The sequence below is a fragment of the Ictalurus furcatus genome, chromosome 12 (assembly GCF_023375685.1).
Source record: "Ictalurus furcatus strain D&B chromosome 12, Billie_1.0, whole genome shotgun sequence".
Lineage (NCBI taxonomy): Eukaryota > Metazoa > Chordata > Actinopteri > Siluriformes > Ictaluridae > Ictalurus > Ictalurus furcatus.
Window position 1 is genome coordinate 14,859,027 of NC_071266.1, and position 68,537 is coordinate 14,927,563.

Here is a 68,537-nt window from a genome sequence, read left to right on the forward strand (position 1 = left end):
TTTTTTAACCCCAAGCAGCTCTTCCTACCCTATTCTCAGACCAAACTCTGCCAAAAAGCAATTTTTCCAGACTTGTATATTAATGAAACTGTATGGTGAACACAATGTTGATTTAGAAAAATAATTGAAGAACATGGAAGAAACCCATGGGAATTTGGGGAGAACACGCGAAACTCCACACAAACAGTTATCCATGCTCAGAATCAAACTTGGGACCATGAAGGTATGAGGCAGCAACTCTATTCTCTACAGGATTGTACATACTGTATCATATGACTTCTACTGAAATAACAAGGAGGTTTATACAGATGATGGGGAACTTTTCACTTGTTATATGCTTTCCTCCTTTTGATTTATCGATAACTGATTTTTGCATACTTCCTATAATGCTATAAAGATTTGATAATTATAATTATCCATGGTCCTGGGTTCGATCCTGAGCACAGGATACTGTTTGTGTGGAGTTACGCATTTTCTCCCCGTATTTGCATGGGTTTCCTCCATGTTCTTCAGTTTCCTCCCTGTCCTAAAACATGTTGGTATGTGGATTGGCTAAATTGTCACTAGGTGTGAATGAGTACATGAAAGGTGCCCTGTGATGGACTGGTGTCCCATACTGGGTGAATTCTCCCACCTTATGGCCAGGGTTAAGGCACATTCTCACCAAGAACAATAACTATAACGATAACTATATTAGTGTCCATACCAACACACGATATCGTTCTGTTTATTGTAAGCGCGCACTGCCGTTATGTTGTCTGCTGCTTTAAATGCTCAAGCTCTTTATAGCAGGATGGATTCTGACTGGATGTCAATGTGTTTATTGTTCATCAGCTGGGAAAAAATTGTTCTGAAAGTGATTCCAATGATATTGTTTCTCTGTGCCATTATCATTATAGTTGTGATGTGGACTCTGCTATTCTTTTATATTTTTGAAATATTTTTAGAACTAAATATTTAACGATATATCTATATCGTTATTGTTATATTTATCGTCCTTGGTGTGTACAGGCCTTTACTGGGATAGACTTTGGATCAGGATAAAGTGGTTACTGATGAGGAAAAATCTGTATGATCACGTGAAATATTTGAATATTCATTTTTAATATACTATATAATATACTGTATAGTATCTATTTTTTTCTATATCATTTAGTATGAGCTGGGTCCTCTTGTCCCTTTAGAGGGAAGGATCAATAAAAAATCACTGCAAATCAATATGAAGTTATTCTGACTGATCATCTTCATCCTATGATGAAACATTTCTGTATTGCTCTCTGATCCATCCTGATGCCATACTTCTGACTGGAGTTCTCATCACCTAAAAATAACTTGTTGCAGCTGAGCATAGCCCTACATAGACAGCCTAAAGATACTTTCCTGATGGGAGTGACCTCTTCCAAGATGACTCTGCACCCATCCACAGGGCACAAGGGATCACTGAATGGTTTGATCAGGATGAAAATTATGTAAAACATATACTATGGCATTCACATTCACCAGAACTCAACCCAATTGTCTGCAACACCTGGACCAAACTATTAGAGTCTAACATGATTTGATGATGGTGGTGGAAAGCACTGTCTAACAGTTAGACAGTGCTTTCCACCACCATCATCAAATCATGAGCTTTTTCCATTTGCCATGCATCTCCAGGGTTTGGAGTTCAAATCCAAATTTTGGATTTCAAAACCAAATGTTTGCAAATGTCCCCCATACACCAGGGGTTTCCTCCCCGAGTCCAAAGCCATGCGGTGTAGGCTGATTGACATTTCCAAATTGTCTGTAGTGTGTGAACGTGTGCATGTTTGTGCCCTGCGATGGGTTGGCACCCTGTCCAGGGTGTCCCCCACTTTGTGCCCTGAGTCCCCTGGAATAGGCTCCAGGCTACCTGTGACCCTATGTAGGATAAGTGGTACAGAAAATGGTTGGACTGTTCCATCTCTTCAGTACAGTTCCAGAGACTTGGAGAATCTGTGCCAAGACGCATTTTGTAGTTGCTCAACATTTTAAACTTTATGTTGTTGTTTTTTCCCTTTTAATTTACTCTACCTTTAGTTTTTTACACTATAAGCTACACAGTATTAGACATGTGGTGGTAATATACATATGGTTTTTATTATCATTATGTTATTATTATGGTACAAATTAATATTCATTATTGCTGGAAGGATAGAAATATCAGAATTATATTAATTGCACTACACAATATTACACTATGTGCATACAGCTGCACGTACAGTGATTAATTTAACACACAGCACTATTTGAGTTGTAGCTGGCTAAAATGTACTGAGCCTGTTGAGGCTTTCGAAAATCTGCTGAAAAAACAACAGGCGCTACAATGATAAACATTTTTTAAAAAAGAGAGAGAATACAATTTAATGTCTGTGGCAGCTTTTTAAAATGGAATTTTAATTAGTAAAGGCAACATAATGCCCCAATCTGAGATGGAAACATAGCTTGAAGGCTAATGCATCAATTAGTTTTAATAGTTGCCACACATAGAGTGCAACATCTGATAGATCTTTTGCTTAAGTAACACTTGGCCAGTGGCCTTTAGGGCTAATGTTATTTGTTGCTTTAGCCTTGGCACAAATCTCTCTCTGGCAAAATGATTTCAGTGGTTTAATTAATTGCAACAGGAAAAAAATTTGCCACTGAAAATCTGAGAAAAACAACAACAACAAAAAAACAGAACAAGGTAACAGCAACATACTTTGCAGGCAGTTGTCCCTAATAAATCTTAAATCATAAATGCTCTTACTGTAATAACTGGGTTTTAACTTTTAATGGCCTTTCCCAAACTAAGGTCATAATAAATTGTACAGAATTAAAGAAACACACAAAGTAAAGCACTGCAAAAATAAAACATGTAAAGTTTATACAGATTTATACAGTTCTTATAATAATTGTATGTAATTCTGCCAGAATTTATAAGATTTTTTTAGAAAATATGAGTGATCATACAGAATACATTGCTTTTATTTAGTAATAGTGCTCATATTAAACCCATTTACAACAAATGACATATGTTGGTATCAATTGCTATCAATTTCTATTTAAATAAAAACAACAACATATAGTATATTTGTTTATACATACAAGGTTATGTAAACGTTTGACAGGGGTCATTTGTATAATGTCAGTTATTATTATGATTAATATAACGCATGCAAATTTCTGTGATGATAAATAGCTTCATCTGAGCACTATTAATGAATAAAAGTAATGAGTTTTTCCACATTAGTCACTGATGTTTTCTAAAAATGGTAAAAATCTTGTAACTTATGAGCAAAACTTTATATTGTAACTATTCACATATTTCACAAGCAAAATATTGTAGCCCTAGGTGGCCCAGAGAACCATGAATAAAATAGGAACAATGTAGAGTTGTAAGTAAGTTGTAAATAATAAAAACAAATTAAAATATTTGTTTTGGATGGTTCCTGACGTTTTGACCCTGTTCTTATATATAGAGAGAGATCTGCCACTGATTGTTCTTATGAGCACATTTGTTACTTTGTTGCTTTGTTTATCACCCAGTTTTTATTGAAATCTGAGTTAGTAGGTGTCGGTTCATACTCTACATTACCTATATTCTATATGTTCTTATTTTTCTCAACAACCTTTTTAGCGTCATGGACTGTATATCCATTTTATAATTAAAAAAAATATGACTCATCCTAAACCAACTTGTTTTATTGCTTAGATTGTATATATTATGAAACTGTTTGGCTGAGTTCCACATTTAAAATTTGAATATTGAAGCAATTTAGGTAATTAATGCTGTCTTTTATTATCTGTCTGTATCCATGTTTTACACAAGTGCACATACCTTTCTGAGTTTCTTGTTGAGAGGGATACAGTGTATGTGACACACACACACACACACACATACAGAGAGAGAGAGAGAGAGAGAGAGATAGAGAGAGCGACCACATCTGCAAACACACCAGCAACCCCATCCTCCCTGTGGAGGTTTCAGAAGGGCACCCTGGAGTAATAGGGTAATCTGTTTTCTTTTCTATCCTTCTCTCTCTCTCTCTCTCTCTCTCTCTCTCTCTCTCTCTCTCTCTCTCTCTCTCTCCCTCTCCTTATTCTCTGTCTCATCCCCTCGCTCTTGCCTCAGCAGTATCAGGCAGGCAAATGAGAAGAAGAGTTTAACTAAGCACATTGGCTCAGGGTGCATTCAGCTTACAGCAATTTGTCAATTAGAAGGCCCTCAACATACAACCATCCCTCACTTTAAACTCTCTCTCACACACACACACACACACACACACACGCACACACACACACACACACACACACGGCCATTTCTGGTCATTCTGGCGCTCTAGGTGAAAGCCCTAACCCTGGAGGTGCGAGGCAAATGTGTAAAATAATATTCAAAATAAACGTAAACATCCTTGAAAAAAGATGTAAAAGGCTCCAGGAACTCTTGAAATATAAACAAATCTACAGTTTCATAATTATACTTTGGTTGATTCTTGTTGTTGTCAACTTTCAAAATCAGCTCCACTTTCATAACAATCTGTTCGGAAGAACTGCCTTCCTGGGAGCATCCACCAAAATGTAGCTTTTGAACCAAATCTCTCTGAAGTCAGATCTCATTGAAACTACAATTGGAATTATAGATGTGGTCCAGAAGACTTTGTGAACATCGATGGCATCAGTACAAGGATATTTTAGCACAAACCTCTTTGAGTCCACCCATAAAGAATGGGGCATGCCTGTGAGATGCTCTGCAACCACAAATATTGCTCATTGCACTTCAATGTGCAGAAGCAGCAGGCATCACATCTGGTTTAATAAAACAGATTAAAATGAGCTTTATGTCCTCTCATGTACCTGCCTACTATCATGCAACAGTGAGCAGCTTATTAATTGTTTAACTCTCTCGCTCTCTTTCTGTGAGTGTGTGTGTGTGTGTGTGTGTGTGCGTGTGTGTGTGAAGGGGAGAATGTATACTTTTATAGTTATATTTCTTCCGCTCTGTTTATTTTTTCTGAATATTCATTTCCACTGCACCCTCATACTGATTCAGACTATCCTGCTGCGATACATGTCAAATCAGTGCAATCTGATAGACAGTAATGATTTTCCCATTCACACACACACACACACACACACACACACACACACACACACACACTAACTAATCTGAACTAACCAGCTGAAATCTAATATGATTTCGGAAAATGTACTTGCATGTGTTGTTAGCTTTTTGTAATATGAATTAACAATAGAAAATTAATAACAGCTGTGAAGCAGTTACTTCTGTAATCTAATAATATATTTCTCTCATTTTTGTCTAATCAATGTATAATTATTAACCATCTAGGGTCATGAGTTTCAGGGATGCCAGAGCTGTGAAGCTTTGACTATACCCGCTGCACCAGCACACTGCTCCATTTATAATAGAAATTGACAGAAACTGCAGTGTGGACAATACAATGTGGCCATGTGTAAGTAATGAATATTATAACATTTTAATTAGATATACATACAACTTGCCTACAGTACTACATATAGATCATGATTATCTCAGTGTGGTATAACTCAAGGGGGATAAAAAAGCAACTCGAGTTGAGACCAATTGTTTAGAAATGTCAGATGCAGAATTTATAGGCCATGCTATCACTAGCAACTATACGCGTTCAGTAGCTGAATAAACTTGTGTTCTGCAAATAGCTAATTGTTGTATTTGCATAATGCAGTGCCATTAACTATATCTGTATCTGTATATACCGTATATAAACCCTGGGAAGGCCACTGAAGTACACTGAATTCATTGTCTTTATCATGGAACCAGTTTGAGATGACTTGTGCTTTGTGACATCAGTGCATTATCATGTTGGAAGTAGGCATTATAAGATGAGTAACTTGTGGCCATGAACAGATACATGCGGTCAGCAACAATACTCAGATAGACTGTGGCATTCAAAAGATGTATGATTGGTATTAAGGGGCCCAAAGTGTGCCAAGAAAACATTCCCCAGACCATTACACCACCAGCAGCAGCCTGAACTCTTGACACAAGGTAGTAGGGTGAGTCTGTGGATTGATGCTGTGGATGACCAATTCTGAACCTACATTCTGCATGTCACAGCAGAAATCTTGAATCAGACCAGGTGAGGTTTTTCCAGTCTTCAACTGTCCAATTTTGGTGAACTTGTGCACACTGTGGCTTTAGATTGCTGCTCTTGGCTGACAGAAGTGGAACCCGATGTCTTCTGCTCTTGTAGTCCATCCACCTCAATGTTTGACATGTTGCCTATTCTGGGATGTTTTATTGCTCACCACAGTTGTAAAGAGTGTTTGTTTGAGTTACTGTAGCCTTCATATGAGCTAGAACCAGTCTGGCCATTCTCCTATGACCTCTCATCAACAAGTCATTTCTGCTTGCAGATCTGCTGCTTAGAGGATATTTTTTTGTTTTTCTCACCAGTCTGTGTAAACTCTAGAGACTGTTGTTCATGAAAATCACAGGAGACCAGCAGTTTCTGAAATACTCAAAACAGCCCATGTAGCAACAACAACCATGCAATGGTCAAAATCACTGAGTTCACACTTTCTCCCCATTCTAATGTTTCATGTGAACATTAACTAGCTAGGCTCAACCACACTCAAGCCAACCAAGACAGCCAGGAACCTTGGGGTGACTCTTGATGACAGCTTGACCTTTACAGACCACATTTCAACAACTGCACAGTCCTGTAGGTTCATTCTGTACAGCATCAAGAAAATCAGACCCTATCTCACCGAACAGGCTACACAACTACTAGTCCAGGCTCTTGTTATCTCAAAACTGGACTACTGCAATGCAGTACTCTTGGGCCTCCCAGCCAGCTCCATCAAACCCCTTCAGATGATTCAGAATGCTGCAGCACGCCTCGTCTTCAACCAGCCCAAGAGAACCCATGTCACACCCCTCTTCATCTCCCTCCACTGGCTTCCTGTAGCTGCCCGTATCAAATTCAAGGCCTTGAAGCTCACGTACAAGACCTTGTCTGGAACAGGACCCTCCTACCTCAATTCTCTCCTGAAGGCTTATGTTCCCTCACGCAATCTGCGATCGATCAGTAAACGACGCTTAGTAGTGCCTACTCAGCGTGGCTCAAGGTCCCTTCCCAGAACCTTCAAACTAACTGTTCCTCAGCGGTGGAATGAACTTCCAACTTCAATCCGGACTGCAGAATCTATCACCATCTTCAATAAACAGCTAAAGACCCACCTCTTCCATGAGCACATAACTAACCCCTAAAAAACAAACAAACAAATACCGCTACTCTGTGCACTTTGCTTCTTCTAGAACTCAATAATGATCTTGTATAGTAGCACTACTTGTATTGTTCTCTGCTTCATATATCGCTTTGCTTGTATTTCCTCATTTGTAAGTCGCTTTGGATAAAAGTGTCTGCTAAATGAATAAAAGTAATGTAATGTAAATGTAACTGAAACTCTTGACTTGTAACTGCATAATTTTATACATTGCTCTGCTGCAGCATGATTGGACTGATGGATTGGATAATGCGGCGCTCACATCTAGGTACTGAGTGAGCAGCAAAGACGTTCTGGGGTTGGAAGAGCTGATCTAACCTAATTATGATTGGTATGTTGTTAGCAGTGACATCTCTTCTACTACATACAGTCCTGCCCAACTCGAATCAGCCAGAAGAAAATGGCAGAAAATTTTTTTTCAAAAATATCTTAACTCTTAATTTTTACCAAAGGCCATTTTTTAATTTTTATTTTTGCTTGTTTTGGGGTGCCTGTGTTCACCACTGTATTTATGTGTAATGTGACACTCTACAGTAATAGTTAATGGCTCATATGAAACTAGACACGCAAGGCTTTATGATTTTGCAGTTTTTAATTTTTTTTTTTTTTACCTAGCCTACTATGTTTCAATTTTATAATTTTATTGTGGCAGTTGTATACAGTGTTTTACTATCAAAAAACCTTTTCTCATGCTGTCTGTTTTATCTCTGTATCAGTGGTATTGTGGAGAGGTGTGAATTGTTTGCCCAGCAGGGGGCTCACACCCCTCCCATTTCCCATGGCCCTGCTCACCAGCAGCTAAACGCATAATCACGATACTCTACACACAGTAACCCAACAGTGTCCTGACTAATCTTGTAACAGACGCGGTGGTAAAATAATTTATTCGTTTATACTGATTGGAAAAACCAACATGTTCATTATTTTGCCACAGTAAATTCACCACAGAAGCTAGAGATAATAAAGTAGTAAAGGATAATTGAAATGAAAATGAGTTCTCAGAGGCTTTGTGGAATAACAGAAAGATGTTTGATATTGACACTAAATACACTAACTAAGTGGTTATGAAATAGAAACAACTGGTTATTAATTTTTTTTTTGCATGATCCTAGACAGAAATGTAAAACAAATGGGAAAAGTACAACTTTTAGTTATAACCTTGAAGACATTTTATAGTACCACTTACCTAAGAGTATCAATTCTAAAGCAATTCGGATAAATTATGAAATATCTTCTGGTCCATAACAGAGGTACAGTCACCTTGACTTAAAAGAAATATAATTATTCTCATCAGTTCTTTCTAGTTATTCACCAAACAAATTGTTCATGTATTCATGCACTTTGTATGTATCAGACGTGCTTATCTGAACACACTGGTTAGAACAACACTGGAAGTAGCTTCTGTTAATCCAAAAGACATGAGAGAGGGGAGGAGGGAAAGAAGAGAGAGCTGACTCGTGCAACTAAAATCAATCAGATGTTTCCCCCATCCTCTCACTCACTGTGATTCGGTGTCAGCTCAGAGAAGCCAGCGTAGGCGCTCTTTCTGCCTTGCCATACCCTTTCTCATTCATTCCGCTCCGTGCTTGAATCACAGCATCTCCTGCCTTCCTCTCATCTCCTTCATACTTCACACAGGATTTCTCCTCATACCCTCCTTCTCCTCATTTTGGATCTGTTTTTCTTCTCTCTCTCTCTCTCTCTCTCTCTCTCTCTCTCTCTCTCTCTCTCTCTCTTTGCGTCTCTGCGCTTCACACTTGGAATGTGGCACTCTTTGGTTTTGACTTTGTTTGGAATCTCCACTTTGGTCCAGGGTAGGTACGTGTGTGTGTGTGTGTGTGTGTGTATGTGTGTGTGTGCGTGTGTGTGTTTTCATGCAAGAGTGTATAAGTGATAGAGGTATAAAGAACGCTCAAGAACTGCAAAGCGAATTTTAATCTGTGCTATAACAGTACTGAGCTTTGCATCCATGTTTGTCCTCTTTCAGCAATCAGTATGTTACTAATATACCTGTAGAATATGTTATTGCACTGCTTTCAGTGTTGAAGGAATGATTTTATCATAGAACGAAAAAGAGAGAGAGATGGAGAAAAAAGGAGAAAAAGAGAAACATGCTTTAGCAGTGAAGTGCTGGAAGCTGCAATCATAAATTTCACCCCCTCCATTTCTCTCTCTCTCTCTCTCTCTCTCTCTCTCTCTCTCTGTCCCTGTTCCTCGTTTTCATCCATCCATATCCATCCACAGTACTGCTGGAGGGATGCAGAGAGAGAAATTGTGTCACTGAGCACAGATTTGTGCTTTGATCTGACAGCCTTGTTATGTTATTATGGATATGTTGCTGCAGTGGAGTTGCGAGAGTGAGAGAGCGAGAGAGAGCGAGAGAGAGCGAGAGAGAGAGAATGTGTGTGTATGAGTTGCAGAAACACATTACAGCAAATAAAACTAATCTGACTTTGGCTTTAAAATTCAAAGCAGTAGATTTATGTGCTATTTATATGAACCTTTTAAAAATCAAATCTGACAAGCTTTACATTTACAAATGTACAACTGGGGGCATAGTGGCTTAGTGGCTTGCACATTTGCCTCACACTTCCAGGGTTGGGGGTTCCGTTCCCACCTCTGCCCTGTGTGTGGTGAGTTTGCATGTTTTCCCTGTGCTTCGGGGGTTTCCTATAGGTACTCAGGTTTCCTCCTCAGTCCAAAGACATGCATTGTAGGCTGATTGGCATTTCCCCTGGGATAAGCTCAAGGCTCCCTGCAACCCTGTGTAGGATAAGCAGTATAAAAATGGATAGAATGATAGAAATGTACAATTAATGAATTTATTTATGTCCTTAGCTTTTGGTAATATGCTCTTACAACGGCAAATTAAGGAGTCAGATATTACTCTCGCTATATAAATAACAAATAGAAATAACAAACGCTTTCCACTCATCATTTCCACAAGCACCTGATGGAACTAAGCTCAGTTTTTTTTGTTTTGCCTTTAAGGCAAAGATTATGATATCTCTAAAAATAATGTATAATACTGTAATATTATTGGTCTATTTAGTACACAATTATGGACTGGATACATTTGGTTTTATGAAACTCTAATTAAACCATGTTTGACATTTCTCAGCATCCACTGCATACAATACACCTGCCCACTCCGTACATAAATACCACACATGCTCATCTTAGACAGACCTAATTAATGTACTAATCAAATCTGATTAACATTATTACAAAGGTAATGAGTCGAGATGACTGAGGACAACAGCCACAGCATTATTCTGGACATGATTAATGTCTTACTCATATTCATGTCTTACTCAGACAGTAACCAAAGTTTTGCTCCTCTTAGGCACACTATAACGTCTTGTCTTTCACCATGACTTGTTTCATCATGAGGTTTGAATCTGACATGCTTTCATAATCGATTAGGGATCAGGTTTTCAAAGAGTTAAGATTAAGATTTAAACGGAACAGATAATGGTTCTATAACATTTCTCTTGATTGATATTTATATCTGAAAATGTTTCAGCATAAAAACGTTCTATATATTTTTTTTAATTGTCTGGTACATTCTGGACTGGGTATGTTGTGTCAATTAAAAAGCACAGATGATGAAGGCACAGGCAGATGTCTTTCCACAATTAAGGTTTTGATAGATTGACTGGTGTTGCACACGTGGCCTCTTGCACAGCTTAGAACATCAACCTCATTTAAACAGCAGCTGAATCATCATGCATCACCCTTCTCTCTTTTAAATCTCTCTCTCACTCTACATGCTTCTGTGGTTAATGTGTGTCTGAAATATTTTGCTCATGGATGCAAGGTGTAATGTTTAATAGCTTCAATATACATGTGAGGATATGAGTGAGGATTACCCATTTATTCAGTTTAACATGATATATTCTCTCTGCCTTTCTCTTTAAAAAAAAAAAAATTCTTATTTTGCAGTTTCTGTTCAGGGCCCTTACCAGAGGACTCTGTTAAAAAACTTGCTAAAAGACTACAATCCTATGGAGCGACCAGTAGCCAATGACTCACAGCCTCTCACAGTAGTCCTTACTCTCAGCTTGGTACAGATCATGGACGTGGTGAGGCCTTGGACATATTTTCCCCTTATCTTTCACTTCCTTTATTCCCCCCCCCGTCTCATCTACAGTTGTTATGGTTGTGATGAATTTTTGGCTGAATACCTTATATCACAGACAGTTTGACTCATAATTTTTCTTCTTGACTAGTTGGACAGCCTAAACTGATCTTTCCTTGTTTATCCTTGTTGATACTGTCACTTTAATCCATAATGGTTTCCCACGGGATAATCACAGGTCATATAAGTTTCTTTGAAAAGGGTGATAAAGCTGAGCAGTATAACCACATAACAGACAAATATGACTTTTATATGGGGGATTTTAGTTAAATTGCAAATTTAATTAAACTGGATTGTTTGCCAAACCTTTCCTTTAAAAATGTACTGAAACGCTGAAAATACCAATTAAAGAAAGCTTTTTTCCCTCGGTATTTTTTTCCCTTTCCCTTTTCCCCTTCTGTTCCAACTACTTGAAACTGACCTTGAGTGCTCACAGTGTTTTTGAGCTTGATCTGCAAAAAATTGTGCAATTTGACCAAAGTACAGGTTTGTCAATCTTCCTGTGCTTCAACTGTTCCCTATGCTATGTGCTTGGCTAATGCTCTCTGGTTATATCCAGCGATTTATGTTTGAAATTGTCTGTCTGCTTGTCTTTCACATCAAGAGTAATTTTGGACAATACTGAGTGATTGGTTGTACTGTGTAACCTTGTTGTGAAAGTGTTTCTGTAATATAAGTGTACGAAAGAGCAACTTTTCTTCTTTCTATTTCTTTTTCAGGATGAGAAAAATCAGGTTCTCACCACCAATATTTGGCTTAACATGGTAAGCCTGAGGCTTAATATTTATACCATATACATATTGTCATATTGTACGAATCCTGGCAGTCTTATTTAGTTCTACTTGATCTATATACAGCTATTAAAATGCCTAGAGTTTCACAAACAAACCTATGACACAGTTTCCTTGGTGTACATCATGGAGAATTTTATCTATCTTACCAAATCTATTGATTAATTATAAAGAAAACAAATAAAGTTCAACAATAGAGTCACCTGATGTATTCAAAATGCCAAGGTGCATTTTGTAATTGTCATAAATTATATTCATACATACACTGGGATTAAATTGGGATTTAGGAGGTGGGGAAGCTCGGCTTCTTTAATAGGCATCAGTGTGAAAAAATCAATGTCTTCATAATTGTATGGAGTTCATAACATGGATATCTTTTGATATGTGGTTACAACAACTTCAGGACATATTTTTTCTGTTCTAATAGTTTAATTTAATCAGATACACCTAAGTTCAGGACATATTGTTTGACAGTTTTGGCATCAAAAACATCTGATTCTTTTCTGGCAAATATACAAGATACAGTACAGCGTTTCTCTATAAAGCTGTGCAAAACTGTGTTACTTAATAATTATTATCACCATTATGCTGTGCTCTGACTTACATTTCTATCAAATTATAGCATCATATAAAGCAAAGGTAACAGAGCTCCTCTGCCCTCCCTGCCAATTTAAAGCCTGCACACATCTGAAGCAGTTCAGCAAACTGCATGGTGTCAAGCTTGGCTACAGAGCTGGGTTATAAAAATCATAGCTGACTTCAAAGGGCTAATGTTTTCTAGCATGGGCTTTAGAAGTGAGATTTCAAATTTGTGAGGTTCACACAGTAAAGGTTAGGATAAAATTCAGGGGTTAAATTGAAGTAATTAAAATTTTATTGGTCTCTCACACACATAACCCAGGACATAAAAATAGAATGCACATAAATCAAAATTTACTTGTATGCTGTCAAGTAAACAGGGTTGAGACAGATGAAATCTCAAGCTTTTATTTAAGGCAGGCAGATAAATCCAAATTGTGAGGCAATATAATGATAATGATAATATATACATTACAGCACATTGGCACCCTGTCCAGGGTGTACCCCGCCTCGTGCCCGATGCTCCCTGGGATAGGCTCCAGGTTTCCCCGTGACCCTGAAAAGGATTAAGCGGTATAGAAGATGGATGGATGGATGGACATTACAGCACAGTGAAACTCATATTCCAGCATTCAGAGCACAGGGCCAGCCATGATACAACACCCCTGGAGCAGAGAGGGTTAAGGGTCAAGAGCCCAACAGTGTGAGCTTGAACCCCTGACATTTTGATTGGTAACCCAGAGCCTTAACCGTCAAGCCACAACTGCCTACATCAATGCTAAAAACAGGCGTGGGTCAGGCAATCTACAAATGGGCATAAACAGGGCACAGACGAGAAAACAAGAAATGAGGATGAGAGCAGGATCAAAACATCTGGAAACGAGGACAAAGAACAAAGGCTTGTTACGGCTCTGGCAGCAAAACACAGAAACACAATGCTGCATGCTGAATAAAGACACACTAGGGGTTTAAATATACAATGTATTCTAAGGGGATAACATAAACAGTTGAGACACATTAGGAGACAGCCAATAACATAACAGGGTGGAGACAGGAAAGAAACCAAAACAAAACACATGTGTAACAGTGTCAATGTCAAAAAAGTGCTGTCTCACTTCGGGCAGTTCATGCACGCTGAATGCTCCAGCATTTTCAAGAGGGGAAATCTGTAACATATACAAGCAAATAAGGCAAAAAAAAAAAATACAAATATAATATAAAGGATATAAAAGAAAGATGCCAGCACCAGTTTAGAATATATTTTGAATAAAGTGCAGATACAGTGGCCTCCACTAATTTTAGCACACAATATTTATTTAATATTTAGCCTACCTAATATGTATCTTTATTGTTTAACCTTTTGATCTTTTGTCCAAAAAATTGACAAAAATACTCATGGATATCAAACCAATGCAAAAAAACAAAACAAACAAACAAAAAAAACAGTTTTATCAAAATTAATTTTTAATTATAGGTGTGCAACAATTATTGGCACCCTTTTAGTCAATACTTTGTGCTACCTCCCTTTGCCAAGATAACAGCTCTGAGTCTTCTCCTACAATTCCTGATGAGGTTGGAGAATACATGGCAAGGGATCTGAGACCATTCCTCCATACAGAATCTCTCCAGATCCTTCAAATTTTGAGGCCCACTCTCCTCTTTAGTTCACTCCATGGGTTTTCTATGGGTTTCAAGTCAGGGGACAGGGATGGCCATGGCAGGACTTGGATTTTGTGGTCAGAAAACCATTTTTGTGTTGATTTTGATGTATGTTTTGGATCACTGTCCTGCTGGAATATCCAACCATGGCCCATTTTAAGCTTTCTGGCAGAGACAGTCTGGTTTTCATTTAATATCTGTTGCTATTTGATAGAGTCCATGATGCCATGTATCCTAACAAAATGTCCAGGTCCTCTGGCAAAAAAACAGCCCCAAAACATTAAAGAGCCACCATCATATTTAACTGTGGGCATGAGGCATTTATCCATATGGCTACCTCTCTGTGTGTGCCAAAAACACCTCTGGTGTTTATTGCCAAAAAGGTCTATTTTGGTTTCATCTAATAGAACCCGATCCCATTTGAAGTTCCAGTAGTGTCTGGCAAACTGAAGATGCTTGAGTTTGTTTTTGGATGAGAGTAGAGGCTTTTTTCTTGAAACCCTTCCAAACAACTTGTGGTGATGTGGGTTACTTCGTATTGTAGTTTTGGAGACTTTATGACCCCAAGATGCAACTAACTTCTGCAATTCTCCAGCTGTGATCCTTGGACATTTTTTGGCCACTCCAAGCATCCTTTTCACAGTGCATTGAGACAATATAGGCACACGTCCAATTCCAGGTTGATTCATAACATTTCCGGTTGACTGGAACTTCTTAATTAATGTCCTGATGGTGGAAATGGGCATTTTCAATGCGTGTGCTATTTTCTTATAGCCACTTCCCATTTTGTGAAGCTCAACAACCTTTTGCTGCACATCACAGCTATATTCTTTGGTCTTACCCATGGTTATGAATGACTAAGGGAATTTAGCCTGTGTGTTACCTCACAATTATACCCCTCTGAAACAGGAAGTCATGGATGAACATTTTCCTGTTCCTAGTCACCAAGGTGTTCTAAAATTTTTTTTAATATCAATGGGAATATATTTAAAATATGTTGTTCTCACATGAATTCATAGGGGTGCCAATAATTGTTGCACACCTGTATTTAACAAAGATATATATTTTTTGATAAACCTGTGTTTTATTTGCAATTGTTTGATATCCATGAAAGCAGAGTATTTTTGTGAATTGTTTTAACAAAGGATAAAAAGGTTAAACAACAAAGACAATTTTTCACAGCCTTTTTTGGTCATATTTACCAAGGGTGCCAATATTCATGGGGGGAACTGTATGTACAGTTGTTGTTCACTGCAGTGCTGTGCAACATCAGGATGAGGTTGATGCAGTGAAATTGCTAACATACAGCACAGTACTGTGCAAAAGTCTTATGCACCCTTTCTTTTTTATTACAAACTTTGTTATAGATTTTTATTTGATGACTTCTTCAATAAGGGTGCTTAGTGGTTAGCACGTTCACCTCACACCTCCAGAGTTGGGGGATCGATTCCCGCTGGGGCACTGTGTATGCAGAGTTTGCACGTTCCCCCCGTGTTTCCTCCGGGTACTCCGGTTTCTTCTCCCAGTCCAAAGACATGCATATCCATATACTGATTGGCATATCCAAAGTGTCCGTAGTGTGTGAATGTATATGTGATTGTGACCTGTGATGAATTGGCCCCCCGTCCAGGGTGTACCCCAACTTGTGCCCCATGCTCCCTGGGATAGGCTCCAGGTTCCCTGCGACAAAGTAAAATAAATGGTATAGAAAATGGATGGAAGGACTTATATATTATCAAGTCAATACAAAAACTTTTAGATTTTAGACTTCCAAACATTAGTTTTCCAGCACAAAATTAAATGTTACAGAAAAATGTTTGTATGTCAGTAAAGAAAGCAGCATATTATGTAAGAGACCATTTTCAGACAAAAAACGTAATGAAGTCTGCTGGGTTTTGTTGCAAAAATAAGAAGAGTATGACAGTCAAACTCACCAGATGAACTGTAGCTGGTTCTGCAAGATGCTGCGTAAAAGTTACAGCTCATTTCCTTATAAAACTGCTCACATTGTACCCGAGACTACTAATTTTTTCAAAGCAAAAAAAAAAAAAAAAGTAAATCACACCAAATATCCATCCATCCATCTTCTATACCGCTTATCCTTTTCTTCAGGGTCACGGGGAACCTGGAGCCTATCCCAGGGAGCATTGGGCACAAGGCAGGGTACACCCTAGACAGGGTGCCAATCCATCGCAGGGCACAATCACATACACATCCACAGACCAAAAATTAACTTTTTAATTTATTACCGTTTAGTGCTCTTTATAGTATTTCTTTTTCAAATGTAGAAACATTTCATTTCATTATGTTTGATCTTTGCTCTACACCATTTCTTTGCATGTATTTGCACAGTACTGTATATAATAAATATTTATGAATATGGTGGTAATATGAATATATTAACAGGGTGTGTGTGTGTGTGTGTGTTGTTCAAACAAATCCAAGGTATAGTCCTAGGTGTTTTCCTGGTTGAGGGCCTGAATGGCCTGTAGGAAGAAGGAAGAAGCTCCTCTCATTCTCTCTGTGTTGGCCTTCAGCAACTGGAAGCACTTCCCTGACCACAACAGAGAGAAAAGTCTGTTGTTTAGAAGGATGAGGTCCTTCACTATCTTCTTGGCCTTGGTCCAGCACTTCTTGCTGTAGATAGACTACAGGTCAGGGAGCTCAGCTGATCACACCACCCTCTGGGGAGCCCAACTATCCTGCTCTGTGCTGTTCCCAAGCCAGCCTGTGAAGCTTCCCGTCAGGATGCTCTCAATGGTGCAGGTGTAAAAGTTCCTTAGAAAGCAGTTTAAAGTCCCTTAAGCATCTAAGGTGGTCCATGACAAGTCCTGCATGATGTAAACACCAAGGTATCAGAAACTGTTCACTCTCTCCACTAGGGCCCTGTTGATTTTAAGGGGGTGGCAGCTCCTCTCCTGCTTCATACTGAAGTCCTCTATCAACTCCTTTGTCTTGCTGACTTTCAGGTTCTGACACCAGTTCTCTAGGCTTTAATCTCCTCCAGGTAGGCCTTCTCATCATTATCAGAGCTCAGGCCCATGACAACAGTGTCATCAGCAAATTTGACAATGGTGGTAGAGTTGGATGTGGCCACACAGTCATAAATGTACAATGAGTAAAGCAGGGGGCTCAGGACACAACCCTGGGGGGCTCCAGTGCTGAGGGTGAGGGAGGGTGACACATGTCTCAACAGGGAATTATAGTGTTAAATGCTGACCTGTTGTCAACAAACAGCATTTTAACATAATGTCCCTTCCTGGTGTCTAGATGAGTCAGAGATGTGTGCCAAAGATGTCAGAGATGTGTGTAGGAGGTGTGTGATGGTGTCATCAGTTTATTGATTGGGGCAGTATGGGTTAAACTTAATCCTGGCCCTGAGGTTGTCGAGCTTGTTCTTCAGAGACTGGAGGTTGGCTAGCAGGATGCTAGGCAGGTGAGCATGGTGTGCACAAATCCTCAGCCTGTTCCTGACACGAGTTAATTCTCAAATGTAGCCCATAAAAGGGCTCTGCTAACCATTCTCCACTGACCTGGCAATCCTTCACTTAGTCATAGAACCAAGGTTACATACAGTTGCAATCAAAATTATTCAACCCCCATTGCAAATCAGGTTTATTGTCAAAATTACAGACTTTCAGCTATTTGCAATGAACAAATCAAACAAAAGCAATTGAAATGTACTTTATAGAGCACCCTTTTGCTGTTTTGATCTGCTGCAAAGGAGATACTTAGCTTCTGGCAGCGTTCCTGAGGAATCATGGACCATTCTTCATGAGCAATGGCCTGCAGTTCAGTAATATTCTTGGGTTTGTGTGCTGAAACCGCCTTCTTCAAATCCCACCAGAGATTTTCTATGGGGTTCAAGTCAGGTGACTGTGATGGCCCTGTAGAATCTTCCAGGACTTCTTCTGCAACCAAGCCTTGGTGAAATTTGAGGTATGCCTGGGATCATTGTCCTGTTGGAAGGTCCAATGACGCACAAGCTTCAGCTTCCTCACAGACGGCATGACGTTTTCTCTTAGGATTTCCTGCTACTTCAATGAATCCATCTTGCCTTCCACACGCTGCAGGTTTCCAGTACCAGAGCATCACCGAGCCACCACCATGCTTGACTGTGGACAGAGCGTTCTTTCTTCATTCTTCTTCCTCCAGACATACCGCTGATCCATCGTGCTGAAAAGTTCCATCTAGTTTTGTTTCATCGCTCCACAGAACAGAATCCCAAAACCTCTGTGGTTAATTTATATGATTTTGAGCCGACCTTTCTTGTGCTTTTGGGTCAGTAGTGGTGTACGTCTTGGAGTTCTGGCATGGAAACCTTCTGCGTTTAGTACGCACCTTACTGTGCTCACTGTAACCTCAGGGCCTATCACCACCAAGTCCTGCTGCAGGTCTTTAGCAGTCACTTGAGTGTTGTTCACAACCTGCCTTCTCAGAAATCTGTTTGCAGCCCTTGATAGCTTCCTTTGTCTGCCCTGTCCAGGTTATTTCATGAATTTTCTGCTCCTAGCCAGTTCCTGTTCCAGCTCAAGCACACCTGGTGCAACTAATGAAGCCCTTGATTAGTTGCATCAGGTGTGCTTGAGACAACACCTGTTTTGTATATTTGTGCTGTTGTGAGGGATTCTATTCAGGGGGTTGAAGAATTTTGAAACTGGACAGGTCAATATAAGTTGCATTTTTAGTTGAATTTGGGGAAAACACCTGAAGCATTTGTTGTTTTCAATTTCAATTGCTTTTGTTTGATTTGTTCATTGCATACAGCTGAAAGTCTGTAAATTTTGACAATAAACCTGATTTGCAAGGGGGTTGAATAATTTGATTGCAAACATAACCTTCTACTTCGTTACTTTGTGTAGCTCCAGGGTGGTCTCCCTACAGAACTATTGGAGACAGCATATCAATGTGATCAAAAGAGTTCATAACCCTTGATGCAATCCTTGGAAAGTGATTAAATAAGTGCTGAATGGGATGGGGAACAATGACCACGCATCAATATTGCTCAGTCTTGCACATGATTCATTCAAGTTTGTCATTCAAATTTTAGGCTGATCCTTATTCATGGTGAGATCCTTTCAAGTGCTAATACTGCTCTTGTTTGCGAATAAAAAGCAAGTCCTGATACTGTTTCTATTGAGAATAAGAGTCACTCAAGTACCAGTATGGCACTATAGTTTTCGCACTATAATGAGAAAACATTGCTTGCATAAAACCAGGTGTAGATAGCATGAACACACAAACATATGAATGTTTCTGACTCCTAGTGAACTTGATAGTGCACTGCTTTACTCCAAGGAGCCAGTCTCTTGTCTCTATTTGGCCAAAACAATACCGGCTACATGGTCTGTCAGATGCATTTTAGTGTCATCTTTAACAATGAAGATTTGGCCAGTTGTGTGTCAAAACATACTGGCCCAGAGCCTCTGTGTCCTTCCTATCTGCAAACCACATTAAAGAGTGAGTTGTCTGTCTGTTCACAAACAGATCAACTTCCGCCCTGCTATAGGATTTCAAAATTAGCTGAACCTCCTCACTGTGAATTCACTAATATAATATCCAGACACAGGTTTGTTGTGAGACAGCACATCTTCTGTCTGATTGCAACAGCCCTGACAGCTCTCAGAGACAGAAAGTGTGCATCTGCACATTTCCAGAGTTTGCTTGCCCATCTCATTTTAGTCCAATTTTATTGTGTGTGACTCCAGTAGGGGTTCCTGAAAATCTTGCAACACTAACTCACAGAAGTTTAATTTCAAGAATCTTGATATCTTGATATCAAGCCTTGTTTTCCCCATCTTTCTGTTACTTTCAGATTTTTCCATATCCTCTTCCTGGGCTGTATTCAGAGTCAGAGGCTTAATACCAAAATTGACATCGGTTTTTACATGGAGAAATTTAGTCATGTTCAGAGACAGGTTACACAACTGCTTATGCTGATTTCTGTGTGCACCATTTCAGAATAACATATTATGGTTGCATTAAACTGTCAGTAGGACTTAACACTGCTTTTCACTCGAGCCAGTATATAGCTTAAGAAAATGGGTCCAAGGTCAGAAATTGAGATCCCTGAGGGTTAGTCACACATACCTAAGCATAATTTCAGTATTAATTCCTTACTACATGCACATATCTCAATTCTGAATACAGCCTCTTCTGATTGATTTTTAGCCCCAGAGCTTCCATGTGTTAAGGTGCTGTGTCTTTTTCATCACTTACTACTGACTCTTCTTATTTGGAAATATAGAAACTGTCTGTGTTTCACAACCACTGGAATGTGTAAATCTATGTATGGTCACAAATCAGTCATTTGTTCAGTCTTTGCATTAAATGTGATATGCACAGAATATGGAATTGAAGAAGGAATTTAGGTACTCTGGCTCAAGTACCCTTTTGCTTGTTTCATGACTGTACTTCCACAGTGAATAAGACCAACTGATTTGTTGCCTGATTTGTGGTGGTCTATGGTAAAACGGTAAGCCATCAGTAGCCACTGATCTGATGTTATCAGACCTCCAAGGCATTAATTGCAGAGAGGTAATCCAGTCCATTGTCAAACACATATTTTAAAATTTAGCAGGGGAATTCTGCAGTGCTTCTTCTGAATTGAGCTTTGGTTGTTTGGTCAGTCTTTGTCCTGACTTGACCTGACTTTGAATTTAATCTTATCTATTGCTTCAGAATGTCATGTATCAGTGTGACACAGAACCTATGTGGTGAATGGCACCCCCTGCAGAAGTCCTTCCATTCACCATTGCGGCCTTTGAAACTAATTTTTTCACAAGTGAGGTTATGCATAATGGCAGCATGCATAATGACAGCCCTGTGGTTTGCACATCTGTCATTTCAGACATTATATATACTCTTAAACCAGGTTGCAGATTCCCTGTACACTTGCCTACAAGAGCTCTTTTATGTAACTGGAACACTGTGAAATAGCTCACCTACTCATCAGGCATTCAATCCATTGCATTAAGCAGACAATCATTTTGTAACACTGGCCTTGATGATAGCTTGCAGCACATGAACCACTGTTCTGGGGTTAAACTCTGACCTTCAGAATGTTCTGTTGGCTATCAACACTCTCCTCCAAGGTGAGTATCAGAGAATATGATGCAGATAGTGAAAGCATAACATGAGGATCTGTCTTTTCATGTGAGGCAGTGCTTGCATTTGGCTCAGCTCCTCAACTCTGCATTTCAACACTGTAAGGGCACTTGTTGTCTCTGTAAACTGTTGTTTGTCCTTTGACTGCACCACAGAGGAGCTGGTCTTCATTTTTCTGACCTTGCAGTCACATCAGTAGCCTGCTACACTCCCCATTGTACTCGGCAGCATCGAGGAAAGTTGCTCAATAGGCCACAGTTCTTCCATTGCCTCCGAATGGCATAATTATTGCCATTATTCTACTCTTACTTGTACAAATTATTAAACATTCACTTATATGCAGCATGATGCAGTTTTTCAACAAAAAAAACTATACAGTATGCAGATGATTATATTTTCAGCCATGTTTAAACAATGGAAGTGACATAAATTTAATTCATGGCCTATATGTTTTGCAGCATTGGTATGATTATTATCTGCAGTGGAACCAATCGGAATATCCAGGAGTGAAGAATCTTCGATTCACCACTGACCAAGTTTGGACCCCAGACATCCTGCTTTATAACAGGTCACATCTAAATGAAAACTGCAAATGTTTTTGTTGTAATTAAATAGCACAATGAAATAATTGATAGATTGTTAGAGAATTGTAAAAAATAAATAAATAAATAATAATAAAAATAATTAAAAAAAAGAGAAAAGAAAAGTGGACTGCAGTGTCTAAGTGCTAATTCAATGTGCAGAGCTAGACAAATGAATAGTCACAGGCTGTCACAGACCTGTGTGAAAGATAAACAGTTCAGCTAAAACTCAAGGTTATACAAATTCATGTGATTTTACACTCAGTCTTTCATTTTCCTTTCATTCTCACACTTCTAGTTTAAAAATTAGCTGCTTGCCCAACATTGAAAAAAAACAACTTGTAGAATGTACTTGATAAAATTCTGCCAGTATCAAGTAAAATCTACTTACCACTAAACTTAATATTCTTGAAGATATTAAGTAAATGTTAATTAATTATATTTAAGTTATAAGTTATATTTATTTAAAATAATTAAGTAAAGTCAACAAAAGTTTTTCATAGACAGGAACGTTGCTGTCATTAAAATATTAAGTAAATCTTACTATTTTCTCTTATGAAGTAAATAAGTAGATTTTATTATCTGTTTATTCTGTTTGACATTTTCAATTACTTAGTTATATTACTCACTATAATTATGTAAATGTTGCTAAATTTTCTTTTGATAAATGTTACCAAATAAATGTAATCATTTTCTGTAAGTATCATTTTGTGCATTTAATATAATTTTATTACAAATTACACAACGAAAATACAATACAATTAAATAGTTTATTTTGTCAACATTAAACAACAATGAAACAGTCACGTTAACGTTAATGTCCTGGTAAAGTCAGGAAACAAGTTTTTAAAAGTGCATTAAGTAAATATGTCTCAGGGGACTGGAGCCCTTATTTTAAACAAGTAAAATCTCAGCAGCCATAAATGTAACAGTGGAATGACTGGCATTAATCAACAAAACGTCGGGGTTATGCATGTAACCCTGTTCCCTGGGAAGGGAACGAGACGTTGCATTTAGCATAACAATATGGGAACGCCTTGCGCGTGTGACCGGTATCTGAAGCTTGTGTAAAATCATGCCTCTACTTATAGGCCTGCCATGATCAGGTGACGTGGCAATTAAGCGCGTCGCATGATTATGTATATATATATATATATATATATATATATATATATATATATATATATATATATATATATATATATATATATATACAGTGAGGGAAAAAAGTATTTGATCCCCTGCTGATTTTGTATGTTTACCCACTGACAAAGAAATGATCAGTCTATAACTTTAATGGTAGATTTATTTGAACAGTGAGAGACAGAATAACAACAAAAAAATCCAGAAAAACGCACATCAAAAATGTTATAAATTGATTTGCATTTTAATGAGGGAAATAAGTATTTGACCCCTCTGCAAAACATGACTTAGTACTTGGTTTAAAAATCCTTGTTGGCAATCACAGAGGTCAGACGTTTCTTGTAGTTGGCCACCAGGTTTGCACACATCTCAGGAGGGATTTTGTCCCACTCGTCTTTGCAGATCTTCTCCAAATCATTAAGGTTTCGAGGCTGACGTTTGGCAACTCGAACCTTCAGCTCTCTCCACAGATTTTCTATGGGATTAAGGTCTGGAGACTGCCTAGGTCACTCCAGGACCTTAATGTGCTTCTTCCCGAGCCACTCCTTTGTTGCCTTGGCCATGTGTTTTGGGTCATTGTCATGCTGGAATATCCATCCACGACCCATTTTCAATGCCCTGGCTGAGGGAAGGAGGTTTTCACCCAAGATTTGACGGTACATGGCCCCGTCCATCGTCCCTTTGATGCGGTGAAGTTGTCCTGTCCCCTTAGCAGAAAAAAAACCCCAAAGCATAATGTTTCCACCTCCATGTTTGACGGTGGGGATGGTGTTCCAGGGGTCATAGGCAGCATTCCTCCTCCTCCAAACACGGCGAGTTGAGTTGATGCCAAAGAGCTCCATTTTGGTCTCATCTGACCTCAACGCTTTCACCCAGTTGTCCTCAGAATCATTCAGATGTTCATTGGCAAACTTCAGACGGGCATGTATATGTGTTTTCTTGAGCAGCGGACCTTGCGCGCGCTGCAGGATTTCAGTCCTTCACGGCGTAGTGTGTTACCAATTGTTTTCTTGGTGACTATGGTCCCAGCTGCCTTGAGATCATTGACAAGATCCTCCCGTGTAGTTCTGGGCTGATTCCTCACTGTTCTCATGATCAATGCAACTCCACGAGGTGAGATCTTGCATGGAGCCCCAGGCCGAGGGAGATTGACAGTTCTTTTGTGCTTCTTCCATTTGCGAATAATCGCACCAACTGTTGTCCCCTTCTCACCAGTATGCTTGGCAATGGTCTTGTAGCCCATTCCAGACTTGTGTAGGTCTACAGTCTTGTCCCTGACATCCTTGGAGAGCTCTTTGGTCTTGGCCATGGTGGAGAGTTTGGAATATGACTGATTGATTGCTTCTGTGGACAGGTGTCTTTTATACAGGTCTCAAACTGATATTAGGAGCACTCCTTTTAAGAGTGTGCTCCTAATCTCAGCTCGTTACCTGTATAAAAGACACCTGGGAGCCAGAAATCTTTCTGATTGAGAGGGGGTCAAATACTTTTTTCCCTCATTAAAATGCAAATTAATTTATAAAATTTTTGACATGCGTTTTTCTGGATTTTTTTGTTGTTATTCTGTCTCTCACTGTTCAAATACAACTACCATTAAAATTATAGACTGATCATTTCTTTGTCAGTGGGCAAACGTACAAAATCAGCAGGGGATCAAATACTTTTTTCCCTCACTGTATATATATATATATATATATATATATATATATATATATAGCACCTGTGAACCACGCCGCCAGCCTCTATTATCTGAAGCGAAGACGCAATTCACAGGCCTGGCCTGGTATGACAGTGCTATGCAACGTCTTGTTCCCTTCACAGGGAACAGGGTTACATGCGTAACCCCGACATTCCCTTTCAAAGGGAACTTCGATGTTGCATTTAGCATAACAGTATGGGAACGGGAATACCTACTCCATCATACCGAGGGTATGGCCTTTTCAAAAATACCCAAGCCCGAGGGTCACGGCAAGACTCTCGAGCCCGGGGTAGAATGAATATCCAGGCTGTAATAACGAATGAATGTGTGTGGCGTAGACCACCCTGCAGCTGCACACACATCCTGCAAGGCTGACCCTTTGGACAAAGCCTTCGAGGAGGCGACTGCCCTAGTGGAATGAGCTCTTATGCCCAGAGGCGTGGCGAAACCGCATGTTGTAAGCCCTAGAGATTGCTTCCACTATCCAATTAGAGATGCGCTGCTTTGACACAGCATCACCTTTCCTGTCGCTACCAAAGCAGGCCAGTAGCTGCTCCGACTCCGACGCCACTGGCCGGAGCGGTGGACATAAGTACAGAGAGCCCTTATAGGACACAGTAGGTGCATCCTCTCTTGTTCCGGTGTGAGGAACAGAGGAGGGCAGAAAGCCTGCAACACCACAGGGTGGGCAGCCGATGTAGGCACTTTAGGAATATAATCCGGCCTAGGATACAGGAAGGCCTTGGCTAATCCAGGGGTAAAGTCAAGGCAGGAAGGGGCAACAAAGAGAGCTTGTAGACCTCCCACTTGCTTGAGAGATGTCAGGGCCAGTAAAACAGCTAACTTTAGAGTCAGAAGCTTCTCAGAGGCTGACCATAAGGGCTCAAATGGGGCCCCTGACAGACCTTCCAAGACCACAGCAAGGTCCCAGGAAGGTATGCATGGCCTGCAGATGGGCCTCAGCCTTCTGACACCACGCATGAACCTTGAAGTTAGAGGATGTTGCCCCACAGAGGCTCCATCAACAGGGGCATGGCTGGCCGAAACGGCGGCCAAGTAACCCTGATTGTAGAAGGAACCCACCCCGCTGAGAAACGTTCTTGTAAGAACTCCAGGACTGTAGCTATTGCGCAGTTCAATGGGTCTAGCTGATGTTCCTCACACCACAAGACAAAAGCTGCCACTTGAGTGCATACAATTTCCTTGGGGATGGTGCTCTAGCATTTAACATGGTTTCTACAGTCTCAGTTGTGAGACCAGAATCTATGAGCTGGTGCCCCTCAGGGGCCAGGCCCACAGTTTCCATAGTTCTGGCCGAGGGTGATAAATCAGCCCTCGGCTTGAGACAGTAGATCCACTCTAAGGGCTCAAATGGGGCACCTGACAGACCTTCCAGGACCACAGAAGGTCCCAGGAAGGTATGCGCGGCCTGCAGATGGCCTCAGCCATCTGACACCATGCATGAACCTCGAAGTTAGAGGATGTTGCCCCACAGAGGCTCCATCAACAGGGGCGTGGCTGGCCGAAATGGCGGCCACTTAACCCTGATTGTAGAAGGAGCCTACCCCGCTGAGAAATGTTCCTGTAAGAGCTCCAGGACTGTAGCTATTGCGCAGTTTACTAGGTCTACAGTGGATCCCTGCGGATGGGAATCTCCCAAGGAGTGCAATCTCGCAGAGATATCTCTCAGAACCATATTCGAGCTGGCCAAAAAGGTGCTACTAGCAGACTGTCTTGGCGAACTCTCGCTAGAGCTTGTGGGAGCAGAGCGATGGGGGGAGCAGCAGACAGATATGACCGCGGCCACATGTGCACCATGGTGTCCAGCCCCAATTGTGCGGGAGGAGTGAGGGTGAACCACAGCGAGCCATGTGTTGTCTCCTCAGAGGCGAACACATGCCATCCCGCTTGGCCAAACCTCGCTGTATGGACTCCACCCCAATAGTCTCCCAAGAGCCAGCTTTATCTTGCTCAGTGTTGATAGGCTTGACACGACGCATGTTGGGGATAGAAACGCCCTCATCGTAGCAAAATCCTATAACCCCTAGAAAAGTTGTCCACTGCACCGGGGAAGCCTACTTTTTTGAGATTCAACCTGAGCCCCAAGCTCTTCATGTGGGCGAGAACAACATCTCGATGTTGAACCGCCAGTTCCCTGGATCGTGCTAGAATTAACCAGTCGTCCAGGTAGTTTGGTACACAGATGCCCTGGAGTCACAATGGAGCCAGAGTGATATCCAAGCACTTTGTGAAGGTGTGACGGAATAAAGCTAGCGATATTCCTATGTGGAAATATGCACCTTTTAGATCGATCACCAAAAACCAGTTCTCAAACTGAATCTGTGGCACGATAAGTTTGAGCGTCAGCCTCTTGAACCTGTATGTCCGAAGAGTACGGTTCAGATGACGCAGATCTAAAATTGGCCACATACTCCCACTTTTTTGCAGAACAGGAAATAATGGCTGTAAACCTTCCTCCCTTCGGGAACGGGGTACATGTTCTATGGCCCCATTGTCCAAAAGGGAACTTACTTCCTGCGCTACGTCGGGCTCTGGTCTGTGCTGACTGCTGTGATGAGCACACCTGTAAACGGGTGGGGGGGGGGGGGGGGTCGAGCTATAAACTGGACCCGGTAACCGTTTCTATGGTAGACAGAACCCATGGAGACACATTTGGCAGTAGTTTGCACGCTGCCCGATGGTCTTTTAGTGACGTTAACTATTCCACATTCTATTGGAAGGAAAGCATCAGATTTTCAGTGCCCTGTGACAGCTCGCTGACCAGAGAACACTGAAAACTTGGGGACCGCCTTGGCTAGGGGAGGCCCTACAGTAGCACTGGGGACTACCTGCCCTAACAACCTCATGTCCCCTGATACATCCCTCCAAGGCCCCTCAGGACCACTCTTCTTTGCCTGCTTGGCCTTTATGACTATTCTCAGATCAGGCCTAGTAGCAGACCGTGACTGTGGCCGCCCGGTTCCCCTGGCTGTCTGCAGGGGTTGGCGGGCTGCCATACTCCCCTTCTGGGTCTCCCTCACACTAGTGCTGGCCCAGGCTCCACTCGTAGACGCCCGGGAGAGCTCGAGACAACAGGGAAGGAACTGGCTTTTTTTTTTTGAATGCTGCCATATGTCGAGCTCACTCAGCAGGTCTGCTTGGTAGGCCTGCAACCCTGTCATTGTCTGCAGTGACCCACAAGCAAGACTACTGCTGCATAGGCTTGCTTATACGGTGGTTTGGATGCAAGCCGGCCCCCGTAATTACCTGCCGTCGATGGAGAGAGGTAGCTCGCAAGTGCCTCCTCCACCTTCAGCATAGCTAAATTGCCATGCCATTCATTCCCACAATGGCCGAATAATCCCACATCGTGGGGTTATGAATATGGCTTATGCATAGTTTTCCCCCAGAAGCCTGAGATTCTGTCATGCACTTCTGGAAGACAGGGGAGTTTCTGCAGTGTGAGGGATTTACTTTCACTGGATAATCACTTCAAGCAGCTCTTTATATGCTGCTCTCATTTTTTAACACATCCTTCTAACTCCTCGGAATCACAGAGGAATTATTACCTTTTGGCTTCCCATAGCGGAAGGAGGAGTCGCGACGCAAGCTCCAAAATCCAGCGGAGAGCCGAACCCGGAAGACAGAGCAAGAGATAGAGCAGCGCTCGTCTCCGGCTCCTCTTCTGGATCTATAAGAGATCCCCCGAACCTGAGACGGCTGGCTGCCTCGGCAGCGGCCGGCCCAGATTCGCGAGGCTCTGAAACCCGACTCGCTTCGGCTTCCGGGAAGAGCGCGAGTCGTGAGCCGAGCTGCTTAATGTAAGCATTACCATGCACAGCCTCTCCAGGCTACCATCGCATGCTACACTCCTAAACACTTCACTCAGCAAGTGTGCGCTATTCCCTGTGATGAAACGGGAGCAAGCCGTAACACACTTGAATTCTTTCTCACTCATTACTTACCTCTCTTTTCCTCTAAAAAAGGATAGAAAAGTTAAGAGATTTCGAGTAGAAATGAAGCGTTTTTGTCACACAAACAACAGACATGCAGTCTTGCTGAAGATAATAAGGCTGGCGGCGTGGTTCACAGGTGCCATATATATATATCATGCAACGCGCTTAATTGCCACGTCACCTGATCATGGCAGGCCTATAAGTAGAGGCATGATTTTACACAAGCTTCAGATACCGGTCACGCGCGCAAGGCGTTCCCATACTGTTATGCTAAATGCAACGTCGAAGTTCCCTTTGAAAGGGAACATCCATACACCCATTGATATACAGTCCTCTCCAAAACTATTGGAACAGCAAGGCAGATTCATTTTCTTCTTCTGTAGACTAAAGACATTTGGATTTCAGATGAAAAGATGAACATGGGAAGAGCATTTAGAATTCCAGTTTTTATTTCCTGGTATTTATATGTAGATGTGCTAAACGACATACAAAATGTTCTATGTTCTGTCAGACCACCCAATTTGTAGGTGAGCAAAAATAATGGAACACGTGACTGACAGGTGTTTTGTGTTATCCAGGTGTGTCCTTTTAGATTGAATGTTTAAACAATAAATAGCTGTGAACATCCACTCTTGGTTTTAGCCTTCAGTTTCACCTATGAAGACTGCATTTTTTGTTAAAAAGGATGAGCCTAGATGAACTTCAGAGAGCTGTCTATGTGAGAAAAGCAAACCATTTTGAAGCTGAGACGAGAGGAACAATCAGTCAGAGGCACTGCACAAACACTGGGCATAACCAATACAACAATTTGGACTGTCCTGAAAAAGAAAGAAACTACTGGTGTACTGAGCAACAGATACCAAATGGGTCGGCCAAGTAAAACAACAACAGTTGATGACAGAACCTTTGTGAGAGCTGTGAAGAAAACCCCTAAAACAACAGTCAATGTCATCACCAACAACCTCCACAGGACAAGGGTGAAGGTATCATAATCCACCATTCGAAGAAGAGTTCAAGAGCAGAAATGTGGAGGCCATAGCACAAGATGCAAACCACTCATTAGCAGTAAGAATCAGTAAGCCAGATTGGATTTCGCAAAGAAATAGAGAGAAGTTTTGGAACCAAAATTAACCTCAACCAAAGTATGGAGAAAGAAAGGATCTGCTTATGATCCAAAACATACAAGCTTACTGGTCAAGCATGGTGTAGGTAGTGTCATGGCTTGGGCTTGCATGGCTGCTTCTGGAACAGACTCACTAAATTTTATTGATGTAACTCATGATGGTAGCAGCAGAATTAATTCAGAAGTGTACAGGAACATTGTGCCAATTTACAGAGAATTGCATCCAAATTAATCAGGAGGAACTTCATCATGCAGCAAGACAATGATCCAAAACACACTGCCAACACAACAAAGGACTTTATCAGGGGAGAAACATGGAAGGTTTTAGACTGGACAAGTCAATCACCAGACCTCAACCCAGTTCAGCAGCATTTCACCTCCTGAAGAGGAGAGTGAAGGGAGAAACCCCCCAAAACAAACAACAACTGAAAGAGGCTGCAGTAAACAATAGAAGAAACCAACAATTTGGTGATGAGTTGCAGGCTTGATACAATTATTGCAAGCAAGGAATATGCAACCAAAGTATTATTTACTTTAAGACTTATCTGTTCCAATACTTTTTCTCACCTAAAAATTGGGTGGTCTGATACAAAAGGTTCTATGCTTTTGTTGTTTAACACATCTAGATGTAAATACCAAGAAATAGAAGCTGAAATCCTAAACTCTTATCTCATATCCATCTTTTGATCGCAAATAGAAGGCATACTGTTTCTCCTTGAAGACACCAGTGTTGAACCTGTCAATCTGTCTTCCACCCTAGACCTCAACTGTCCACTGTATTGGCTCATCCTAAGAGTAAGGTCATCCTCTAAAGAACAGACACAATTTGTGATATTAAAACAATGATCTACAATATTTTGCCACAATTGTATATTATGCAGTGAAGAATAGAGAAAAATAACAACAGCAATATTATATCAGATGTAGATTTAAATCTATGTATTAATTTGTGATACCACAACTCACTGAAATATATTCTGTATAAATATATACAGTATATAGACTAGAAAGCTTTATACGGCCTAGCCAGCATGTTTTAGCAGGAACATGGCTAAGGTTAACTACATTTCCTCTTCTCTGCTTATGACTAAACTCCCTCTCTTTGCCAACTTTTATGCCTTTAGTTTTATAGAAGTTAAATAAATGCGTTATGTTATAGAGAAATTACCCCAGTTTAATGTTACCGAGATTATGTGATTAAAACTAACGTTAAATGTAATTATGAACAGTAATGTTTATGTCAAGCAAACAAGAATCAAACTGTCAACATTCATCATTCATAGTCATGTATTATCACAAATCTACAACAGAAAGGCAATAACTTACCTTACACACAAGATAATCCAGCAGCCATGCAGCAGTTCTGTGACAGCCCCAACCATCCCTGATTCATTGTTAAACGGGAAACTTGTCTTATCTAAAGGCGCATGCGTGGATTCAAACACGCTATACTTTTAGATTAGAATTTAGTTAGTATTTCTAGGTTTATGTGCAGTGACTATAAATCATTTAAATAGCATGAGTAAATATATAATAATACATACTCTTTCCACACAGTTCATATATTACATGAATAAAATGTGTATATATTAAAATTTTTACTTAAGAAATTCTAGTTCTCACTGAATCTTTTTATTACAATTCAGAAATTATGACAGTAAATTGAGTAATTCTTACTCTACCACAAAGTTAATTTTTTTTTCAGTGAAACATTGTTGAGGAACAGGATCAGACTGCAGCCTTGAGCTTCATGTACATCAGAAGGCATCAGAGGTTTCAAGTCCCTTCAAGCCCACCTTCAAGCTAGCTATCCTACATTATTAGCCTATAGCATGGGACATTATCATGTTGGCATCATTCCACGTTTTTGTTAAATAAACCAGCAATGCAAGTTAAGATGGGAAATTGTGACCAGAATATTTTCTGTTTGTATTTTTCTTACCCATGTTGATGGCAGATTTATCCTCATAAATTAAGTTCCATACATTTTTCCCCCCAGTAGTAACTAAAGTACAAGACTTGGCACATTATTCAACCTGTGCATATTCCATTCTTGTGGTGCTGAATTTACTGAAATCAATCAATTAGACACTTAATACATTTTGTCTTTACTAATTTGCATAAAACTGATAAAACAAGGAAAGCAAATTGCATCTCTCAGTTGCACAGTTCCATAGGAAATTACTGGTTGTGTGATGTTTAATGCTTGATAGTATGAGAGAAAGTTCAGCCAACAGCGAGGAAAAAATGGCTGCCATATTTCTCAATGTGGTGAACAAATACATTAACGCATCAAACACAGCTGTTAGCATTTACAAGTTTATGTACTCTGGCAGTCCAGTAACATTGCCAAAAAATTTAATGCTTTCCCTCTTAACATAGTGAATTAATCTAAAGCTTTATTGATAAGAGAGCAGGGGAAACACTGAGCTGTGTAAATGTAAATACTATTTTTATTGCAAATTTAAATTTTATGTTCTCTGATCCCTCACAGTGCTGATGATGACTTTGACTCAACCTTTAAGACCAACGTGCTGGTGAATTCCAGCGGCTACTGCACCTATCTGCCTCCAGGTTAGTTCATGTTATTATTATATTTGCATTATTAATTATTTTGTCTTAATATACTAGAGATGTTTTGAGCTTAAACAACCACTTATTGGTGTAAAAATAGCAAATAGTGCAGCAAGGTTGGAAAACACAGAAATTTTGCAACATTCTTTGGGGGATCATCTTCCTGACAAATTATATGACATACTTTGTTACACACTTTTTTTTGATACAAAATACATTTAATGAATGCAGTTTCCAAAATTTTTGCATTCATTTTTCACTCATTTGCTACCACCTGGCTCCTTTCATAATCAAAGAAGCTCTAACACTCCTCTCTTTCTTATTCAGCAAATGAATTTTGTTTTCATGTTTGCTTACACAATGTTCTTAACCACTATCACATGATTTTTAATAACTGAATCCAAAACCAGTGGCACAAAGCTCTTATACACTACACTACACTACAAACCTTTCAAAAACGCTTCAGATAGAGCTCCACTTCTAAACACTAATTTCATGATAAGCTAAAATAAATCACTTTTGGGGAACACTAAGAGATAAAGTGGATAAATCAGTGAAAGAAAACACCAGAAGATACACTTCTGTGTCTTTGTCTACTGAATTAGGTCAAAAATAATGTGAAAATGTTTTTTCTCTATAGACATTATAATGCAAACAGGCAGAGATAGAGATCTGAGTGTCTAGGAAAATAAATTTCTGATCTTCACTGAACACACACACACACACACACACACACACACACACACATACACACACACACACACATCAAAATGAAAAGAAAGATTGAATATAGGCAAATGTATCTAATATTTCTTATTATGAGACTATATTATAAAAAAAACAAACAAAAGATAGACAGTTTTTCTCACTTCAAGCTTTAAAATGTCTTATTTTGTTGGCAGATAATTATCTAGATATTAAAAATATATGTGTGAAAGAAGTAAAATGCTTCATAGACTTGAAAATCCTCAAACTTGTTTTGAAGCTCAGATCTACGCTTTAATCCTATCATTCCACATTAGTAGTCAAATCATCTTAGAGCCATGTTAAATGTGATTATGTCATCTTAGAAGTTCAGCCTTAATTTTAAAGTAAAAAAACACAAACAAACAAACAAAAAACCCTATACGTCTGAGAGATTTTGGGTGTTGTAATTCCACTTAGAAATCATCACACACTCTAGTCACTCCTTCAGCTTCTCCCTGAAGCATAGCTGTAAGTAGCTGAGTTTAATAATATTATATTTGGTTTAGTATAATCTCATTATATTAAATATTAGATTTAGATTTAGACTATATTCAAGATAATTCCACTTGCTAAAGTGTCATTTTTGTAGTGCAGCATAGCTGAAGATCATTATGTATGTGCTAAAACAGATGAGCAAGCATGGTGGGAAGCTTGACCGTGGTATGCTATGTTCCCAGACCTCTTGTTGAGAGGTATGCAACCCACATATTATAGACTAACATCGGACGTAGCTATGATATAAATGTTTGATTTTATTTGGGAACATACTATGGGCAGCTAGTGGTTTGTAAACTGCAAAGTTATATATAAATAAATGTTTAATATTAGTTAAATGTTAATTTTGCTATGAGCATAAAAAGTTTAATTAGTAAGTATTGTATTAATGGCCTAATATTATGTACTGTAATTCAGAAATCAACAGCTGTCTTGTAAACCAAAATAATTAACTCAGTATAATTAAATGGTCTAAGTTGCATCAATGAAACCATGAAATAAGATCAGAAATTAGCCATTGATATACTGTAATGTAGTCCACATTCAGAATGGTTATATACTAACTATGACACATTTCTGTAACATGGACCTCGCTAAAATTTTGATCCTGGTAATGGCCTTAGCCCTGAAGGAATCCATTTAACTGGGGTTGCATCATTGTTTCCAGCTTGTGAGCTTTTGTCAATGATTAGCCTCTGATTTTAGGTAGCCAGTTCCCAAGGTAACAGCAATGGTGAGAAACCCATGAGATGTACTAAAGATTTGTGGCTTTAGGGAAGAGCTATGGTTAAATCTTTGGGCATTGATTTGGATCAAATGTATTTTCTAGACATCAGAGAAGGCCTAATTGCATCTTGGTGAAGGATGAGAGAAAGTAGAGGAATCTGAATGTGCTTGCACCATAAAGGTCTTCAATCTACAAATGGATCATTTAAAGTAGATGCTGTTTCTGATTTCAATCTTGTCATTAGTGAATTTGTTCCTCTATGGAACTGGGCTTAATAAAATACAATATTTCCTGGTTTTTTCCTTCAGCAAACATGCACAAACGCTATAGAACTAATATTTATGGCTTGGTTAATGTCTATGTTCACTTTTTTTTAATTAACTTGGCAGAAATGTCTATCCAAAGCAACTGACAGAGAGAGGTTACAATTCAAGCAGCTGAGGTCTCTCAATCACTGTCCTCTAAGGGACAGATATACATACGTCAGGAGGCAAAGAATGCAGAAAGCAACTTGATGTGGCTGCAAAATATTCACCTGAAATTAACATCCAATTTACTGAGAGATATATGCATCTCATCATGCAAACTGCACCTGGAACGGCCTACTAAATACACTCTGTGTGAAGTGCAAATTGTGGTTTAAAAGCCCATGTGGGGACAAATGGTCAACCACTGAGCTGTCAGAAAAGAGGAATTGCAAGTTCAATACTGAAGCTATTATGTTATTAAATTAATTTCTTACCTCTTGTAATCTGTGTGGAGGACATTCATTTGGCTAATGTGCCATTTGATTACTAATTGGTTTTAATGAAAATACTGTTTTGTGGTCCATTATCTTGTGGCCGACTGGGGCTTTTACGCCATTCAGAAAATTGGCAGTCACAACATTTCTGTTTAATATGTTAAAATTCTTTGTTAGATGTGAGTAAAATTGATGTCTGTGTTCCAGATGTCCTATGTCAGGGTTGCTAGATATGCGTGACAAAAGCAGCCAAAGTGAAAAGCAGTATTAAAAGATGTAGGTGCATACTTCAAGAAGGTAGTAAAATTGTCTCATGTTATTTAAAAGAAATGGCATAAAGCATACAAAAAATGCAGTGTGGCAAAACCACACACCTGGCAACAGTATTTCTAAAGCTGTAAGCAGAACACGTCTCTGATTTATTTTGGGAGGATGTCAAAATAGCATGCAAAACTGGCCACCACTAATTAGTGCAAGTTTAGTGCATCAAACAGAATATGTAATAAGCCGTACTTTTGTAATAAGCTGTATTTTGAATAAATGGATCTCTCGATCCATTTATTCACTGACTTTCAAAGTAGCATAAAAGGGCATCACTATTATGAGATTAGCTAATGTTGAGCATATACTATTAATGCCACATAACTAAGAAAAATATACATAAACAACAATGTGTTGTGTGAACATGTTACTTATTTATTTTTAAACAAATATTTTCAAAATTAATCAATATGGTAAAAGTGAAACAAATAGATTCAGTTCATTTTTGGTATATTTTGATAACTGAATAAATCATTGACTGGTGCAGTGTTTCTGCTACTAAATTATTTTAATGTACAGTTCACAATCAAATTTCATTAGCATTGACGCTCCCATTTCAGAAAGCTAGGAGCACTATCGCAAACAAAGACTCAGAAGTGTTTGTGGCACCTATATATTGTGTGTATATAGCCTGGTAATAAACGATAGAATGATCAAACTAAGAAAGAAAATTTTGGGACTGCAGTCAAAAGACGACAACAATAATTATTCAAGTTTCTTTGGCTTTATTACAATTAAATTAAACAAAACAAGCAAACAAAGAATAAAAAAAAACAAGCCTCTCGTACCTTTCATCTTATAGTGCTACTATAATTCCTGCCAAAATAAAAACAGAAAAAAGTTTAAATATTTTAACCAGAACCATTTAATATTTGCTGAAAAGGTTTTATCTGGATACAAAATATGTATTGTATTCCATTCTAATATGAACTGTCATCCAAATTTTATGTTAGGAAATCAGAAAAAAGATCAATATTGTTATTTTGTCCAGTTATTTTGTTATTTTGGAACCATGCTCTTACTCTGTGCCAAAGAAACAATGAACTAATTCACCTCTATGCTGAGTCTATAAGTGAAGCCATTAGTGCTTCTCTTAGTTCTGGCTCTGTTCCCACCAAATTTGAAATTGCCTTCAATCACTCCAGTTTATAAAAACCTAGCTATTTAACCTAATTACAGAGATATTTCTAACCTCTCTTTTCTGGGCAAACTACTTGAACATTCATTGGCTGTTCACTTCAAAGAACACATGGCCTTCAGAAACCTATTTGAGGAGTTTCAGTCTGGGTTCAGAACAAACCATACTAGGGTCTTGATTGCAGATGATTGTGGGTTGCAAATATAATTACTGTATCTTGCTGGACCTGACAGCTGCTTTAGATATAGTATGTCATAACATACTCCTACACTGACACAGGTTGACCTTACCCTTGCTGTCTTCCTCTGGTTATGATTCTATCTCTCCTACAGACAGCATTTTTTTTTTTGATTGATAGGATTTGGTTGGACTTTGATCAGTCAAAGTTTCGCCTGTCTCTCAAGTGTTCCCAAGGGCTCAGTTCTTTTCCTTCTGTTTTTCCTACCCTTGCCAATAACATCAGAAGCTATTTCCAACCCTTGCCAATAACATCAGTAGCTGATGATACCATGTTAGCTGCAAGTTACATGCCATTTTTTTTTTAATTTACTGTATGCTTTTTTCAGTATTCACTTAGGACATGTGTGTGCATTACAGTATCTTTGCAATGGGGCTAATGAACTTTGCTGAGGTACGGAAAGTGCTAGGTATCAAAATGTTGCATAAAAACAAACAAACAAACAAACTAATGGCATTTGGATGTTGTCGTCATATTTACAGTGGGGTTCACATATTAAATAAAAAAAAAGTCATTTTTAACTCTTACATAAGCAAGAGAGAAACGCAGGACAAGCACATGCATAGAGAAAAAGAAAGCTGTAAACAATCTAAAATATTTAACTCAATAACATTAAACAGTCTAAATGGAGTCATAGTAATTTATTAAAGATGAAATAATAAGATGACATACAGTAGAAATGAACAATTGCATTTATGGCATTTGGAAGATGCTCTTGTCCATTTATCCTATTAACATTTATTTCATTTATACAACTGAGGGTTAAGGGCCTTGCTCAAGGGCCCCGCAGTGGCAGCACTGGGATTTGAACTCACAATCTCCCTGAGCAGCCAAGCTTTCTGCAACAAGACAGCAAAGGAGCTTACATTCTGTAGAATTCTGCAGCTGTGTCTGCTGTTCACCTCCATCCCTGCTGTGACCCTGCAGCATGAGAGAAAGGATTAAGAATAGTCAGCAGTATTCACAAAGTCTGTGAGTTTCATGTATTGCATTACTTTGCAGTTAGGGCAAGACTCTTAGAAGAGAGAAGAGAGCTGGCAAAATTGTAACATGGCACGATTTTTCCAACACTCTTGTCTTCTCTAAATGCACACATGCAAGTGTGACTTCATTATATACTTATACAAGTTCGTTGCCACTCCTTGTCCATTTGAAGAAAAAAAATCAGTGGGATTCATGCACTCGTGCTGGAGATATTTGTGAAAAAAACATTTACTGCCAAAATGAAACTTTTCATCGTTTTGAACTTGTTCAAAAGCTGAAATCTGTGCAGTTGTATACACTTGCCCCTACACTAACTGTTAGCATAGTTTTCATAGGTTTTTTTTTTTTGCATGCTAATTCTAATAGTTATGAAGATTGTGAGAAATAATGGGTATGGCATGAATTAAAACTTGCATATCAAGTTGCTTCAGAGGGTCTCAGACTGTTAAGAATAGTGAAAGGTTACAGCATTAAGACAGAAAAACTCACATATTAATATTCACCCTTTGGAATGAATTGCAATCGAAGAGTGCATAAATACCATATCCCCTTTTAATCATAGAATTATAGTGAAAGCATAGTAATCATATACTAAACATAGTAATCATGGTTACTTTGATTTAACAAAAAAATTTAAACATACAAAAATAAAAGCTAGTATAACATGGTTATATTCTTCTAACATTTTTAGACTCAGTAAAAATGTACAGCATGTAACTCAGTTTAATTATATAATTCAAACTAAAAATTATATTTTTTTAATGTTCTATAAAAAGAGTTCTCCCCTACTTATTTGAAGATGCTCAGATCCCACAAACTTTGGACATTGATCACTGGCCATCATCCAACTCCACTGGGGCCTGGCAGTTTAAAAATCTCTCCATCCTGAAAATCCTTGAATTTATAAAATGTTTAAATAATGCACTTTGCATCCACAGCACCTATGCTGGTATACACAAAGTATAGGTCAAGTGTCTATTATAAGGACACAGTCAACCATTGTGAGAATAGTAATATGTCACACCTATCCTCACCTATGGTGTGCACCAATAATAATAATAATAACAAAATTATCAAATTGTGCTCTGCGATGGGTTGGCACCCTGTCCAGGGTGTCCCCCGCCTTGTGCCATGAGTTTCCTAGAATAAGCTCCAGGCTCCCCCGTGACCCTGTGTAGGATAAGCTATATGGAAAGTGGATGGATGGATAGATGGATATATACTGTTGTCACGTTTCGTGACGTAACGGAGATATGACGGATGCAAATGCAGTATGAACGGTTTTATTTAGGAGAGACACAGGCAGGAAAATCCAAATCGTAATCCGTAAACGTAATCCAAAACACGCAAAGGTCAGACGATCGGCAAACAGGCATAAACTGGACAAGGCAGGGATCAAAGTCGCGGTCACGGGATACAGGGTCGATATACCAAACATGAAACATAAACAACAGCGAGGGACTGGTAGCGGAGAAACCAGCATGGACTAAATCTAATGTTTAACCTAACTAACTTTAACAAGGAACCTAACATGGACATAAACTAAGACTATGAATAACTATGGTAACGAATCGAGTCTAAAGTAAACTTCTCTATGCTATTCTATCTAATATTCCGCGCTGTGTGCTGGGAGGCGCACGGTATATATACAAACCTACTCAGCGTCGTAATAGCTGACGGCTGAGGGCAATTCAGACACACGTGAAACAATAGCCAATGACAGAACGGGGAGGAGACATAACAGAAACATAAACAAATGCACGTGTAGAAATGTCACGATTGTCCAGAAGGGAAAAGCAGGTGCTTGCGCACCTGCTCGTGCACGCGCGCTCACATGCTCCACAGCACGCTGCTTAAAGGGGAACTCGTGACAGGACCCCCCCCAAGGGCACTCCTCCCGGAGTGCCATGAAACATCCATCTCCATTGGCGGCCCCGGCCCCCTGGGCAGAATGTCCCAAGCAGAGCCTGGAGACCGCATGGCGTTCTTGGCGAAACAAAAAAGCAGAGTGACGTACACGGCAGAGCAGGAAAACAAGGCGACGTCCTCGTCGGAGCATGAAAGCAGAGCGACGTCCCCGGCTGAACAGGTAGGCAGAGCGACAACCACAGCCGGGCAGACAGGCTGAGCGAAGTCCTCGGCGGAGCATGGCTGTGGGGATTTTTGGGAGCATTTTTGGGAGCACAGGGGCATTAATGAGATCAGGCACTGATGTTGTGTAAGGAGGCCTGGGGTGCAGTCAGTGTTTTGGTTCATCCCAAAGGTGTTCAGTGGGGTTGAAGTCAGGGCTCTGTACAGGACACTCGAGTTCTTTCGCTCCAACTTTAACACACCAGGTCTTCATGGAGCTTGCATTGTGCACAGGGACATTGTCATGCTGGAACTTTTAGTTCCAGTAAAGGGAAAACTTAATGCTACAGCATACAAAGACATTCTATACAATTATGTACTTCCATCTTTGTGGCAACAGTTTGGGGAAGAACCACATATGGGTGTGGTTCAGCCAGTGGGCTTCCAAATAGGACAACCAGACATGAACAAACTCATACATAAACAATGAGTAAAGAGGGCTGAGCTGGCAACTGAATAAGGAAGAAGGAAAGGGGAAAGGAAAGGATTTTTATCGAAGTTCTTTTCTGTTTACTGACAAGCAAAGTAACAAAACTGCTGTAGGTATTGGTTTTGCATTTCATTCTATCTATTAATACAATCCTGTTATTTAGGAACAAACACCTGAACACAGACACTGTTTTTGGTTATTTTGAATTTAATTCCATTTGAATAAATAGTTAGTGAAAATAGTTAACAATCTCATCAACCATGGTTTGCACATAGGATTCATTCATTCATTAATGTAAGTTTGGTGTATATTTTGTGGTCACTTACATTTTTACATTTTAGTGTTTCATTTTTCAATGGGTTAGGATTAGGACTAACTCTATTCCTAATCCTAACTCAAAATATATGAAGATTTGCATATGCATGTATAGTTTTAGGAAATGTGTTAAAGCATTTGAGCTGCCATTTTATTTGTATTTACTCTGTATCTGCATATTTCAATTAGTCAAAGTTTTTTTTGCAAACTTGGAGGAAACTTAAATGAACTTTTAGGAAAATAAATTAACAAAAGTCTTAGGGAAGTGTTTAAGAAAAACAGTGTTAATAAACAATTTTGTTTATTTTAAGAATTGTACGACTCCATCAAACTTTGAATAATTACCACGGGACTAAAAGACAGATAGCATATTGCTTGCTTCCTTTGCTTGCTTCCTTTGGTCTCATGTTGCAATAAATAAACCCATTTGCATTGTCTAAATTTGAGGCCTTTTTTCTTGCACAGATTATATACAATGTATCAAAATGGAAAAAAGGACGAAATATTATACATGAATAAGGAGTCAAGTTCACCTCAGATCTGTATAAATTCCAGGGAAGTGTGATGCATACTTCTTCAATCCTGTTTGTACATTCCCATAATAGGATGCACTGGACTTATAGTATAAATGATATCAGTATAAAAGATAACATTCATATCTCTGCTCACCTAAACAACCTTTAGGTATCTTCATGAGCACCTGTAATGTGGATGTCCGCTGGTTTCCTTTCGACATCCAGAAGTGTGAGTTGAAATTTGGCTCATGGACATTTGACGGCTGGCTGCTGGACCTCCAGATGAGTGAGGCTGATATTTCTGGCTACATGCCCAATGGAGAGTGGGACTTAGTGGGTGAGTGGAGATGAAATAAGGTTATTATCACTACATACAATACATTCCACCTAAAATCAGACTGAGATACATTCTGGTGGTAAAAATCACTAAACAGATTTGATGTCTCAACATAAAATCCAAGTTTGCTCAGTTACTTGAATGGAAAGTGATTGTCATGATTTATTTAAGATGTCCTTACTTTATTAAGCTATTGAACCTGGACAAAAATGAATGATAGACTTTCTGATTTACATGGTGATGCAGTATATTTTTTTCAGGTTATAGCCAGATAGACTTCATTTACAAATAACAAGGTCAGCAATATACTGCTATCAGGCCTTGCTTCCAGGATGCATAGACTGCACAACCAATCAGTCTCACTTGACGAGGTTTTACAGCACAGTCTGTCTTTGTATAAGTAATGAATGATGCAACTGGGGACTAAAGCTGATGCCTGGAATTGCTGAAATAGTGTCATGGTTTGTGAATGCTTACTTTAGTTCACTAACAGAAAAACTAATCATTTACTGCTATGCCCTTGGCTTGTACTGTAGTTTCGTAGTGTCATGGGTGAAGAAAAGCCTTTGTTGCAGTGATTAAAAACTGAGCTCCTAGTTACATCAATAACTATTCAAGACTTTTAGGAAAAGTATTTCCATAAGCTGGTAACATCAATACAAATCACATACTGAGCATTTTGACAGCATTTGCAATTAAGATGAGATGATCAATATGTTTGCGGGTGGCATGGTGGTGCAGCAGGTAGCGTTGTGCCACAGCTTGAGGGTTCCCAGTTCTATCCTTAGCTCAGGTTACTGTCTGAACAGAGTTTCTGTTCTCATGTTCACGTGGGTTTCCTCCCACCTCCCAAAAACATGACAATAGGTGGATTGGTTATTATAAATTACCCTTAAGTCTGAATGAGTGTGTGAATTTACACGTGCATGATGCCCTGTAAAGGAGTGGCATCCCATCCAAGATGTGTACCCACCTCACACCAGTGTTTCCAGGATAGGCTCTGGATCCACCACAACTCTGAAAATGATAAAGTGCTTACTGAAGATGAATGAATTAACATTAATATGTTTGCTTGCTACTGTATGCTCAAAGAAACATTTCCCACCAATTAGCACTCTCCTCTGCTTCAGACAATAACATATGCAGACATATTACACCCAGAAATCATACACACACATACAATATGCATCTTTCCTTAAGGCTTTGGGGAAAAAAGGTTTTTTTGGGGGGATTTGTTTTAAAAAGGGATACAGATGAAGCAGGTTTGAGGTGTACGGTAGACTGCTCCAAAGCCTTAGTTCAGCGGCCACAAAACAGCAAGGACCTTTTCTAGCCGAGATCAAGGATCCCTCACAGGTCCCCCTCACAGTAACTGTGAGGGGGACCTTAAGGGTTTAGAAACAGTGTGTGTACAAAGTACATGTCCACAATCTAAGACTGGAAAAGTCTATTTAAGGCGTTAAAATCAAACAATTAAAACTTACACTGAATTTCAGAGTAAGATCAACTGGAATCCAATGAATAAAAGCTAAAACCAGGTTAATATGATTTCTCTTCTTTGCACCCAAAAGAAACTGAGCTGCAGCATTTTGAACTAGTCGTAGTCATGCAAGAGAGGACTGGCTGATCCCAGCATACACAACATTAATGGATAATCCAGACAGATATAATAAAAGCATGAATAACTTTGTCTAGGTCATGCCAGGAAAGCAATCTATCTATCTATCTATCTATCTATCTAGCTACCTAGCTACCTACCTACAGTTGCAATCAAAATTATTCAACCCCCATTGCAAATCAGGTTTATTGTCAATATTTACAGAGTTTCAGCTGATTGCAATGAACAAATCAGACAAAAGCAATTGAAACAGTTTAACACAACGAATGCTTCAAGTGGTTTCCCCAAATTCAACTGAAAATGCAATTTATACTGATTTCTTCAGTTTCACATGTATTGCTGAAGAAGAATGAAGAAAGAACGCTCTGTCCACAGTCAAGCATGGTGGTGGCTTGGTGATGCTCTGGCACTGGAAACCTGCAATGTGTGGAAGGCAAGATGGATTCATTGAAGTATCAGGAAATCCTAGGAGAAAACATCATGCTGTCTGTGAGGAAGCTGAAGCTTGGGCGTCATTGGAACTTCCAATGATCCCCAGCATACCTCAAATTCTACCAAGGCTTCTACCAGGGCCATCACAGTCACCTGAGTTGAACCCCATAGAAAATCTCTGGTGGGATTTGAAGAAGGCAGTTGCAGTAAGCAAACCCAAGAATATTACTGAACTGGAGGCCATTGCTCATGAGGAATGAGCTAAGATTCCTCAGGAACGCTGCCAGAATCTATGCATCTAGTTTGCAGCAGGTCATAACAGCAACAGAGTACTCTACTAAGTACTAAAGTTTCTTGCCATGGAGGGGTTGAATGGAAGATTTTTAAATGCATAGCTCATTTCAAAGTAGTTTGCTGTGAAATGTTAAAATGTTTTAAAATGTTAAAGTATTGTCATGTCATTTCCACTGCAGTAAACACAAATAAATCAGGACTGATGCCTGATTAAAGCAGTCCCTTTGAGATCTTATCTGAGGCATCAAAATAAAGATTGACTTTGTTAAGTGAATCTGACTCATCCCCATTACATTCATCCCATCTCTGTGTGATCTGCCAGCTGCTAATTACGTTATGTTTAACTGAATTAAGTAACTAAGTAAAAGTAGATCTCAATTAAATTTTCATCAACTACTGGTCATATCTGACTCTTTTCTCATCTAAACATTTTACTTTTCTCTTTTTTGTCTATTACTAAGCACGAAAATTCTTACATTGTTTCTCCTTTTTAACACTCATTTATTGATCTTCAGGAAGTGTGTTATACTGTTCAGGGTTGCTGTGGATCAAATGCATCAGACAAACATCAGATAAATGTCAGAATTTTGTCAGACAAACTAATTGATCTAGGTTTCAATAGAACCTCACAATTTTATGTCTTTCTGTCATTGTTTTATTAACGTAAGCTCTCATTTGTTAGGAATTAAATGACATTGATAATTTAGATATATTTTCCGCTTCATTCCCCTGCCTCTTAATATGCCCAGGTGTGCCTGGCACAAGGAATGAGGTTTTCTATGACTGCTGTAAGGAGCCATACCCAGACGTGACATTTGTGGTAACCATCCGCAGACGAACACTCTACTACGCCCTGAACCTTCTCATTCCCTGCGTCCTGCTCTCCTCCATGACCCTACTGATCTTTGTGCTGCCTGCTGACTCTGGAGAGAAGATCTCACTGGGTAATGAGACAGAGTAAGAGAGAGGAGATGGGAGTTTTTGAGTTTTTATAACCCTGTTTTCACAGTTTGTATTAGGCTATGCTGTCCTTTATTACAATCATTTAAAGTGAGGAGTTCCATTTTGTAGAACAAATGCCTCCAAGTCTCTCATATAATGTTATTCTTATATAGTCTTAAGCTTTACAAATGGACAATACCTTATAATTTTGGGCCATCTCCAGCTTCTTTTCATTGCTTGCCGCAAGATGAAATCGATCAAAATTTCTTTTTTCTTTCTTTTTTCTTTCTTTTTTCTTTCTTTTTTATTTTTTTTATTTTTATACATCACTGAAAGCAAAACCAAATGTTTTACAAAAGCAGTGGACAAAGAAGCATCAAATCTAAGATCAGATAGCAGAGCTGACAAAATCTTTCTCAGGAGCCTTCCCTCTGACTTCCTGCCAGGTTGTCGTTGGTTCAGTATTAAAGGGAACCCATAATTTAGTATAATAGAACCACAGACACATGTAGGTAGCATTCTATTTTGCCCCTCGAAACTGCCAGAATTACCTGATAAAAGGCTGCCACTACTTCACGAGGAAGCATCACTCCTTAAGACTGACTTGAAAGGTGCTCAAAAAATATTAAGGCAAATCTCAAAAGCATCTGTGTGCTGAGGTAATAGGATGATGGAAATATGCATCTTGAAAAGTTTTGTCTTGCAGACTAGGTCACATCAGTGGATCTGCAAGACAGAAATTACAACTGGTAGCCTTGGTATGTGTAAGAGAAGGGCTTTTAGGAAGCAGCTGTTTCAAATTGGGAATCATATAGAATCACTGTCCCTCTTCTGCATAAGAAAGTATGTTGATTATGAACTGTGGGATATTCCTTTTCAATCATGCTTGTGTCCAAGAGTGAATGGACTTCTTGGGCCAGATTAGCAATTTTCTTGGGGTCTGACATTTAAAAGGCACTGGGCCTTAAGACTGTTGGGGGCTAATGACAACTATAATGCATCCCTCCAGCAGCACCTGCCCTTCATGGATGGGCTCCATGGTGGGGGCTTTGTTTAGGGTTTATCCTATGGGGCTAATGGGAAGCACCCAGGTCCCTGCTTGTGGCCTGAGGGTATAACTCTGTTTAGGGCTTGAATAAGGGCTTGAACAGACATTTTATGGGTGTTTAAATATAGAACCAGAAAGAATGCCACATGTGGCCCAGTCCTGTCTTCATGTGATTTGCCATGTTAGCTAAAGTTTACAATCATGGAGACTGGGGGCAGTGATGCGGTCAATCCAAAACCTCCTTTAAAATTTTTTGATGAATCTCTGCATTGTGGTACAGTGAGCACTTCACAGCCAGTGCAGAATGGAAGAGTGCCATTGGTGCTCTAGGCTGCACACTGCTATCTTATTCAGGTCACTGCCATTTTGAGGGTGGTTATCACGGCTAGTTTAGAGTCTTCCAGCGGCACATGCCTGCTAGTAAAAACTTATCCAGAATTGTTTCTGGATGCTATTGAATTGGAGTTAAAGAATGCAGTTTAATTGTCAGTTCACTATCAGTTTGGAGAAAAAAAACAGATCTCCCAGATGCAGGCATAGACATACCATCCTCATGCTCCATGGATGAAGAAAGGGATTGAAGAGCAGTCCGAGCTATAAGGAGGGTGCTTTTTAATTGGCATGGCTTTTTTCTAGATTTCTAGAATCATTGATTCAGCTGAGCCTTGTCTCACAGCAGGTTGTGCATAAATCCAGAGAGTACCTCAGATAGATATATTTTTGGGCTCTGTTTATTATTTGTCCCAGTTTTTATTGTTTGTTTCCAGTTCCTATGTTCTTGACTAATGAACAGTGCTTCGACTACACTACCAGCACAAGTCACAAGCACATAAGTTGGCTGTATGGTGGGAATTGTCAAAAACTCAAATAAAACAATAAACAGTCAAAGAAAAATAGCAGAGCTGCATGTGTGTGTGTGTCCAGTCCCCTATTGGAACAGCAAGGCCAATTTAAAAAATATTTTTAATATACACTGAATACATTTGGGTTTGAGATCAAAAGATGAGATAGATAACATTTTCAGTTTTCATTCACTGATATTTACATCTAGATCAAAAATCAAAAACTAAAATCTCTCATTTAAATAAACATTCAGACCCATTATTCAGTACTTTATAGAAGCACCTCTTAAGCTCAATCTGATTGGATGGGGGGGTGTCTGTGAACTGTGATCTTCAGGTTTCTCCACAGTGGTTCAATCTGGGTTTTGGTTGGGCCACTCTAGGGCATTCAGGGACTTGTACCAAAGCCCCTCCCTATATTCACTCACTGTCCACTTTAACAGGAACATCTGTACACCTGCTCATTTATGCAGTCATCCAATCAGGCAATCGGGGGTGGGGGTGCATTGAGTGAGCAACGGTTCTGTGGGTGGAAACACCTTGTTGAAAAGATATGTCGGAGGAACACTGCCAGACTGGTTCGAGCTGCCAGGAAGGATACAGTAACTCAAATAATCACTCATTACAATCTTGCTGAGCAGAAAAGCATCACAGCATGCACAAAAAACCTTGAGGTGGATGGGCTACAACAGCAGAATACCACATCCGGTCCACTCCTGTCAGCCAAGAAGAAGGATCTGGGGCTGTTATAGGCACAGACTCACTGAAACTGGACAGTCCTACTTGTCCTGTCTGGGTGAGTCTGTGCCCAAGACAGCCTCAGATTCTTCATCTATTTGAATTACTATAGACTGCCTGTCAGCTTAGACCAGTCTGGTCATTCTCCTCTGATTGCTCTCATCAGCAAGGTGTTTCAGCATACAGACCCTCCACACACAGGAGATATATATATATTTGCTTTTCGCACCATTCTGTTTAAACTCTAGAGGCTGTTGTGTGTAAAATTCTCAGGAGATCAGCAGTTTCTGAATTACTCAAACCAGCCCATCTGGCTCCAACGGTTGCCATGGTTAAAGTCACAGAGATCACACTTTTTCTTCATTTTGATGTTTGATGTGAACATTAAACGCTTGACTTGAATCTGCATGATTTGATGCATTGTGCTGCTGCCACATGATTGACTGGTTGGATAACTGCATAAATGAGCAGGTGTACAGACTTTTTCTTAAGTAGGATGATGTCCTACATAAGGGAGGATGATTATGGGAGGATTATGAAGTGGGTTTTGTATCTTTTGACACTGTAAGTGTTTGTTCACTTTGCTTTGCATTTGTGAAAAAGGTTTGCTCATGTTTTACTTTTATGTTTGGACTTTTATATTTTTCAGTGGCTGAAACTGGACAGTTATTGATGTTTCTCCATTTTTTTGGAGCTCATTTATTAATAGCAGCTTCTTAAAGGCTCATCCATCATGTTTATTGATTGCAGTGAACACAGGTGGTTGTGACAGTTATATATATATATATATATATATATATACATATACATACAGTATATGGTATGCCAGAAGTGCACTTTTGAAATTAAATTTGAATTTAAGGAAATATTACAAAAGCAAATAAAAGAAGATTTAAGGAGATTTACTGAGAAATGGGGATGGGCACAAGAAGGGTTATTGATGGGAGCAAGATGGACAGGAAGAGATGAATAGCAGAGAGAGGGAAGGCGAGGAGGACATGAACAGGAATAAAGTGGGATTGGGGAAGACAAATGGCCTGGTGTAATTCCTTTTTCGTTGAATCCGGTGATATGTGAACCATACAGATACATCCAGTTGGTGAATTTTGCTTCATCTAAGCTCAGTTTTAATCCTCATCTACTGGCCTCTGTTTAGCAATGTGCATGTACAATTGTCCTATATTTACAGTGAATTTAAAATACCTAGTACATGGTATATCAACTTCATATCAATCATTAAAGAAAAGAAGTCTCCTTCATTTATTTGGGTTTTTAGCAAAAAGGTTTTTTTTTGTTGTTGTTGTTTTTTTTTTATCCAAACAAGACATTAAAGTGACACTTCATTAGTTGCATTAGTTTCGTAAGAGATACTTCACCCCAATAGGAGTTAATTTTTGCTTAAGCAAAATTTGCTGCATCCTAATGATTCATTGACATAACATAATTTTTCACATCTATTTTTCACAGGTATTACCGTTCTGCTATCACTAACAGTCTTCATGTTACTGGTGGCAGAAATTATGCCTGCCACTTCTGACTCCATTCCACTCATAGGTAAGTATGTGTGCATAAAAGTAAACAAACCGCTGTATTCATAAACATTGTGTGTGTGTGTGTGTGTGTGTGTGTGTGTGTGTGTGTGTGTGTTTTCCATGAACATTTTTGGTCTCCTTACTGAGTTGTGACTCATTCATTTCGTCCTCATTTAGAGTTCACTTAACTGACAGGAAGGTTTTCCTGTATTATGTGCTTGTAAATGTAGGTGGTAATGTTGTATCTGAAAATGTACCACTGGCAGTTCTTTAAAAACCAATAATTAAATTGGCTGGTGTTGTGTTGATGATCAGACCATTTGCTTATCTTTTAAATGTAATTAGATTAATACATTTTGAACAGGAATCAAGTGTTCTTACAAGCAATGATAGGAAAAGAAAAAGAGAGTGTAGAGATAGGCCCTATATTACCTTCCTCTTCATTTATGGGCCCCTGAAAATTGTTAAGTCATGACCTGCAGAGAGATAAATATAGTGGCTATTGGCTTCTATATATGTGATGGATTATGAATGGCTGGATAACTCGTCCTGTTTTCTTTTTTTTTTCTGTATTGCATTTTTTTCATGTCTTATATTAGACAAATGGGCGCACGGTGGCTTAGTGGTTAGCACGTTCGCCTCACACAGGCGATGGATGGATGGATGGATGGATGGATCTTAGACAAATTCTTAATGCTCATTTTTGTGCTAAAAAGTAATTTTATTAAGAAGAATATAAATCAAACATTAATGCTCTCTCTCTCGCTCTGTCTCTCTCTTAGGGCAGTACTTTGCTAGCATAATGATCATCGTTGGGATGTCAGTCATAGCAACTGTGGTTGTGCTACAATATCATCATCATGATCCAAATGGGGGAACCATGCCTAAATGGGTAAGTCTATATTATACTTCCCCACAAACACACAATCAAACACACACACACTTGGAGATCTGATATTTTTTTCTTATCATATTGATAATTGTCAGTAAGTTACCCAAATCACAAATAACATATGCACTATATGGCCAAAGGTTTGTAAACACCTGATTATTACAGCCATATGTGGTTCTTCCTGAAACTGTTCGGACAAAATTGGAAGCACACAATTGTCTAGAATGTCTCTGTATGCTGTAGGATTACAGTTTTCCTTCACTTTCCTAAGAGACCCAAACATGTTCCAGCATGACAATGCCCCTGTACACAAAGTGAACACCATTAACACATGGTGTGTTAAGTTTGGAGTAGGGATGAACCTTTGGGATTGAACTGGAACTGGAGCCTCCTCACCCAACTCTTGTGGCTGAATGAACACAAATCCCCATAACCACACTCCAAAATCTAGTGGAAAGCCTTCCCACTGGAGCTTAAATCTGGCCAATTTACACTACCAAATCCACCAAAAGCCACCAATATTAAGTGAGGCAAATTAGAATGCTGATACTTATATTAAACAACTACAGCAGATGTGTCACAGGCTTAGAATTACACTGGAGAAAATGACTATAATTATTCACAGACACGTAGCCTGTTTACAAAGGAGGTGTCATATTGGCTCAATGCCTTTCTTCATTATTTAATGTTTGTGTTCGCTAATGACAAGCTCAGCAATTAATCAAATCAATGATAAATCATTTTACTCCATTTTTGAATGGCTGTGTTATGGAGCAGTTGCATTTAAATGTAATGTTATTATACTTGTCATGTAATTTTCTGCATCAGCCATTAATAATTACATTTACATTTGTTCATTTAGCAGGCGCTTTTATCCAAAGTGACTTACAAATGAGGAAATACAAGCAAAGCAATATATCAAGCGGAGAACAATACAAGTAGTGCTACCATACAAGATTTATAATTGAGTTCTAGAGAAGACGTAATGCAGCTTATGCATATGTATACAAATACAGTGTCGGCTACACCTGTTGTCTCTAGTTTATGTCAGGACTGGCATTATACTGTAAATCGGTCATTGTGCAAAGAGATTATGGTATGATGGCAAAGGGAAATGAAATCCCTTGAACAATTATGGTGATTAAATTTTAATTAGAGTTTCATGGTCAGTATACTGTATTTCCCCATAATTGCAGTAATGTTGACAAACGTTGAGGTTAGTGTGCGTTAAATAATGCATTTAAACGTTGTATCATACTTGCATACAGCACACTTACATTGCAACAAGGGTACACAATTATTTGACATTTTTTAGGCTTCTATAATATGTACAATGGCAGACAGCGCTGTGGCACAGTGAACAGGTTAATAAATTAGTGAATAAAAAAAGTATATACCAAGGGGAACTGAACAGAGAATGGAGGTTTTGAAATAAACTGTATTAGGTACAGAGCCAAGGTTAGTTTATTTGCCCACATTGTAAGATGGAGTTCACTGAATGTATGAAACTTTTTTCAATTACACATTTTTTTTCAGTGTATTCCACTGTGAGAGGGAGCTTCCATAAAGAGACTGAGCTTGCATACAATATGCAATATTAACTCCTACTACACATTTAGCTGTGTCTAGACTATTTTTATGCCTCTTTTTCTATTTTGAAGCTGCTATGATGACAATTATTTATTTAAAAAGTTTGTTGCTTGATGTGGCAGCATTTTTCTCTACTGGGCACAGCAAGACCTTCTTAGCTAAATATATATATATATATATATATATCATTGTGGTTTATGTCTTTCTCTGGCTAGGATTATGGTACTAAATCCAAAATTTTTTACAAATAAAATTTTTGTACTGAAATTATACTAAATCTATGTGATACTCATGATGGCCTGGACGTGGACTAGCCTTAGCTATCCTAATAGCATTTTAACCCTTTAGATTTGAGGTAAAATGTCACTTCATCTACTCTTTAAGTAATGCAATAAGTAATCTCCTTATATTATTGTCCTTTATTTTGAAAGGAAAAGCATGAAGTAACATAATAGACCAAACATAATAGATTTTAGTCACAAAGCATACAAGAAGACCTTCATGATTCGAGTTCTGTCCTTCAAGTGAAAATTGGTTGGGCAATTGTCATTCACATTTGAAAAAAAAAAGACTCTTTTGGTGGCTTTAGAAAGCTTCTCAGGTCTTTCAAACAATTATGTCAGTTGAATTCAATAAGCAAGAAAATATTTCTGAATGTGGAACACTTTGTTTTGAGAATGCACATTTGTTATCTTTAGAGTTTTGATGATAAAATTTCACAGATTTTGAACAAGAATATACTTATAGAGGCCCTACTTTTGTAGGAATACTGTTCATGTACTTTCATGCTCGTACTGAATGAATCATGCTGATAAAATGATTTCTCATCTAATTTGCCTCAGTGGAGCATTGGAGAGCTTAGTCAGTATGGATAGACATGGAAGAGTACTAATTAGAATGTGGTTCTGTCATAGATGACACTTTAAAAAAAAAAAAAAAAAGTTGTAAACCTTACAACATTTTATCATAATTTTTTCATTTGGAATGCCAGCATCCCAATCACTGGGGTCCATGATGAATTCAATGTGGCAAAAATGTTTGTCTCTTACTTTTTTAAGGTCCAGCTGGTTCTTCTCCAGTGGGTGGCCTGGTTTTTGCGTATGAAGCGCCCTGGTGAGTGTGAAGACCCTGAGCGTCCTCCTTGTGCTCCCCATCTACGCCGTTGCTCTTCAGGCTCCCATACTGGCAGCCTTCCCAACACGGTTGATCACCACCAGCACCACCATTTGCCTACCACACTACACCCACTCCACCCCCAGAGCCTTTTGCAAGCAGTAGGCCATGCCAACCATCTGCCCTCACAGGGTAACAGTGCTAACAACAATGGCAACCTGCTCTACACTGGCTTCCCAAGCTTGGACGAGGCCTCGCCGCCTCCACTGTTGGTCGACTCGGCACCAAGGAACAGCATATCAGGTGGTGTCACTCGACCAGGGTCTTCTAGCCCGCCACCTCACTTGCCTTCACATTTCAGCAGTCCTCCCCCTCCACCAACGCCAAACCTGGATGCCCCTGGATGCCCCAGTACGGTCTCAGGTGGTGCTGGTGGATGTTCATGCTCAGCAGCCAGTGGCAGTGGAGGAGACCCACAGCTACAGGCTATCCTGGATGAGGTGCGTTACATTGCTGAACGTTTCAGAGCCCAGGACGAAAGCGACAGTGTGGCTGAGCAGTGGAAGTTTGCAGGGGCTGTCATTGACCGCCTCTGCCTTGTGGCCTTCAGTGTCTTTAACATCATCTGCACCATCTCCATCCTCATGTCAGCACCCAACTTTGTTGAAGCTGTTTCCAAGGACTTCATTTGATGAGTCACAAATGAATGTACAATGTAGGAAGATATGTAGATGCAGGAAAGTCTGTCTGTAAACAGGATATATCACATATATCAAAGACCTTTGAGTTGTGGGAAACATAAAGTGTATTAAACAATATGACTCCATAACTTTAAATACTAGACAGACTTATGGACAAGAATTGACCTCTTTGTGGAAATAGTATCCAGCCAAACATAATTCACAAAGAGAGAGGGAGACAATGGGAACTAAAATCGTGTTCAAAAGAATGTAACATGGTCTTGTCATCGTAGGACAATACAAGATCACTGTGAAGTGTCAAAATATATTTTGAGAATGTGCATGTTTGGGTGTGTTGCAATGAATGAAAAAAACAGAGCTGGTAAGAATGAGCAACAAAAGAGAGGGTGGAGGAGAGGCTCAGGATGTCTATGGAGATGTGTAGGTGGTATTGACTAAAAACAGAAATTTTCAGAAATCTTTAATCGAGAAGAAAATGAGGAGGGTTTCTTTTCCCTACTTCTTTTTGATAGCACACAATGGAGTGGGAAGCCTTTGTACATTCTGCAGCAAAATACAATAAAGCAGTGAATAGATGAATACAGATGTTAGGAGGGAATGGTATGCAGAATGCTCGTTAAACCTACCAAGATTGTGGTGGAGGGAGATAGTAAATCATCACTGAGGGAAGAGCAGATGGGAGGACAAAGGCAATGAAAGAGGGCAAGAGTCAAAAAAGAAGAAGCAATGAGAAGAAGGATGGGTAGAAAAGGGGTTGGTTATCGATTGTTATTATATACTGGCACTGAGAAAGATGTAGGAACAGTGTAGGAAATCAAAACACTGTTAGGGGAAAAAGTAAGCGAGAGATAAGTTTCTGGCGTAGCTGGAGGCCCATTGTGGGAGAGATGTAAAATAGAACATCTCACATCTTGAAACACAGCACACAGATGCAACTTCATTCAAAGAAAACAAAATAACAGACTAGACTTAGAGTCAATACAGAGAAGAGAGATTGATAGCACTGAGACAAAGAGATAGATCACTGGAATGATTCCCTCAAGAGACACTGAGAAATGGCACACAGGCACTAAAGACACTTTTACAATCTTCAAGATATTTTATTCCCCATACTCACAGATGACAGACATCAACAACAAAAGCACTTGCAGAATATTCAAGTCCACCCACCACAACTGATAGGAATTGTAACTAGCAAAACTAATTTAGTGGAATTTCAAAAAAATGAAGTGAACGATAAGCTACAACCACTAACCCCACCCGTTACCCTCTTCTTAACCATTAGGAACATTTCATGCTATTTGACGTTCTAAAGAAAAAACCGTGAGAACAGCTTGTCAATTCAGTAACTGCAGAACGACAGTGGCCCTAATGCCGGACAAAATGTAATATCCATCATGCACTGTAGCTGCTGTATGGCTGAAAGCAGTGAATTATAAGCAGCAAGGATTTTTTCAAATGCATTAATGCAGCAACCATGAGCAGGAATCAGGAAGTTTCTTAGCACCAAGCTGAACATTTTTAAATATTTTAAGTTAGGATATTTTCTACTATTTTCTACTGTTTCCTTGCAGTTCCCATGCATACACTTTTTAAACTTTAACATTTACTGGTCATTAGGGCTGGGCAATACATCAATATAACATCGTTTTCGTGATTAATGATTACACGATACACTTTTCTGAGATATGGTTGGTATGGTCATGTATTTTTTTTTGTTTACATTTTTATTAATTACAGATTAAATAGTACTGAATGGATGGTGTTGATTTGATATAATTTTTAAAAATAGTCTTTGTCTTTGTAAGCATTTAAAAGTACCGTCAAACTCAGTTGAATTGTTTTTTATTTATTTCACTACTGTTTTGCAGACAGTTTGTTAGCTAAATTTTATATTGTGATATATTTTGGTCATATTGCCCAGCCCTACTGGTTGTTATATTGTACACAATTTTGTGGCACTTTCAGTGGCACTTATTCATCAAAGTTATAATGAAAAAATGAGTGACAATTTGAGAATTTTTAACAACATGATTTATAGCTTTTTATGATTCATGTTCATGATTAAATCATCATATCTTTAGAATAATAATAATAATAATAACACAACCCCAATTCCAAAAAAAGTTGGGACAGTATGGAAAATGCTAATAAAAACAAACTGGAGTGATTTGTAAATGTACGTTGACTTGTATTTAAACAAAAAACGTGTAAAGACAAGGTATTTGATGTTTTATCTAATCAACTGCGTACTCTTTTTTGAAGCTAAACATTTATTTTGAAATTGATGCATACACTACGTTCCAAAAAAGTTGGGACATTGGTCATTTAGGACTAATAGCAATGTGACAAGTTGAAATAAGAAGGTCTTGGGAAACAGGTGAGGCATAGTATATAAGGAGCCTCCGAAAAAGGCCTAGTCCCTCAAGGATGGTCAATCACTTATCCTACCACACTATGCAAAGCAGAAGCCATACATCAACACTGTCCAGAAGCGCAGCCGACTTCTCTGGGCTCGGTCTCATCTGAGATGGACAGTAGCACTGTGTAATTGTGTTTTGTGGTCCAAAGGGTCAACATAACTAACTGGTGTCTTCAGTGTCCAAATGCTTAATAAGTGTTATTAAGAGAAAAAGTGATGTTACACAGTGGTAAACAGTTGACTGTCCCAACTTTGTTGGAGTATGTTGAGTGTATCCATCCATCCATTTTCAGTACTGCTTATCCTTACTGGGTCGCAAGGAACCCAGAGTCTATCCCAGGGTTCATGAGGCACAAGGAGGGGGACACCCTGGGCAGGATGCCAGTCCATCGCAGGGCACAATCTCCCATACATTCACACACCCATTCATACACTATGGACACTTTTTGGACATACCAGTCATCCTACCGTGCATGTCTTTGGACTGTGGAGGAAACCGGAGTACCCGGAGGAAACCCCCGAAGCGGAATTTGCATATTGTGCAGAGTTTGCATGTTCTCTCCATGCTTTGGGGGTTTCCTCCAGGTATTCCAAAGACATAACAATTTTTGATCTGTCACACTCCTTGTGTGCTAATTTGAGGCTTTGTAAAAGAGTTGGCGATTTAAAGGTTATAAAGTGTAACACTACAAGAATATTACATTTAGAGAATGTAAAATGCCATAGTATTAGGATATCAGTGAAGGATCTGATTCTAATAGCAATGAATTTATTTCATTTGGTGAAACAACACTAAACACTAATCTGACATGTTTAGTCTTTGTCTTTCTTGAGATATTAAGACTTTATTCTGAGAATCCCGTAGCGTTCACTTTTAACAGTTGATTGACATTCATTTCAAAGTATAATAAGAAATTGAGCAGTCTGTACAACATTCTCAAATCTACTCCCATTTATACACAACTCTGATGAATAAAAGCCACTGAGAGTCATTCAGCCATCATGTATCACTGAAGCTCCTGTTGTTTCAGACTTGTATTTGAACTGTTTCCATTTAACCAAAATCTAACAGGAAACAGTGTGGAAAAAGTGTTCACTCACACAAAACGTTTGAACATTTATAGGGATGCTAGAAAGAGCTAGATTGATAGCAGGAAATGGAGCTAGGAAGGCAGCGCAGAAAGGACATTCCCATATTACAGAAAGCACAAATTGATATTGTCATGCTGTCTGAGTCATCTGAACAGATTGGATGGACATGGTCAATAAGCATAAAAGAACCAAGTTTGCAGACTGTAGTAAGGACTGGGGTGGACTGTATGTGTCTACTGAATTAGGCTGTAGAAGGTTTATAGCTCACCACTTACGTTAGAAGACCTATAATCTATTGAGCACTAGAACACATACAGGAAATGACATCAGAACTGAAAGGGCAAATAGGTAGTTGCTTAGGAGTGGGTTGTGGAGGCAATCAGGCTGGAGTCTAAATTGTACACCTAAATTGTTTGAGGTGAAAGACCTCCAATGACATCAGAAAACATTAATGATAAGATGGACAAAGATTTAACAGTTTATTATATGACTAATTTTATCTTGCTTTTCCAATAACTTTCATATAACTATGAGTAGACTGATGACAGCTGGACAGTACTAAAACATTCAACCAGAAACCAGATGATTTATAGAATGACAATTATTTTTAGCTAGGGAGCCAAAAGGTTTGGCATGTAGAAGAGGTAGAGCACCAGTACTACATCATAAATAACTGTACCAAAAGTGGGCAGTTAACTGAAATTACTTACATAAGCAAACAAAAACAATTATGATTAAAAAAATTGAGCATGGCAGACAGGGCCAGAGTTGGGTATAACGCGTTACATAGAAACACGTTACTGTAATCTAATTACTTTTTCTGATAAAGCAATGTAACGCATTACATTTAAAATTTATGTAATTTGATTACAGTTACTGATGTCAATACATGTACGTTACTTACATTACAAATTTATTGTTAAGAAAACAATATTAAGTAAAATGCATTTTTAAAATAAATCACGTTTTGCCCCGAAGATTTTTTCTTTAACCCCGAATAATTCTCCACTGGGAGCAGTTTGTCACTACGTAACTGAACGTCAGTAATAGAAGAGGGTGGTGTTTTATATTTTATATCTTCAGTGAATGGAGGTGAGACCAATCAGACAGGGTTTACAGGAAAATACATGGAAACACTCATGTCTTATTGGCTGACAGGTCTCAATTCTGTCAAACACTAGCTCACACATTGAGTGTGAGGAAAAATGGATATATAGAGATTTTATCAAAGCCAGTAAACGAGTTGAAACTAAAACAGTAACATCATCTGATGCTGAGCAGAAAAACAAGGTGTGTAAATGTCTATATGAGTTCTAGTTTATGTGAACATGACATAAGCAGAGCATAAGGAAATATAATAATAGTACTTTACATGGCTCTGTAGCAGCTAAACTCAGACAATGATAGCTTAATTGTGCTTCCCCGTGGCCAGCGACTCCAAGCTAGCCTAGTTAATAAAGTTTTATATTTTATCAGTCTGGTAGTCCTACAAACACCCGTGACAACACCCGAGACAAGTTTTATTATAAATACAACTTTTTCTGATCATGTCATACGTTGACGCACGCTAAAATTACTGGAAGAACTATGAGTTTCACTTTGTAGTGTAATTTTGTAGGTTTACGTGTAAAGTAACGTGAAAGTAAAGTAATTAGTAATCTGATTACTTTTTACATGCAGTAATCAGTAATGTAATCAGATTACAATTTTAAAGTAGAAATTCTTAATCTGTAGTGGATTACATTTTTTTGAGTAATTTACCCAACACTGGACAGGGCCCAGGAGTAGACTGTATTAATTGCTGAGCTGTGCAGGTTAATCAAACAACTGATTCAGCAGAAGTGCAGTAGCCGACATCGTTTGGAAGAGAGTAAGTTTTTCCCAACAGCACTGAGTCAGATGACTCAATAAATTTTCATGATCATGCCTGTGCTCTTTGTGAATGTGTATGTGTGCATGCTTCCCTGTGATGGACTGGCATCCCATCTGGTGTGAATTCTCCTGTCTTGCACCTAGTGTTCCTGGGATGGTTACTGAAAATGGATAAATGAATGAATTTTGTATTCTGTACAAAGACTGGATGAAGGTAAATTGGTGACAAAATCATTAATATCTCACTCCCTCTGTCATACCTGCAACTCATTGCATGTACATAATTCAAATCTGAATATGGCTCAGTATTTGCAAAATCTGACTTTGTGGGATTTACCTGGCTGATTATCAGAGACACGTTGCTTCTCTGCCACTTTCAGTAAAATTTCTATTATACACATTGTTATTCTTAATGGTCAACAATAATTAATATTCATTCTCTCTCTTGTGCACACGCACAGATGCACAGACGCACGCACACACACACACACACACACACACGCACACACACACCCCCACACACACACCCACACAATGTGTTCTCTTTAAACTTGCGTGTCCCATCAAGGCACCACTGTTGCCAGAAGTCATGATCAGCAGCAGCATTCTCCAGGATGCTTAATAACATTCCCCAGCCAGTTGTATGATTCCGATTTCAATACATTTGGAGTCTTTGCAAGTATTTCAGTACATAATTATGCCACAAGACTCCCAAGATGCACTGAAGGTCTGGCACTGACAAAAGGTGGCTGATGCTTCTATGAGCCAGTGTTCGATTTCAAGGTCAACACTGCAGTTCTCAGTTAGGATGCTGCCCAGATACTGGAATGATGGAACAACTTTGAGTATGTCATGAATGATGGTGAAGAGAGGCAGGGTGGTTGGAGTTTTTAGTAGCTCCAGACTTGAGAAGCAAATCTCACAGAAGCTCAGTGTCAAAGGCCTTGGAGAGGTTGACAAAGGCTATAAACAGATTTTTGATGTTCTCAGCATTTTTGTTGCCACATACATATACACAGCACAGACACACTCCATTTCCTGACTATTAAATAAAGTATTCTTTTTTAATACACTGTGCATTGCAGTCTATCATTTCATGACTGGCTTGGCATTATTAAATGGGAAAACAAGGGACAGAATGAATGAGAGTAGGATGGAGTAAAGGGTGAGGCAGAGAGGAAAGATGAGCTGAGAAATGCTGATGTGTGGTCTTAGCTGGATGGGCTTTAATTGATGGCTCATTCAGGAAGGAGAGAGAGAAAGAGAGAGAAGGGGGAAGATAAGAATAAAGAGAGGAATGAGTTAATGGAGGAGAGAGGGGAAAATCTCTTGGCCTTGGGTGGATTAATGGGGGAAAGAACTGGACTGCTTTAAAAAGACGCAAAGATACTGCAGACTACAACTGATTTGAAATACATCCAATTTACAGCAAGACAGGCATGCAGAATTGGAGATCCTAATAAACAAAAACTGTACACATTAGCTGTACACATTGTTGCACTATAGCTGGGAAAGAATTGTCTCTTTAAATATATATTGTACGAGCATTGTGAGTCATGCTGGCTTGCAGCCCTTAAAATATCTGTGTGAATATGTCTGTACTGTATGCACAGTATGCATCAGTGATTATATCTATCTATGATTATATCATTATAGTGTGTGTGTGTGTGTGTGTGTGTGTGTGTGTGTGTTCAGCAGATAAAACTAAGACCTGTGCCATACGGTTATATCCATTTTACAATGATCACTCCAAAGAAAATCTGAGAGAGAGAGAGAGAGAGAGAGATCCCACAGCGTCTTCAGTCTTGCATCAAATGCCCCTTAATTGCTTTTACATTACCCTTGTCACTCTTTCGAATCTACCCTTATCAAAAAGCCCTGAGATTGACCAAGCATCTAAAATTCCCTCAATTCAGATGTCTTCAGCAAAGTCAAGACAACTTCCTCCATACCACCTCTTATCTGCTGCTGAGAACAAAGCAGTGGAGGAATAAATCACTGAAGCCTTGAAACAGGGACACAGCAACCATCAATCTCAGGCACAGCTGCTGGATACATTTTTTTTATTCAGAAAAAAAGGGGGTGGGGGTGTATGAGATGGCTTTTAGCCATGTATCAAGTTCAGGGGCTTGAACCAAGTCACTGTAAACTACCAGTATTCATTACACTTAAGCAAATAAGAGATTCCAGTATTTTTTCCAAGCTCCATGTATTGGGGACAAGTGCAAAACTATGCACAGCATCATCTCTGGCCACTACAAATATAGCATAATAGCCATATATCCCAAACACTAGACTAGCCATGTCCCAAACATTCGTAAACAACGTACATATGAATATGCTAGGAAAGTTCATAATTTCATGCATCAGCAACATCTTGATCTATTCTCCCACTCTGGAAACTAATGTCCACCATGCTAAGATGGTCCTGCGTAAACTTCTGGAGAACTAGCTGTTTGTCAAAGGAGAAACATTTGAATTTCACTTGCACAGCGTGACTCAAGGATGAAGCTAAAGTAAGTGCAATTACTGAAAATCCAGATTCAGTGGCTTTTCAAATGTTTATAGGTTTAGTTGTGGTTCCAGCTCCACTTCTGCCTACAGAATGGCACTTGCAGGTAAGGAACACCCTCTGTCAATTTCCCAATTTCCATGGTTGCACATAGCAGTGGATTTTCTCACCAATTTGCCCTCTTCTCAGAATATCACCACAGTACTAGTTATTATTGATAAATTTTAAAGTCTTTGAGCCTAACACCCTTATGAATATTATCCATAGCAGAAATTGCAGTGTCAATGTTTTAACATGTCTTTATATATTGTGGAATTTCTGAGGAAATAGTGTCTGCCCATAGCCCTATTTCCCAAGTCTGAAAAACGTTTATGGAGAACTTTCAGTAAGTTTAAATTTGTGGTATCACCCCAATCTAATGGCCAAGTTGAACTGTCAAATTAGGCCGATTTCTCAGAACCTTCTGTGAAGACAACCGGAGAGATGCTTTTTCCTGGGATAAATATGCCCAAAATGCCTTGCCATCCAACTGACTTTCCAGTGTGTGCTTGACAATCAACCTTGATAACTGGTTTCACTGTAGTCAGGAGGTCTCAGAGAGCACACACACGAATACCTAGAATAAGCAATCAGACAAACCAAGGAATTTGTCATAGATTGCAGTTTGTCATTATACAGACACTCTCGTGTATTAGAAAGCTGTCAATAGTATGGCTCAATATGAAAGATCTTTAGGCAAAACATGGATGCATGAAATTATTTTATAATCTTGCGTTGGATCAACTCACTCGATCTACAAAGACTATATTGCATAGCCACTTCCGTCCATGTGTTAATGCTCAAGACCTTGATCCCTAGTCTATTGAATGAACCCCAGCTACTTCACCTCCACTTCACCTCAATCTTGAAGGTCAGCCAGCTTATACCACCAAGGACATCTTGGTAGTATGCATTAAATAGTAGATTGGGTTGGGGTACAAACCTGAGGAGAGCTGGGTTCCAGGTCACAACATTCTTGACCATATGCTCATTAGAGTTTCATGGCTGCCCAACCTCCCCACACCATTTCCTAGATGGAGAATGACAGCACATACACAGTCAGTTTCCAGAATGAATTCATCAGGGGGCATTCTGTCATTCATTGCCAGCCTCACTGAAATAATTAAGTGTTTCCCAGTATCCTCAGCATATTCACATAATGACCTGCTTCGATCAATAACACAAAGTCCATTTCCCATGATCCTTAACCAGCTAATGAACTACAGACCACATCAACTGATTCATCACATGAGTCATATCCCTATTCATAGTCCCATAATTATTAATCATGCATACCTGTCCTGTTCCCACTCACAGAAATCTCTTTAAATAACTCTGCTATTCAGTGTGAACTCTCACGCCAGCTTTTTGCCACTGACAATTCCAAGACTTGTTCTGATTGACATTCTGGTTTTGACAAAGTGTGCTGTGTTTGCTGATTGCCTGCCCCACCAGAATTTTACCCAGAGTTTGCCCCAGTCACTTAATTGTATGCTTGAATTTTAATAGTCCTTTTAATGCATTTGCCTCCAAACCATCTCCTAAAAGATCTGCATGTGCAAGACTAATTTAAACCATTAAAACATTAATAGTCATTTTAAAGGATATGGTGCAGATTGTGTGTATGTGTGTGTGACAGAGTGTGGGAGTAAATAGAGACAGTATGTGTCTGTTAACAGTGTGTGCCTTGAATCAATTGAAACAATCTTTCACTCTCATCCTTTCTCCAATAATAAGTCTCTCTCCCACTTCTCCCTTTAGTTGACAGAGCTAAATGCTCTCTGTCACTGTCTGTCACCCCCACTCCTATTCTCTCACCCTCTTTCATCTAATATAGAAGTCTGAGACAGTTGATTGAGTTCCAGTCATGGAGAACACACTCCTGCCTGCTTAAGTGTGTAAGTGTCTCTAATTTTTAAAGGCACTATCACATCCCCTCAAATCAACCCAACATCTGATTTATTCTGTCATATATAGTACCACCTGAAACACTAAGCTGAACAGCTTTTACAAGGTTTTCTTAAAAGAAGTCCATGGACTTCTGCCATGGATGGATGGATCCTCCCTACATTGGATTACTGCTGCTAGTAGTTACAATCCTATGCACAAAATGTAGTTCTGCCTTATGTTTCTCTTCTTGAGTAAGAGTGACTTTTTAGTGAAATTTTATACAAATTCCCAACAAAAGCCATGAATTCTACCGCAACCTCACACATTTTCATATGGGAGGTTGTAGAGGGCCCACCAATAGTTTCACCACCTGCTGCTGGTGATCTTTTAATTGCTTCTAGTGTCTCCTTTCTCTGCTCTCAGCTTAGACACTGTGATTGAGAGAGAAAGAGAGAGCAAGAGGGAGAGCAGAAAGATACAGAGCAAAAAAGCATTTGATTGAAACCTGCTCCCTTCTCAGGGAACCCTTGTTAATGCTGACTGAGCTTGTTAAGTTGCCTTCCCTGCACTGCTCAGTTCAAAGTCAGCCATCTGGGAGCCCTTTGGTACACACACATACAGACAGGTTAAAATTAAAGGGGGGGGGGAAACAAACGTACAATGCATCAGTAAGGTGTTGGGCTACCCCAAGAACAATTTGAATGCACTTTGGTATAGATTCTACAGGTTTCTGGAACTGTGCATGAGCACAATTCTTTTGTGCAAGGTGAAATTGTAATCCTTGAAGAGACCACTCCCATTAGTATAGAGATGTCTCATCATAGGGTAACCTTATACTGATTTGCAGTGACTCTTGCCCCTAGGGATACAAGTGGACCCAAATAATGCCAGATAAATGACCAGTCTACAGATCTTCACAAGCACAGCTGCAAACTGAATGTAAATGTGTGGTCATTTATTTCACAGCAATAAGGACCTCCTGACAGTAGACCTTTTCACACTTCTGTGTTACAAATATGGAAGCACAAGTAGTAGTGTGTCAAAACTTCCAGTGAGATAATGAACAATTTCAGTGACTGCAATTTGCAATCACTGCAGAATTCCTAAATTCACAAATACTGTAATTCAAGCAAACATCTATACTGAGCTTTCACTGATTTCCCACCAATACTTGGAAGAAATAAATGGCTTTGTGCTATTCATTGGGATGGTTCCAGTTCTGCTCAAGGGATCCCCAGACATTCCCAAGCAAACTGTGATATCTCTCCAGCAGGTCCCGGGTCTGTTCCAGGGTCCAGTGGTACATTCCTGATTCAGATCTACCGGGAGCCGAACTGGGAGCATCCTTATAAGGTGACCAAACCACCAAACTAACTTCTCTAAATTCAGAACAGTGTCTCTACTTTTCCCGGATTGTCAGACTCCTTATGATGATTATGCCTAACAACCCTGCACAGGAACCTCATTTCCACCACCTGTACTTGTGACCTTATTATTTCAGGCACTACCTACAGCTTGTGACCATAGGGATGTACATGATTGGTAAACAGAAAGAATTGTCCACAAACTGAGCTTCTGCTTCACCACCACAGGCTGATATAGCAACTGTAACACTGCTGCCACTAACCTGATCTATTTATCTCAAGCTGTCTTTTTCCATCAATCATGAATAAGATCCTTAAGTTAAACAACTTTGCCAGGGGCAAGGCAAGGGCTCTCTTCTAACCTGAAGAGAACCATGGCCGTGGACTGATTTTCATCCCACTTCACTCTCAGCAGCAAAACGTTGGAGTATGTTTCAGAGGTCCAGTTTGGATAGTGCAAAAAAAAAAGGTTATCTGAGATTTTACTTCCAGCCACACATACTGGACACCTCACCAACCTTGGCTATGGCTTGATATACTGTCCATGAAAACCACAAACAGGACACAAGACAAAACACACCCACAACTGGAACACACTTTGGTCTCCCTTTTTAAAAATAGGGATGACCATCCCAGTTTGCCAGTCCAAGAGCATTGCCCCAGATCTGCATCCAACATTCAAGAAACATGTTAACTACACAGACCCAACTTTCTCTAGTGCCTTCAAGATCTCCTGGCCTAATTTCATCCAGATAGACTCCAAAACACCAAAGATTTCTGGCAGCACCATCTGATAAGATGCCATGCCCACTAGGTTAAGGTGCCAAGACAGGCACCGACTGCCTTCTGGTCACCTTTTGCAGCTGCCTCTATGACTGAGGATTTGAAAATAGGCCATTCTGTCTCAGTATTCCCAACCACACTTGGGAGAAAGTGTTTCAGTTACATTTTTTTTTTCTAAAAAATGATCTGCAATGCAGATGCACCCTCACTGATGCTGTAGAGATGACAGTGGACAATGTTGTAAGTTTTGAATGCTAATCAGAAAAAAATTTACACATTTGAATTATACTAGAATCACCCAAGCTTGATTACTGCCAGACTTGTTGAATCAAAACATCACTTAAATAGAACATGGTCAAATAGTACCATTGTGTAACCAGGAAAATTCACTACAGTTTTTACATGAAGTTTGTTTTCTGGCAACCCCCAGAAAACAAACAAACAACCCCCCCCCCCCCAAAAAAAAAAAGAAAAAAAAAAAAAGAACAATACAAAAGACAAGGACACACACACACACACACACACACACACACACACACACACACACAATAAAATAACAAATAAAACACAACTTATATCTATTGGACATCCATACTTGTTTGATACTGTTGGTAACACTATTACCAACATTTTCAACTCTATTAACTTTGATTTGGAGGATATAGATTGATTTGAAACACTTTCAAGTTTTACCAAATAAATTTATGTAAATCTTATGCTCCCATGTTCTTCATTACATGAGCGTTAAAGCCAAAATAGATGTGTAACATCAACCCAATTACTCAGAGCAAAATAATAGGGTTAATAAACCTCACTGTAATCAGTCAGGGATAACATGTGCCTAGTGTCCTGGGGCATGATCATGCTTTTGAATAAACTGAATTGTGAATAAATAAATAAATAAATAAACAAACAAATAAACAAATAAATAAATAAAGTAAAGTGTAAATAAACTGTAATCATTAACAAATGGACTGTGGTTTAAGATGTTATTCAGTGCATATTAACGACCTTTCTAAAATTAGTTGCTTTTTCAAATTCTCATCATTTCATCCCTATATGCAAAAGAAGCCTGAATTCGTCTGACCAGGAAACATGGTTCTACTCCTAAACAGTCCACCTTTTAATGCTCCTGTATTTGTGGAGGCTTGTTTTCTTCACTAAAAACATTGGTACCTAACATGGTCTTAAGTTACTGTAGACCATTACATTGTCCCAAAATGGTGCTTTCTACAATGACCTTTTGCACACCAGTGTTGAATATGGTTATAATTCTCTTGGTTGAAAGTCAAGTGACTCTGTTGTCACTTCAACCATATACAGCTGGTACAGTACATAGTGAAACGAAACAATGTTCCTCCAAGACCATGGTGCTACATAAAACAATAGAGAACTAAATAAGGCCTACACATTTCTACATAAAGAGCACATGCAAATGTGTGCAAACAACACAAGACAGTACAATAACTACTAAAACAATAACTACAAATACAACAGGTACAGTAAGAGACATTGTAGCACCGACCAGTACACAGTACTAGTACGGAATAGTGTAGTATAGTGTAGTATACTGTAGCTTAAAGGAAAACTCCACCCTGAAACACGTTAAATGTGTTTATATTTAAATATTTGTGATGTGCTTTGGTGTTCATTTTTTTGATTGATGGTGTAAGCTTATGTAATGTTATGTTATTGCTGTTATCAGAGTTGGGTGTAATGCGTTACAGTAATCTAATTACTTTTTAGGATAAAGCAGTAATATAACACATTACATTTTAAATTTATGTAATTTGATTCAGTTACTGATGTCAATAAAATTACATTACTTGCATTACAAATTTATTGTTAAGAAAATAATAGTAAGTAAAATGCATTTTTAAAACAAATCACGTTTTGCCCCGAAGATTTTTTCTTTAGCCCCGAATAATTCTCCACTGGGAGCAGTTTGTCACTATGTAACTGAACGTCAGTAAAAGAAGAGGGTGGTGTTGTAATTTTATATCTTCAGTGAATGGACGCAAGATCAATCAGACAGGGTTTACAGGAAAATACATGGAAATAGTCGTGTATTATTGGCTGACAGTCTGTCAATTCTGCCAAACACTAGCTCACATTCAGTGTAAGGAAAAATGAATATACGCCAATTATTATTTTTTTTAAATCAGTAAATGAGTTGAAAATTAAACAGTAACATCCTCTGATGCTGAGCAGGAAAACAAGGTGTGTAAATATCTATATGAGTTCCAGTTTACATGAACATAATATAAGCAGAGCATAAGGAAAGATAATGTACATTACATGGCTCTGTAGCAGCTAAACCCATACACTGATAGCTTAGCTGTGCCTCCCCTTCGCTAGCGACACCAAACTAGCCTAGTTAGAAAAGTTTTATATTTTATCAGTCTGGTAGTTCTACAAACAGTGACAACACCCGAGGCAAGTGTTATGTTAAATCCAACATTTTCTGATCACGTCATACACGGATGCATGCTGAAATTACTGAAAGAACTGAGTTTCACTTTGTAGTGTATTTTTGTAGGTTTGATAGGTTTTGAAAGTAACGTGAAAGTAAAGCAAAGTAATTAGTAATCTAATTACTTTTTACATGCAGTAATCAGTAATGTAATTGCAGATTACAATTTTAAAGTAGTAATTAGTAATCTGTAGTGAATTACTTTTTTTTGAGCAATTTACAGAACACTGGCTGTTATTTGGATTATAATATCATAAAATCACAAAATGTGGTCATTATCATCAAGGAAATGGATGTATATGTAGCCTTGTATATGTTCTAAAACAACAAATGAATTATGCAAATAAATCAAGTGTTTTAAAAGAAAAAAAACACTAGTGTTACTGTTGTGAAAGTGTGTTTGATTTAATAGTTACTAATTTTAATCTATTATGGTGGAGCACGTAATAATTCATTTGTAAAGCTGTCTGGATGTATTCTTGAATTATGCTTAATTGTGTGAGTGACAGAAAGTATGGTGCTAGCATTATTCATAACACTGGTGAATGTAGTCTGGAATATTTATTTTCCATTATACTGCAAGTTAAAC

At 39.0% G+C, this 68,537-nt stretch overlaps 1 protein-coding gene across 2 annotated transcripts; it reads left to right on the plus strand.

Moving 5' to 3' along the window:
* The first annotated feature begins 28,526 nt into the window (after positions 1 to 28,526).
* chrna11 (cholinergic receptor, nicotinic, alpha 11) lies at positions 28,527 to 56,850 on the plus strand. 2 transcript variants are annotated; one of them, XM_053638030.1, is made up of 7 exons: positions 28,527 to 28,808; positions 32,561 to 32,640; positions 41,592 to 41,759; positions 44,853 to 45,047; positions 49,141 to 49,227; positions 49,988 to 50,097; positions 52,746 to 56,850. In XM_053638030.1, exons 3-7 carry the CDS (start codon positions 41,600 to 41,602, stop codon positions 53,490 to 53,492), a joined length of 1,299 nt encoding a protein of 432 aa, XP_053494005.1. In that variant the 5' UTR covers positions 28,527 to 28,808; positions 32,561 to 32,640; positions 41,592 to 41,599; the 3' UTR covers positions 53,493 to 56,850. The 2 variants fall into 2 exon arrangements, with proteins under 2 accessions (XP_053494005.1, XP_053494004.1); XM_053638029.1 differs by lacking the exon at positions 28,527 to 28,808 and adding an exon at positions 31,780 to 31,839.
* The last annotated feature ends 11,687 nt before the right edge of the window (positions 56,851 to 68,537 follow it).

What these genes read in the sequence shown, in the direction of transcription:
- chrna11 (XM_053638029.1), top strand. Translation starts at nt 31,817, where the DNA reads ATGTACATCAGAAGGCATCAGAG. An exon ending in TACATCAGAAGGCATCAGAG is followed by an intron (nt 31,840 to 32,560) that starts GTTTCAAGTCCC and finishes GATCCCTCACAG; the next exon opens with TGCTGATGATGACTTTGACT. An exon ending in CTGCACCTATCTGCCTCCAG is followed by an intron (nt 32,641 to 41,591) that starts GTTAGTTCATGT and finishes AACAACCTTTAG; the next exon opens with GTATCTTCATGAGCACCTGT.